At 40.3% G+C, this 72089-nt stretch overlaps 2 protein-coding genes across 10 annotated transcripts; both read right to left on the bottom strand.

The window, feature by feature from the left end:
• Positions 1 to 16064: 16064 nt before the first annotated feature.
• unc93b1 (unc-93 homolog B1, TLR signaling regulator) lies at positions 16065 to 66172 on the bottom strand. 8 transcript variants are annotated; one of them, XM_061908931.1, is made up of 16 exons: positions 66024 to 66160; positions 63290 to 63483; positions 61351 to 61483; positions 61170 to 61245; positions 52294 to 52398; positions 52083 to 52224; positions 51867 to 52020; positions 51640 to 51801; positions 42008 to 42137; positions 40117 to 40210; positions 30347 to 30471; positions 23905 to 24087; positions 23538 to 23811; positions 23347 to 23468; positions 21868 to 21990; positions 16065 to 18551 (listed from the first exon to the last, which is right to left on the bottom strand). In XM_061908931.1, the coding sequence occupies exons 5-16, from the start codon at positions 52396 to 52398 to the stop codon at positions 18309 to 18311; spliced, it is 1857 nt and encodes a 618-aa protein (XP_061764915.1). In that variant the 5' UTR covers positions 61170 to 61245; positions 61351 to 61483; positions 63290 to 63483; positions 66024 to 66160; the 3' UTR covers positions 16065 to 18308. The 8 variants fall into 8 exon arrangements, with proteins under 8 accessions (XP_061764915.1, XP_061764933.1, XP_061764943.1 ...); XM_061908949.1 differs by having other exon boundaries at positions 61368 to 61483; XM_061908959.1 differs by having other exon boundaries at positions 61374 to 61483.
• A 96-nt stretch (positions 66173 to 66268) lies between these two features.
• On the bottom strand, positions 66269 to 69456 carry timm10 (translocase of inner mitochondrial membrane 10 homolog (yeast)). 2 transcript variants are annotated; one of them, XM_061909020.1, is made up of 3 exons: positions 69206 to 69456; positions 67839 to 67964; positions 66269 to 67359 (listed from the first exon to the last, which is right to left on the bottom strand). In XM_061909020.1, the coding sequence occupies exons 2-3, from the start codon at positions 67886 to 67888 to the stop codon at positions 67164 to 67166; spliced, it is 246 nt and encodes an 81-aa protein (XP_061765004.1). In that variant the 5' UTR covers positions 67889 to 67964; positions 69206 to 69456; the 3' UTR covers positions 66269 to 67163. The 2 variants fall into 2 exon arrangements, with proteins under 2 accessions (XP_061765004.1, XP_061764997.1); XM_061909013.1 differs by lacking the exon at positions 67839 to 67964 and having other exon boundaries at positions 69206 to 69444.
• Positions 69457 to 72089: the final 2633 nt, after the last annotated feature.

Here is a 72089-nt window from a genome sequence, read left to right as displayed (position 1 = left end):
ATTCCAAACATACAGGGAAGCAATGGGTCACTTTAGTATGACTCGCCGGGGTTTGAACACACAACCTTCCAGTCTCGGGGCGGTCACTCTAACCACAAGGCCACTGAGCAGGTCAATTGCTTTTCAAATATAAAACCATGGTCTACAAACGACTCCAAGGCTGGCGGCTGTGGGACATACAGAGTTCTTAAGAATGTCCAAGTCCAGCAGAGGATCACTGTTGCCCAACACCAGAACTTCAGTTTTTTCCTCGTTTAGCTTTAAAAAGTTGTGCGCCAACCAGGCCTTGATGTCATTTAAGCACTTAAGTAGGGTGCCAGGGGATGCGATTATTTTTAGAAATGGGCAAATATATTTGGCAGTAATTTACTTAAAAATGATAAGATGCCATGCTTTTGGAATATTGCACCAAGGGTAATGATATAAAGTGCCAACAGGATGGGCCCACAAATTGATCCTTGGGAGACTCCACAACCAAGGGGGGCAATGGATGAATTTGAGTCCCCCAATTCCACACAGAAACTTCTCCATGACAGGTAAGACCTGAACCACTACACCCACATGGACTTCCAAACGAGATCAAAGAACTGTGTTAAAAGCCGCAGTCAGGTCGAAAAGCAATGAAATGGCTGAACTGACAGAATCAGTCCTTAAAAACGAGTCATTAAAATTGTCGATTCAATACCCCCTTTTTATGTTATCTATATTATATATTATATTATATTTTATTTTACTGTATTATATTATATTATATTATATTATATCATATTATATTATATTATGTTAAATACAGTTTTTACTAAAACGCCAACTCAAAATACTGCATGATCTGGTTTAACAGATTATGACGGATCCTATAAACATCCCCAAATAATGAAAACACTAAGTTAGCTCAATGGTTTATAATAATTTCACTCAAAACCAAAGGGACCCAGGTGTCAAATCCCAGTTAGTGTGATTAGTTTTTTTTTTTATTCAAATTGTATGTTTTTTGTCATTATTATAATCATATTCATATTGATAATATCTTTGTATTTTGTTCTTTATTTTTTTCGTCTCCTGAAAGGCACCACATTTTACACTTCCTTACCTGTCAGAGATGAACTTCCTCACAGGCTGGAAGTCACATGACTATAACCAGAAAGGGAAGTGTATCAGAAAAAGGGGAATTGATGAAAAACACCAATTGGACTCTCATGGACGGTTCCTGTTCAGTAGGGTTCGTACTCATGACTCATCATCCAAGTGCACATAGTCACAGGTCAACTCTGCTAAGAAGCACAGTTCAAAATGCTCGTCCAAATGACAAGAAAAGTATTTAAAAACACATCTAGTATATATACTTTAACCTGGAAAAATTGGATAACCCAAAAGTTGCATAAAATTCATCAACACTTTTGAAAACTCAGAGCATCGAATGGATGTGAATTGCTCATGTTGCTTTCAAATACGTTTTGCTACTAATTCAAGCAGCTTTCATCAGTTGATGTTCAAGAATAAACTCCAGTTGGTCTAAATGACGAGCTTTGTCTTATCTAGTATTGAGTCCTATATAGTCTTGAGCATGTCATAATACAGCGGATAAAATAGAGTACCATGAAAAATATGCTAAAAAGTCCCAGATATTTTTTATATACATACACAAGATTAAGATTAGGTAAAAAAAATAAAAAGGACTAGACCAAAGAGGTCAATGTAGTCAGCCAAACAAAAAGTGGTCCTATTTAATAGATAGGATAGCTCTAGTCAGTCAGAGAAACCATTGTCATTCCATCTAGATTTAAGTCCTGCCGATTCCTGAGAATGTCTTCGAGATAGTACATCTCTAATCAGTCAAATAAACTGGAGTTGTCCTATCTAGTCTGTAGTCATATCTAGTCTTGAGAATGTTTACAAGATCCTGCACAAAAAACTGAAGCTGTTCTATCTTGTCTTGAGTCATTTCTGGCCTTGAGCATGTCTATAAGATAGCACTTCTGTAGTCATTGATAGAATTTGGAACTATTTTATCTAGTCTTGAGCATGTGTATAACATAGGACATCTATAGTCATTTAAAGAAACCAAAGCTTGTCTATCTAGTCTTAAGTTATATCTCGTCTTGGACATGTCTACTAGATAGGACAACTCCAGTCAGTCATTGAAACTGGAGCTGTTTTATCTAGGCTCAAGTCCTGTCTAGTCTTGCGCATGTCTACTAGATAGGACCTCCAGTCAGTCAGTGAAACTGGAGCTGTTTTATTTAGGCTTGAGTTCTATATAGGCTTGGGCATGTCTACTTAATAGGACAGCTCCAGACAGTCAGTGAATCTGGAGCTGTTTTATCTAGGCTCGTGTCCTATCTAGTCTTGAGCATGTGTAAAAGATAGGACTTCTCTCGTCATTCATAGACTTTGGAGCTGTTCTATCTAGTCTTGACTCATATTTATTCTTGAGCATCTACAACATAGGACATCTTTCGTCAATTGGAGAAATTAGAGCTCTTCTATCTAGTCTTAAGTCATATCTTGTCTTGAACATGTCTGGGCATGTCTACTAGATAGGACAGCTCCAGTCAGTCAGTGCAACTGGAGCTGTTTTATCTAGGCTTGAGTCCTGTCGAGTTTCGGCCATGTCTACTAGATAGGACAGCTCCAGTCAGTCAGTGAAACTGGACCTGTTTTATCCAGGCTTGAGTTCTATATAGTCTTGAGCATGTCTACTTAATAGGACAGCTCCAGACAGTCAGAGAAACCGGAGCTGCTGAATCAAGTTTTAAGCATGTGCTGTCAAATACCGACTAACATTTGCTGTGACATAACCAGTAACTCCTTGAACGATAAGGATTTCAATGAAATATTTTAATAAGTTAGACACCAGTTTATTATAATGAATATTTTAATCAGTCAAGCCAAATCCGTAATAAGGTTATCTACAATATGAAATGTAAATCTATTTTAAAGAAATACATGCTAACATCAATATTCGTATTCTGACATATTGCAAATCAAATACTCAAACAGCTGGGTTAAAACACCTTTTTATCTTGTAAACACAGACATAAGAAAGAAAGGAGGAACTATTATATTGTTGTAAAGTGAATCAAAGATATCAGGAGTTGATCAAATACACGCTAAAATGAAACAAAGAGCTGCCAAACTAAAATCTAAAATAGTTTGTGTACTATTCAATCAAATAGTAAATGTATTCTATTACAGTACCTGTTACAAGTCACTATAACAAAGCAAAATAAAATAATTTTCTCCACCTATCAATACGTCACAATATGCTAAATATTACCAAATCATTTTAGTCCATGTAAGATTGAGTTTGAAAACTGTGGATGACTCAACAAAATAGAAACTCTACATCACTTCCTGTGGGCTTAAATCTCATCCTTCTGATCTTTATCTTACAGGAAGTAGATGCTGATACGCTTACAGCCACTGCGGTGCCCATTTAATGCACACGGAATGCCTCCAAAGGAGTGATAATGTTACATCCCCTAGAGACAAGAGCGCTTTTTAGTCATCCAGCTTTGCATACTTGAGAATGGTGAGAAAACCAGCCTGAAAGTCTGTGAGCACATAATGATGACGTGTGTGTGTGTGTGTGTGTGTGTGTGTGTGTGCGTGCGTGTGTGCGTGCGTGCGTGCGTGCGTGTGTGTGTGAGACGCTGTCCTCACCCAAAATGGGAAACATGAAAGCTGGGTTTTCCAATGATGGTTACTGGCGCCCAGTAATAAGTTATTTTTGGGTTAAGAATTTGATATACCGTATACATGAGCTAGAATTTAATTTACAGTCCCAAATCAATATTTGTCTTTTGGACTATGAAAAGAAACTGAGAAAACCTAAAGAAAATTCACGCTAACACAAGAATAACATTCAAACTCCACATAGGTTCAAACCCCAACCATCTGACTGTGGTGGTAACATGATATATTTACTTCGTTACATTCACAAACCCCGTTTCCATATGAGTTGGGAAATTGTGTTAGATGTAAATATAAACGTAATACTTTGTAATAATTTGCAAATCATTTTCGACCTATATGCAGTTAAATATGCTACAAAGACAACATAGTTGATGTTCAAACTGATAAACTTTTTTTTTTTTTAAATAATCATTACTTTTGGAATTTGATGCCAGTAACACGTGACAAAGAAGTTGGGAAAGGTGGCAATAAATACTGATAAAGTTGAGGAATGCTCTTCAAACACTTATATGGAACATCCCACAGGTGTGCAGGCTAATTGGGAACAGGTGGGTGCCATGATTGGGTATAAAAGCAGCTTCCATGAAATGCTAAGTAATTCACAAACAAGGATGGGGCGAGGGTCACCACTTTGTAAGCAAATAGTCGAACAGTTTTAGAACATCATTTCTCAATGAGCTATTGCAAGGAATTTAGGGATTTTAACATCTACGGTCCGCAAAATCATTATAAGGTTCAGAGAATCTAGAGAAATCACTGCACGTAAGCGATGATATTACAGACCTTTGATCCCTCAGGTGGTACGGCATCAAAAACTGACATCAGTGTGTAAAGGATATCACCACATGGGCTCAGGAACACTTCATAAAACCACTGTCAGTAACTAAAGTTGGTCGCTACATCTGTAAGTGCAAGTCAAAACTCTACTATGCAAACTAAACCCATTTATCAACACCACCCTGAAATGCCGAGGGCTTTGCTGGGCCCGAGCTCAACTAAGATGGACTGATGCAAAGTGAAAAATTGTTCTGTGGTCTGACGAGTCCGCATTTCAAATTACATTTGGAAACAGAGGATGTGGTGTCCTCCAGAACAAAGAGGAAAATAACCATTCGGATTGTTACAGGCGCAAAGTTCAAAAGCCAGCATCTGTGATGGTATGGGGGTGTATTAGTGCCCAAGGCATGGGTAACTTACACATCTGTGAATGCACCATTAATGCTGACAGGTCCATACAGGTTTTGGAGCAACATATGCTGTCATCCAAGCAACGTTATCATGGACTCCCCTGCTTATTTCAGCAGGACAATGCCAAGCCACGTGTTACAACAGCGTGGCTTCGTAGTAAAAGAGTGCGGATACTTTCCTGGCCCGCCTACAGTCCAGACGTGTCTGCCATCGAAAATGTGTGGCGCATTATGAAGCGTAAAATACAACAGCGAAGTTACTGTTGAACGACTGAAGCTCTAAATAAAACAAGAATGGGAAAGAATTCCACTTTCAAAGCTTCAACAATTAGTTCCCTCAGTTCCCAAACGTTTATTGAGTGTTGTTAAAAGAAAAGGTGATGTAACACAGCGGTGAACATGCCCTTTCCCAACTACTTTGGCACATGTTGCAGCCATGAAATTCTAAGTTAATTATTATTTGCAAAAAAATAAACATCAAATATCTTGTCTTTATAGTGCATTCAATTGAATATGGCTTGAAAAGGATTTGCAAATCATTGTATTACGTTTATATTTACATCTAACACAATTTCCCAACTCATATGGAAACGGGGTTTGTACGTTAGTAACTTTTTGGATCAATTGTACTTGTTAGAGTAGTTAGAGTAATGCAACATACTTTTCACTTTTAATTAAAGGGGAACTGCGTTTTTTTTGGAATTTTGCTTATCGTTCATAATCATTATGAAAGACATGTCGATGAATGTAATTTTTTTATAATGCATTCAAACTCGTAAATAAACATAAATAAAAGAGACTCCATGTATATTTTCACCCCAACATTTAAGTTACAACATACAGGGGTTGTTTTCCGGTCACTTACACGTGAACATTTGTACTCTTCTATATTAACACACCCAAAAAGAGAAAGAGACTGTGATTCGGCTCCTTCAAGTTAGGAGAGACACATTTTCTTGACCTGACCTCCTCCAGGAACTACAGTCCTGTATAATGATGCTCGTTTGTAAAAAAAAAAGCAACCTTTGGTTCAGTAAAGCGTCTCCGACATCTCTTTTGATCCAGCCGCACTGCTGTGTCACCCTTCTGTCCGGACAAGGATAACAAGACCAGATATACACATCAATATTGTTATCATAAGTGCTAACGCAGACAAACAAAGGGACCTGATTACTTCGAGTTGTCTGCTGTTTCCTTGTTTCCCATGCTTCTTGGTAGTTTATTGTACGTCATAAATCATGTATTACGCCTGGACAGAAGAAGGCTGAGGATGTATTCCGACGAGACATCCATCATCATGTCTTTCATAATTATTGTGAATAATAGGCAAAATAAAAAAAAATAAAAATAAAAAACAGGTTCCCTTTTATTATTATAAAAGTTGTTAATTACTGTTTGCAAAGACATTAATTGGACTCGTTGAAGAAACTTCCTCAAGCAGGCACTGTCACATGACTCTGTTTATTGTGATGTTTGACTCCATTTCACCGATCAAACAGAGCCTGGCACATGTGTCACGTGACCACACTCAAACTACACACTGTAAAAAGTGCCATGACATCAGACGAGGCCGCACAACTTTTTAATGTTTACTTACAAACTAGTAAAAATAACATCCATATCATTCGCTGTCATCGATGTCAGTAGAAATGTTCACATTTGAGATTACAAAAATTCCCCTTCCAACCAGAGAAAACATGTTGCGGTAATTTGGAGATTTTTTTTTAGGTTTTAGCTGTGTATATGCTAACATTAACCATGATGCAACGTCATAAGTGACTGTAAAATGTGCATCTTTTGTAACATCGACCCTATTTCAATGTCAAAAGTCACTGTAAAATGTGCATCATTTGTAATGCATGCAGTAGTAGGGTTTCTATGTCTTTCACATGCGCGCGCACACACACACACACATACACACACTATGGTTGTATTACAAGTATCAATAAAAAATATCTCCTAAATAAATCAGAAATTACTAACCAGTTACTTTACAGACTTGAGTATTTTTTTACTGAATCCTTACATTTTGTGTAATTATTGGGATGACTACTTTTTACTTTTACTTGAGCCATATTACTCTCAAGTAAACTAGTCTTACTTAGGGTTGCCAACTGTTACATATCTGTGTTTCAGTGCCTCCTGCTGGTGTACCCTGTGTCTCTTCTGTTTTTTTCAGTTACCATGGTTCCCAGGGGAAGGGGGAGGAGCACAGCTTTTTTTAATCACCCTCTGCCTATTTAGTTCCACCTTACACATCTGTTGGTGCGGGACCTTTCTACGTTGTTTCTACATGTTGATCATCAGGGGTGTCCAACCTTTATCCATTAAGGGCCGCACAATGAAAAATGAAAGCATGCATGGTAAATTTTTAAATTTTTCATTAAAAAAAAAAAAAACACAATATATATATATATATATATATACATATATATATATATATGTATATATATATATATATATATATATATATATATATATATATATATATATATATATATATATATATATATATATATATATATATTTTTTTTTTTTTTTTTTTTTTTTTTTTAATTTTATTTATTTATTTATTTTTAACCAAGTTCAGTCCCGGGTACCCGAAAGGGTCTCAGTCATAAAAATGAGAAAATTCGTTATTGTTTTTTAGTTTTTTTAAGACTTAAATCTTTAGATCAACTTTAGGCCTGTCGATATAAATTATTACTATTAAATTATATTCATATATTAGTGCTATCAATGTTAACGTGTTAACGTATGTGATTATTAAATATTAAATTACCTCGTTATCAAATAAGTATGATGATTAATCACTTCTGGGTTAAGGCCTAACCCGGCAGACGCGCGCATTGCATCTGTTACACCGTCTGTAATTCAAAACAGAACTGAGGTAACTTGTTGGTACTGCAGCAACAAATGTTTTTATCATCGCGCACATGAAGTTTAAAATACCATCTTAAAACGGTAAAGAGGATGGCGCCGACAGTCTTGTCAACCCTCTTGGTGACTTTTTTTGTTAACGAGCGACAAATTTAGTGACTTTTACCGGTGATTTTGGAGACTCTTTCATGTCTTGGAGAATCTGAGGTGAAAGTCCCCTTCCTTAGCGAGCAGTGACAGCTGCTGCCGGTCAGCTGATGCTCTGCTCGCGACAATAGCTACATGTTAGCATAGGCTCACCATATTCTGAAATCCCAAAATGAGGACACATATATGGGTGCCAAGGCGGGGAGCACGCCAAGGCCGAAAATTTAGGTGAAAATTTGCCAATGACTTTTGGACTTGCTTTATTAATAATATATTTATTGAAATAAAGCATTTTTCTCCTCTGTTGACAGCAATGTTGGCGCTAGGAATTTTCAAAATGGGGTCCCAAGGACCCCATGAAGTCAAAAATATGGGATCCCACAATAAATTTTTGGGGTCCCACGTTTTTGCAAGCGTTTTGAAAAAAAATTATAAACATATTCATTATCCTGTTATATCTCACATTCAATAATGTGTTTTGGAAAAAGGTTGCACATAAACATTATTTGATTAATTAAAAAGAAAAAAAAAGGAAAGAAAATTTGTATACATATGTAAATGTATTCAGTTATAAACATTCATTCACTTTTCTTTCCTTTATGGATCTGAACATTACCGCTGTTGGTAGTTTTTTGTATATTTGTATTTAATAAGTTGTAAGCAGAGGTGGGTAGTAACGCGCTACATTTACTCCGTTACATCAACTTGAGTAACTTTTGGGATAAATTGTACTTCTAAGAGTAGTTGTTATGCAATATACTTTTACTTTTACGTGAGTATATTTATAGAGAAGAAACGCTACTTTTACTCCGCTCCATTTATCTACAATCAGCTCGTTACTCGCTACTTTTTTTATCGATCTGTTAATGCACGCTTTGTTTGTTTTGATTTTATCAGGCACCCATTCAAAGTAGGAACTACGCATGCCTGTGTTTCACCAATCAAATGCAGTCACTTGTGACGTTGGACCAATCAAACAAACCTAGGCGGTCACGTGACCGTCACACGTCGAATCCGACCTAAAAAAGTTGAAAAACCTATTGGGGTGTTACCATTTAGTGGTCAATTGTGCAGAATATGTACTGTACTGTGCAATCTACTAATAAAAGTTTCAATCAATCAATCAAAAGTGTAAAGGAAAAAAGACACTTTTTATTTCAACCGTACTTCCCGTCAAACGCCTAAAGACTGATCGCACAGTTCCTGTCTTCACAATAAAAGCGCCGATCCATCGCGCCTGCGCTAACAAAATAAGAGTCTCCGAAAGCCAGTGCAAACAAGCGAGCAAGCTACGGAGTTTGCCGCCAATGTATTTCTTGTAAAGTGTATGAAAACTAATATGGAAGCTGGACAAATAAAATGCCAAAAACCAACGACTTTCATGTGGTATTAGACAGAAAAGAGGACCTTTTTTTCTCCTCCATTTGAAAATGTGGACATTATCAGCACTATACTGTCTGATTCCAATCAATACAAGTCATCAGAATCAGGTAATACACCAACTTATTTTCTTGTCTTCATGAAAGATAGGAATCTATATGTTAAACATGCATGTATATTCATTAAAACACCTTTAACATGTCAACAAAAATGGCAAAATAAATAACTATAAATTATATACTGTGTGTATATATATATATATATATATATATATATATATATATATATATATATATATATATATATATATATATATATATATATATATATATATATATACATACATATATATGATATGTGTGTGTATGTATATGTATATATGAGGTAGATCACCTCGACTTGGTCATTTATTAAGTAATTGATTAAGGTTGAAAAACTTATTTGGGTGTTACCATTTAGTGATCAATCGTACAGAATATGTACTGTACTGTGCAATCTACTAATACAAGTTTCGATCAATTAATCAATCAATCAATCAATCAATGCCTACTGAGCCTATGGTGCTGTTAAGTTATTGTGGCTCAATTTGCCTTAATTTTTTTATTTTAATGTATTATTATTTAATATATATTATTGTTTTAGTTGCTTAAGAGATATTCCTGGCTATGAATTTGCTCATTGCTATTTTTATGTTTTTGTGCATTATTTGTTGCCGTAATTATTAAACGATCAGGTTACTCATCAGTTACCAGAGGTGGGTAGTAACGCGCTACATTTACTCCGTTACATCTACTTGAGTAAGTTTTGGGATAAATTGTACTTCTAAGAGTAGTTTTTATGCAACATACTTTTACTTGAGTATATTTATAGAGAAGAAACGCTACTTTTACTCCGCTCCATTTATCTACAATCAGCTCGTTACTCGCTACTTTTTTTTTTTATCAATCTGTTAATGCACGCTTTGTTTGTTTTGATTTTGTCAGACACGCATTCAAAGTAGGAACTACGCATGCCTGCGTTTCACCAATCAAATGCAGTCACTGGTGACATTTGGACCAATCAAACAAAACCAGGCGGTCACGTGACCGTCACACGTCGAATCCGACCTAAAAAAGTTGAAAAACTTATTGGGGTGTTACCATTTGGTGGTCAATTGTACGGAATATGTACTTATTCTACTATTAAAAGTTTCAATCAATCAATCAAAAGTGTAAAGGAAAAAAGACACTTTTATTTCAACCGTACTTCCCGTCAAAAGCCTAAAGACTGATCGCACAGTTCCTGTCTTCACAATAAAAGCGCCGATCCATCGCGCCTGCGCTAACAAAATAAGAGTCTCCGAAAGCCAGCGCAAACAAGCTAGCAAAATACGGAGTTTGCCGCCAATGTATTTCTTGTAAAGTGTATAAAAACGAATATAGAAGCTGGACAGATAAAATGCCAAAAACCAACGATTTTCATGTGGTATTAGACAGAAAAGAGGACCTTTTTTTCTCCTCCATTTGAAAATGTGGACATTATCAGCACTATACTGTCTGATTCCAATCAATGCACGTCATCAGAATCAGGTAATACACCAACTTATATTCTTGTCTTCATGAAAGATAGGAATCTATATGTCAAACATCCATGTATATTCATTAAAACACCTTTAACATGTCAACAAAAACGGCAAAATAAATAACTATAAATTGTATACTGTATATATATATATATATATATATATATATGTCTTGATTGGATTATCCAGAGAATAGTGCTCGATACCGTGGTAGAGCGCAATATGTAGGTGTGGGAAAAAAATCACAAGACTACTTCATCTCTACAGAACTGTTTCATGAGGGGTTCCCTCAATCATCAGGAGATTTTTCATCTCCTGATGATTGAGGGAACCCCTCATGAAACAGTTCTGTAGAGATGAAGTAGTCTTGTGATTTTTTCCCACACCTACATATATATATATATATATATATATATATATATATATATATATATATATATACATATATATATATATATATATATATATATATATATATATATATATATATATATATATATATATATATATGAGGTAGATCACCTCGACTTGGTCATTTATTAAGTAATTGATTAACGTTGAAAAACTTATTGGGGTGTTACCATTTAGAGGTCAATTGTACGCAATATGTACTGTACTGTGCAATCTACTAATACAACTTTTAATCAATCAATCAATCAATAAATATTGTGGCTCAATTTGCCTTATTTTTTTTATTTTGATGTATTATTATTTAATATATATTATTGTTTTAGTTGCTTAAGAGATATTCCTGGCTATGAATTTGCTCATTGCTATTTTTATGTTTTTGTGCATTATTTGTTGCTGGAATCATTAAACAAACAGGTTACTCATCAGTTACACAGTACTTGAGTGGTTTTTTCACAACATACTTTTTACTTTTACTCAAGTAAATATTTGGGTGACTACTCCTTACTTTTACTTGAGTAATAAATCTCTAAAGTAACAGTACTCTTACTTGAGTACAATTTCTGGCTACTCTACCCACCTCTGTCAGTTACTCAGTACTTGAGTTGTTTTTTCACAACATACTTTTTACTTTTACTCAAGTAAATATTTGGGTGACTACTCCTTACTTTTACTTGAGTAATACATCTCTAAAGTAACAGTACTCTTACTTGAGTACAATTTCTGGCTACTCTACCCACCTCTGGTTGTAAGTGTATTTATTTCAGTATAAAAGTGTAAAAACTGTTTTGCTTTGGTCATGAAATTATGATAATGGTGTGCCAGGTCATACATACATTTTTTATATAACGCTTAAATCTCTGGAGTAAACATCAACTTCAGATCTATGCCTCATTTCAAAAAGTGTTACTTTTTTTATGTTGTTTTTTTGTTTGTTTGTTTTCCGCCATTTTTTTGGTCAAACACAACTATGTTTTTAATGGCAAACACACAAAATATGAAAAATATTCCACCAAAAATATTTTTCAAAGTGAAATATTTGATGTAAATTAATCGGAATCTTAGATAGGTCAATAGTCATTAATAATATTGATTTTGATTCAATATTATGTTTTAAAAACAGCTTTACTGTATTAGTCAACATTGCAACTTTTTCTAGATTACATTTCACCTTTAAGCGTTTTTATTTCACTTTTGTTATGTTTTTCTTATTTTAATAGTATTTTTAGATTGTGCCGTGTGTCTTTGAAATATTAGCTGTGGGCCGCAAATGGCCCTCCAGGGCACACTTTTGACACCCCTGCTATAGATAATCCATCCATCCATTTTCTACCGCTTATTCCCTTTTTTGGGGGTCGCGGGGGGCGCTGGCGCCTATCTCAGCTACAATCGGGCGGAAGGCGGTGTACACCCTGGACAAGTCGCCACCTCATCGCAGGGCCAACACAGATAGACAGACAACATTCATACTCACATTCACACACTAGGGCCAATTTAGTGTTGCCAATCAACCTATCCCCAGGTGCATGTCTTTGGAAGTGGGAGGAAGCCGGAGTACCCGGAGAGAACCCACGCATTCACGGGGAGAACATGCAAACTCCACACAGAAAGATCCCGAGCCTGGATTTGAACCCAGGACTCATTTACTGGAGTTAAAAATGTTGACTTTACACTCAACTTAGTATTTATCATGAAGTCTTTATTTTGACAGCCCCTCGCGGTAAACTTGTCCAAAGTTAACTTTAACTTTGACTTTTAACTTTAAGTGCAAACTGAGGCAGTAGTTGTCATTGAAAAAACTTTTGGGGAATCAAAATAAAAAACACAACAAATGAGGACGGAAATTTGACCGGCAAATATAAATTAAAAAAAAAACATTGACAGAAAGCGATTATCGATACAAAAAAAAAAAAAAAAAGCAAACCGGGTGTCTTGTCTGTCTTACCATGAATTGATTAACGTGGACCCTGACTTAAAAAAGTTGAAAAACTTATTCAAGTGTTACTATTTAGTGGTCAATTGTTTGGAATATGTACTGTACTGTGCAATCTACTAATAAAAGTCTCAAACTCAATCAATCACTCTACACTCCCTCACTCTCTATGTCTCTGCCCCTCCCTCATGAATGCTACTGCTTGTGTACACCATCACAATTTGTTTTGTTTTTAACCCCTTCTTAACCCTGGACATACGTTGAAAATACACTCAACCCTAACTCAAAATGCCGGACATTCAAGGCATTTAAGAAACTCTGCCCGACAGCCCGGACAGCCCCGCAAAAGAGGACATGTATGGTCAGTCTATGTTAGCATGAATGCTAGCTACATCCACAACAAGCAGAGGAGAATGGCAAAGTGTAGTGACTCAATGTTGTCAACAAAAGTTAAGTCCAAAATCATATTTTGCTAAACGGACAACTATCGCATGTAGGACATCTAACATCTGTGAAGACCAAGTTCTGCAAGAAGATATCATTCATATCACCACAGCTGATCTGTCATACAATACCTTGAAGAGGCACAATTACAGTGACGATAAACCAACTGTACTACACACACAAGAGCATCAACTTGTAATTAAAGACTAAATGTGAATTTGTTTTGCTTCCTGGAGAACATTTGACATGTGTGTGTAATTACAACGGGTTGGTGTCTCAGTGTACCAAAACAACTAATCAGCATTGTTGTCAGAAAAAAGTAAACAAACTTGTTTGTGTAAATTAAAGAAGAGTAAATGGTGCACTGTTAAGTTGTTTGAGAGTGCGTTTACAACTTTGTTGATTAATAACTGTGTCTTTTTTGCAAAATTATTGCAAACTGCAGAGACTTTCAAAATGTGCACCTATTTTTTACTATGCTTATTTTCACAAATTTTTGAGCAAATCAATGACTTGCAATTCAGTAAAACATTTAAAAAACATTCCTGTATGAAATTACTACCAAATTCCATGCATGCATATTATATATATACAAACCCCGTTTCCATATGAGTTGGGAAATTGTGTTAGATGTAAATATAAATGGAATACAATGATTTGCAAATCATTTTCAACCCATATTGAGTTGAATATGCTACAAAGACAACATATTTGATGTTCAAACTGATAAACATTTTTTTTTGTGCAAATAACCATTAACTTTAGAATTTGATGCCAGCAACACGTGACAAAGAAGTTGGGAAAGGTGGCAATACATTCTGATAAAGTTGATGAATGCTCATCAAACAGTTATTTGGAACATCCCACAGGTGTGCAGGCAAATTGGGAACAGGTGGGTGCCATGATTGGGTATAAAAACAGCTTCCCAAAAAATGCTCAGTCTTCCACAAGAAAGGATGGGGCGAGGTACACCCCTTTGTCCACAACTGTGTGTGCAAATAGTCAAACAGTTTCTCAAAGTGCAATTGCAAAAAATTTAGGGATTTCAACATCTACAGTCCATAATATCATCAAAAGGTTCAGAGAATCTGGAGAAATCACTCCACGTAAGCGGCATGGCCGGAAACCAACATTAAATGACCGTGACCTTTGATCCCACGGACGGCACTGTATCTAAAAAACCGACATCAATCTCTAAAGGATATCACCACATGGGCTCAGGAACACTTCAGAAAACCACGGTCACTAAATACAGTTCGTCGCTACATCTGTAAGTGCAAGTTAAAACTCTATTATGCAAAGCGAAAGCCGTTTATCAACAACATCCAGAAACGCCGCTGGCTTCTCTGGGCCCGATATCATCTAAGATGAACTGATGCAAAGTGGAAAAGTGTTCTGTAGTCTGACGAGTCCACATTTCAAATTCTTTTTGAAAGGGGAAGCGAACCATCCAGACTGTTATCGACGCAAAGCTCAAAAGCAATCATCTGTGATGGTATGGGGGTTCATTAGTGCCCAACACATGGGTAACTTACACATCTGTGAAGGCACCATTAATGCTGAAAGATACATACAGGTTTTGGAACAACATATGCTGCCATCTAAGCGCCGTCTTTTTCATGGACGTCGCTGCTTATTTCAGTAAGACAATGCCAAGCCAAATTCAGCACGTGTTACAACAGCATGGCTTTGTAAAAAAAGAGTGTGTGTACTTTCCTGGCCCGCTTGCAGTCCAGACCTGTCTCCCATCGAAAATGTGTGGCACATTATGAAGCGTAAAATACGACAGCGGAGACCCCGGACTGTTGAACGACTGAAGCTCTACATAAAACAAGAATGGGAAAGAATTCCACTTTCAAAGCTTCACAATTAACTTCCTCAGTTCCCAAACTTTTATTGAGTGTTGTTAAAAGAAAAGGTGATGTAACACAGTGGTGAACATGCCCTTTCCCAACTACTTTGGCACATGTTGCAGCCATGAAATTATAAGTTAATTATTATTTGCAAAAAAAAAAATAAAGTTTATGAGTTTGAACATCAAATATCTTGTCTTTGTAGTGCATTCAATTGAATATGGGTTGAAAAGGATTTGCAAATCATTGTATTCTGTTTATATTTACATCTAACACAATTTCCCAACTCTTATGGAAACAGGGTTTCATCATGCAAAAGCACAGATTCCAACCATTGAAATAGTTTGTATAGTTCAAGACTTAAGGTTTTTTGAAAACATCATAATGGAGGCTACAGTTTCCATCTTAAAGATCTAAAAAAAAAATAGGGGGAATGTCTGGCGGGCCAAATTGCCCCCGGGGCTTAATAGTCATCCAGTGGACACATTGAGAGCAGCAGTTTCTTTTATTTAAAAATGAAGGAGTTGAACCAAGACAAAGCTAAGTCCGACATACCAATACGTGTTTTAGATTAGTTCAGATTAGATAGTACTTTATTTATTCGGTCAGGAGAGTTCCTTCAGGAAAATTACAATTTTCAGCACAATCCCATTCAAGATCAGACAAACATTACAGGGAGACAGAACAGGATCGCTGACGGGTCTGCCGGCTTCCAGCGCCCCTTACAAAAAAGATGACATACAGGTAAACAAGGTAAGTTGCTAAGTTCTATAGAATGTGATGATCGACGGTATCGAGATCAAGTAGCAGCAACATGGATGATGCATCAGCCTCCATAGTTAGCAATAGATTAGTCGCTTTTACGAAGGCTGTTTCAGTAGAGTGATTTGCCCTGAACCTCGATTGATGAATGTCGGCGTGCCAGGGTTCCTGGTATGATCCCCGGCTTCTACCATCCTAGGCATGTCCGTTGTGTCCCTGGGCAAGACACTTCACCCTTGCTCCTGATGGGTCGTTGTAAGGGCTTTGCATGGGAGCTCCCGCCATCAAAGCACATTGAGTACTTTGAAGGTATATAAAGCGCAATACAAGTATAACCCATTTATATTTCTCAGGAAGCAGGTCAAGTGGACATGATGTTTTTTTCCGATTAGCGAGTTGCAAGACTTACTTTAATTTTCGATTATTTTTGGAAAGCATTTGCAGTAATGCATACATTTATATGTTTATGGCACCCAGGTTGAGCTGCCACTTGGTGTCTTTACTCTACTTTCTAATGATCTTAATTTTCTTTGTAAAGATTCCAGAGCATATTTGTTCAAACAATAACTGTTTATGATAGTAACAACAAAAGGTAGTGATTTTTTGGGCAATACTATTTCCAAATGACACCACGGCAAAGGTTAGTGTGATTCATATTTAATGCAAAACTGAAAAAAACATATAAATTCAGAAGAAACACAGGAAGTCTTCAACAGCAAACACATATTCGAATTAGCCAATACCTTCCAGTATGTCTATTTTCAAGCATTTGTTTTTAAATGTTATGGCAACACTATGTTTATTGTTTTTAGTATCGGTTACAAGGTATTATGTTGTCATACACTTAGCGTAGCATCATGGAAATGGTCACGGTTTAATCGGAACAAACACTGGCGTAAAGAGTGTACATTTTATAAACACAAACAGCAAAAATTATATAACGCAAGGAAAAAAAAGTTAAAATGTTGATGCTAACAACACAAAGCTAACATGCAAGCTGTTTCTTGAAAACCTAGTACATCAGGATAGAAGTGTAATTGGTTCTGTGACGCAGCTCGTAACTGGAGAAACAATCAATCAATCAATGTCAATCAATGTTTATTTATATAGCCGTAAATCACAAGTGTCTCAAATGGTTACACAAGCCACAACGACATCGTCGGTTCAGAGCCCACATAAGGGCAAGGAAAAACTCACAACCCTGTGGGGTGTCAATATGAATGACTATGAGAAACCTGGGAAAGGACCCCCATTACATTTGTACTGTTTTTAAGTTATTTTTTGACAAAATGTTACAAGCTCCTCTTATGAGAATATAATTATAACAATCATAATAATAACAATAACAAAGTTCCTGTGTAACTTCAAAACTTAGTTTGTCAAAAATACTGCCTGCACAAAAACATTAATACTAAGTCAAACATGTATTACATTTTTCAAATTCATTATTCAAGAGTTAATAGTATTACTTTGTTTGTTCATTGTTATAGTCCATTTAATTAACTAAATAACCAAACAGTGTTTATATTTTTACTGAATTTTTTGAGCTTCTAATTTTTTTCTACCTGTGGTGTCCAAATTTTTCTCACCGAAAATCAAAGTAAATTTTTAGTTTTCTTTTAAAAAATGTTGAAAACAAACATTATATATACTTAAACAACTTTGTGTCAGCTTTGTGCTATAGGTGACCAAGTACCATATATTATCAGTAATTATTACTTTGAAAATGTCTACTTTTACTCATATTGCACTTAATTTCTTCTTGCTCTCTTGTCCTATAGTGTTACTGTTGTTGTTTTTTGACACCCCTGGCCTATTAGCGTCACCAGGACAAGCTGAGACACATGTTGGGTTGTTTCAAAAAACATCCGTTCAGCTCAACTGGTGCCTGAGCTCACATGAAGTCATTAAAATCATCCATCTAGGGTTGGGCGGGAGGGGAGGTCTGTAAAATATGTCCATACAAATGTGGTTTGCTACACTAGTACACTATTTGGTGAATTTCCTGTACCATTGAATTTAAATCCCTGCTAATTGTCACTTTAAAAATGGCAAAATCACTCTCTGTGGCCCTCCATTACCTGGGCATCCTCCTCTATGTGCTGCTGACCCTCTACCCTCTTCCTCCTGGCCCTGAGTGAGTCACCCCCCAGTACCCCACCGTCCTGGTGTTCATTCTGCATGTCCAGCGCTCCCATTTCATTCGCCAACTGCTCCTCTTCCTCGATATCATCCTCCTCGCTTTTCTCCGAGTCTGACTCGTCTGAGTTGCCGTCTTCTAGGTAGCGATAGCCTTTGACCTGCGTACACAAATGGCATTATTCCTGTGTGATGGTTTGCTCAGCATTAAACTCAAAAACTGGCATGAAGCTCAGAATATCTTCAGGCATTAGGAACTAAATAAAAATATAATGACCATTAATTCCACATTCCTTTTTTGTCATTTCCTGCTGCCCCCGGGTGGCCCTGTGACTAATTCAGACAAAGCTCCAGTGTGTCATCTTCATCATACATGCCATACAGTCCAGGAGTGTACAATTAATTTTAGCTCAAGGGCCGCTTGGAGGAAAATCTATTAAAATTATGGCATTAAAACTGAAAAATAAAACTTCAGATTGTTTTTTGTCTTACTTTGCCAAAAATAGAACAAACACATTCTGAAAATATTACAATAAAAATAAAGAAAAAAATACCGGCAGCAGTAAAGTTTAGATCCATGAAGGAAAGACGAAAGTGAATGAAAGTTTATTACAAAATAAATTTACATATGCATAACAATGTGTTTTCTTTTGTATTATTTTTTTAAGTGACTTAAGTAACGTTTACGACAACCTTTTTCCAAAACACAATATAAAATATGAGATATAACAGGATAATGCATACATTTATCATTTGTTTTTAAAACGGTTACAAAAAAGTGGGACCCCAAAAATTTACTGTGCAACCCAATTTTTGTGACCTGATGGGGTCCCTGGGACCCCATTTTTAAAATTCCTAGTGCCAACACTGATGGAGTATTGGTGCGTGCAAAACAGCAGCAGGCGGCTGTGGCCCGGGGGCCGGTTTTAATACTAATCAAATAGCATTCCGGGGGCCATAGATAATTATTTGCGGGCCTGATCTGCCCCGCGAGCTTTAACTTTAATACATAGGCCATACACGATGAAGATCTTGTAGGTCGGCATAACTCGGTTGGTAGAGTGGCCATACAAGCAACTTGAGGGTTCCAGGTTCGAGCCTTGCTTCTGCCATCCTAGTCATTGATGTTGTGTCTTTGGGCAAGACACTTTATCCACCTGCTCCCAGTGCCACCCCCACTGTTTTAAATTAGAGACGTCCGATAATAGCTTTTTTACCGATATCTGTAATTCCGATATTGTCCAACTATTAATTACTGATACAGATATCAACCGATACCAATATATACAGTTGTGGAATTAACACATTATTATGCCTAATTTTGTTGTGATGCCCTGCTGGATGCATTAAACAATGTAAAAAGGTTTTCTAAAATAAATCAACTCAAGTTATGGAAACAAATGCCAACATGGCACTGCCATATTTGTTATTAAACTCACAAAGTGCATTTTTTTTAACATGCCTCAAAATAATAGCTTGGAATTTGGGACATGCTCTCCCTGAGAGAGACTATGAGGAAGTTGAGGTGGGCGGGGTAGGGCGTAGCGGGGGGTGTATATTGTAGCGTCCCGGAAGAGTTAGTGCTGCAAGTGGTTCTGGGTATTTGTTCTGTTGTGTTTATGTTGTGTTACGGTGCGGATGTTCTCCCGAAATGTGTTTGTCATTCTTGTTTGGTGTGGGTTCACAGTGTGGCGCGTATTTGTAACAGTGTTAATGTGTGTGTGTGTGTGTGTGTGTGTGTGTGTGTGTGTGTGTGTGTGTGTGTGTGTGTGCGTGTGTGTGTGTGTGTGTGTGTGTGTGTGTGTGTGTGTGTGTGTGTGTGTGTGTGTGGAAAGCCGTAGATATTATGTGACTGTGCCAGCATGCAAAGGAAGTGCTTTCACGTTTTTTTGGCCCTCTGTACCTCTCCCTATGTCCGTGTATACAGCAGCGGTTTCAAAAGTCATACATTTTACAATTAGAAAATGATACAGATAATCATGGAACCGATATCGATAATTTCAGATATTACATTTTGAAGCATTTATCAGCCAATAATATTGCCAGTCCGATATTATCGGACATCCTTAGTTTAAATGTAACCCTAGATATTGAGTTTCACTATGTAAAGCGCTTTGAGGCACTAGAGTAAAGCGCTATATAAGGATAATTTACACTATTTAACATCTGACACTGGGGAGTAAATTTTTTTTTTTAAACTGAACTCACAAGCAATAGCCCAAATGATGAAAAAAAGAGAACCTAAAATGGAACCTTGAGAAACACCAGTAGTATAACTAAAGATGTCAACAAATGACGACTGACTGCATCGGAATTAAACAAGCTAGAGCAACACCTTAGTTGCATAATTGTGGAAAAAAGGTGTAGCTGCCAAAAGGGTGAGGACTTAAAGTGGTGCCTTGAGGAACGCCTCAGTTATGTAAATCGCAAATTTGGACCCAAGTGTTTTATGTTTGCGTGCAAGGTTAGAATGCCAATGAGTTTGTAGTGGTCCAAGTTCCTCAATACAACAGGAGCACTCTGCTGTTTTACAGGAATTTGTTGTAAACATTTTTGTTTTGAACTGCACTTGCACTTGCACTTGCATAGGATAAATCCCTTCATTACTTGTTATTGCTCATCCATAACGTCTGTTTTTTTTTTTAATTGGGGCTCACTTGGTCAAAGTACCGAAGAGAAGTGAAGAAAAGACAAAGTTTCTTGGACAGGTGAGGCCCTTATGAAACGGGGCTTAGAATTTTACGAGTATTTTCTGATCAGAAGTTGCCCCAAAGGAATTTACGACTTTCTACTTTTACTGGGTTTCTTCGGACTCAGAAAACGACTGACAGGTCCCAAAGTACCTTAAAATAGACTTACCTCTAAAGATTCCGGTGCTTGTAATAGCCCTGGAGAACCAAAAAAAGTTCTTACTTTTTCCAAATGAGCCCCGGACTGGTACATTTCATACAATTTGGGCTCCGCATTTGCCATTGGGATTATTTAGGGCATTCTGGGTTCTTCCCAGACTCCTCCAGGGCGTAAATAGGTACAATCCGGACCTTATAGATACTTACAAAATATGAACAAGACTGTACCAAACTTAAGTACCTAACCCAACAAAGTGTCATCCAAAGTACAACTCCAGGGTTTTGGCCCAAAATAGCAGACTTCTTGTTTGTTTGTGAACATGGGTTCTTGAGAGCGTTTTGCGCATCTTGTCATGAAAAACTCATCCACCCAATTTGATGACTGTCCGTAAAACTGGTTGCAAGGGGCTAATGAATGGAGGACAAAACAGTGCAGGTTTTGGGGGATTGTTTGATATATTTACCTGGACTATAGAACATTTTGATGCGTTTTCATAATAAGGCCTCTAAACAAAAAAAATCCAACAGCGCCTGAATTTTGTTGACAGTAACTTCAATTTCTTGCATGTTAAAAATTTAAAAAGGAACAAAAAAAATCAATCCCTCAGATATTTGTATGTCTGGTCACCTTGTGCTTCGGTCGTGGGATGCGGGGAAGTCGATGGCGTTCTTTCTTCATTAGGCGACGCTCCATTAGCCAGTAGCAGTAGCAAGATAGCAGCAACGTTGCTAACAGGAGGGCAAGTTTGACCTGTTTTTGTGGGGAGAAGGAAAACATGATTATTTCCATTTAAGCACCTGCTGTACATTCGTTTGATTAAATGGAGGACATGACCTGTACTGCGGTCATTCCAAACCACTGTGCCATGGTGCATGTTTTAGCCTTTTTATTAGCCTATTTCATTTCAAATGATGTGATGATGTCACACTGCCACCATATTGAAAGAATATTAAGAGCACTATTGTTTACTTAAAAGGCTCCATGCCACTGTTCTTTTCAGAATGTAAAATAGTTGACTGTTGTTGTTATTTAGAAGCATATTCATAAGCACAATATTGTTTTTTCCTATAGAACAGCCTATAGAACACTCCTCTTTTGTATGTATAATTACCTCTCTTGGCAGCAGATACAGCAATTTAAATTCTCTGTAAAAATATGTTGAAGCGCAGTGATCCTAAATACTTGATGTTTTCAGTAAAGTAATGAATTTAAGAGTAAATGGGTTCAGTTGTTTTTTTTTACTATTTTTTTCCCAAACTTTAAACCCTGAGGCTTATGCATAGGTGCGGCTGATCTATGGCTTGTTTTTTCCGCTAACGGCTAAATTATGGAATTTATTAAGCAAATAAATAAATAAAAATATCCCCATTTTAAGAAACTGTTCAAAATCAAAGTGTTTACAAATTACAAGGAAGAAGAATCCTGATAAATATCTTGAACCTTATTAAAAAGGAGAACTATTCTTCATCTCATGAAGCAGGGGTCAACAAACTACGGCCCACGGGCCAGGTCCGGCCCACAGGCGTCCAAAATCCGGTCCGCAGGAAGTCCCACGTTTTTGTTTTTATTAGCATTTATTAAATCTGTCCTTTCTAATCCATTTTCTACTGCTTGTTACTCTCGGTGTTTCCTTGCCGCTCAGGCAATTCATATTGTCTAAAAATGCATTTTCCCATCGATAACGTGACATCATTGCGCTCAAAATATATCTATATATATGCAGCACGGCCCCCAGCCACATTTATTTTAACCCAATGCGCCCCCCAAGTCAAAAAGTTTGGGGAACCCCATCAAAAAAGGATGAATAAAGACATCAATTACTTTTCTGTTTTGTTTAATCAGCCGTTTTACTGCCGTGTTACCGGCACCGTTTGGAAACAATTAAGGTTTCTATGTAATTATCTAATTAATACTACACATTGGTATATCTCTGCGGCTTATAGCCCGGTGTGGCAAATATATGAACAAAAAATGTTTTCTTCTAAAATTTAGTGGGTGCGACTTATTGTCCGAAAAATGTCTGTATGGACTATTAAAGTTCTGGTATCGTGATAACCCAAGAGCAAAGTTCAAGGTGCTCACACAAAAACGTACGGCAGCACCTACCCTCATAGGCAACCCTGACCAGAGATAGACGACAAAGATGGCGATGGCCTGCAACCAGTGATAGATGGTGAAGACAAAGTCCAGGCGTTCTTTCTCCTCCGCATACAAAATACCAAGCAAGACTGACACACACACACACATGCAGATGAAAGAAATGAACGTTCGCACAGAAAACACAACCTGATACTTACTGCTGACTCCAGTCTTGTTTAGAGCTGTGCCAAGACCCCACAGGATGGAGATCACCAGCAGGGGTCCCTCATACACCAGGTTTTGGGGAGCCGGAGAAAACACCATGAGAACCAACAACAGCACAAAATGCACAACGGCGCCCCCTGCCAGACATGTCCATCGCGGGAGACGCAGGAGGCCGAGGGACAGCGTGGAGAAGACGGAGCAAGAAAATCCATAAACCATCACGAGGAGCCACAGTTTTTTCAGACCCAAAGTGCAAACGCCATAGGACTGTGGGTGGGGAGAACAAATGAATCAATCTACACATCTCTCAGTTAAAAATCCATTTGAATTCAAGGTTAAGACTCAATGGCAGCGCAGCACCAAAGAGAGCCCGCTGATGGCAAAGAGAACTTCCAGTCCGCTGTAGATGAAGAAAGGGCAGAGAAGTCGTAGGCGGTAGTCTCTGAGGTGTTTGAAAGGAAGCTGGAAGATGTTCCCCCAGCCGATGCTGCGGAGGTCAATCTCCTCTGTCGGGCGGTAGGCAGCTCCACAAAGCACAAGGAACTGAACAAGATTTAAAAAAAAGAACTTTAGATGGAACTTGAAAACATTGACACAGGACTGATATTATGCTAAATCCTTTAACACTGTAATCCTTAATAATGTGGCCTTCAGTTTACCCTTTATGCTTCAAAAATGTTTTTATTGGGCTTTCCATGATTTTAACAAGGATGGAATAATAAATAACTACAATTATTTTAAAAAATAAATAACTAAATATAAGAATTATACGTTCAGACTGGAATATACAGTGAAATATATTATGTCAGGCAGTGATGGGCAAACTACTTGGAAAATGTAGTAAGCTAAGCTACAAGTTACTCATGATTAAAAGTAGCTAAGATACAGAGGAAGTTACCCGCAGAAAATTGAAGCAACACGACAAAAATAGCTTGCTACATCAAAGTTACATTTAACAGAATTGAAATCTATGGTCCCACATGTATAATATCAATGTTAATGTAACTGAGAGTATACAAATGGACCCAATATCTGTCATTTAGCTGGGGACACCCTAAAATATCTCTAGGGGTCCCTGCACCCCACTGTATGGATTTATTTAGTTGGTCCACCCCTATAATGGTATTAATTTTATCTACCTACAGTAAAAAAAAAAAACAGCATATATCTATTTCTTGACAAAAACAGTTACTTGTGTGTGGTTTCCCTTGTGGATCATTAAAGTTTGTCTAAGTCTAAGTCTAAGTTTGGGAACAGTTGGTAATGGTTATGTGCAGTAAAACTTTTCATGAACTCAACTCACCTTAATGCAGTGGTTCTTAACCTGGGTTCGATCGAACCCTAGGGGTTCGGTGAGTCGGCCTCAGGGGTTCGGCGGAGCCTCCCCCGCGGAAGTCAAGACTCACCAGAATCATCGTGAAAATAAAAACTTGCCCACATATGCAGTCCTCTCCAAGGTCTCTCATAGTCATCATTGTCATCGACGTCCCACTGGGTGTGAGTTTTCCTTGCCCTTATGTGGGCTCTACAGAGGATGTCGTTGTGGTTTGTGTTGTGGTTTGTGCAGCCCTTTGAGACACTTGTGATTTAGGGCTATATAAATAACCATTGGTTGATTGATTGATATCTGAACTGGTCTCTCAAAGGCAACAGCAGAAGTCACACTGATTTGCAGGTGTGTAATTTGTTGTGAGTTCATGCACTGTGTTGTTTTTTTTTCTTTGTACAAATTGATGTTCATGCACAGTTCATTTTGTGCACTAGTAAGAAACATTTAACTTTGTCTTGAATTTGAAAAAAAAAACATTTTATTTTTCACTAAAGAAGGGTTTCAGGGAAAGCACATATGAAACTGGTGGGGTTCGGTACCTCAACAAGGTTAAGAACCACTGCCTTAATGTGTGTTCCTAAATTTGTGTTGGACGCCTTAAATGCAGAGAGCAGTTAGGATTTTGGTTTACAAAAACTAAATACTAAGGTTTTGGGCATTGTTTTCTCTAAACGCAAACATTTGTCTAAATATGGCCAAGGACACACATTATTGTGGATTTTCTGCAAGTCATCTTCATCACTAAAGATAAAATTTAATCTGCAGGAGAGAGTCCCACTGCCATTTTCAAGTATGTTTCTTTTTTTTTTTTGAGTGGTCAGCTTGAAGCGTCCCTCTCGCTCGGACTACCTCGTCGTCATGTGACATGAGTGCATGACTGTTATGATTGTGCTTCCTGGTTTCTATGATCCGCCTTATCTTGTCTCTGATTGGCCGGGCTGTAATGTTTTGTCCTAACCTTAGCCAATTGTGACTCATCATATGAACACAAACCATTCAGCATGGATTTTCTCCGTATGTATGGATGTTCTCATTCATCTAGGTCAGGGTTCGGGAACCTTTTTGGCAGAGAGAGCCATGAAAGCCAAATATTTTAAAATGTATTTCCGTGAGAGCCATATCATATTTTTTAACACTGCCTAATGCGTGCATTTTTTAAGTAAAACCAACATTTTTAGAGTATAATAAGTCTGTAAATTATTTTTAATAACATTATTTATTGAACAGGCGCGGTAGAAAACAGTTGGATGGATTAAAATACATGAGAATTTTTTATATTTTGAACGTTATTTTTAACATCGTGATTACCAGCAGAATTATTCATTACTTATCGTGTTAAGCAATGTCAGCTAAGATTTCTCTGAGAGCCAGATGCAGTCATCAAAAGAGCCACATCTGGCTCTAGAGCCATAGGTTACCTGCCCCTGATCTAGGTCATGGTATTTTCTGTTTTGGCCTGGGTTCACAGTTATTTTTTTTTATTTTTGTAGCTAGTAGTTTTGATGTAAGCCACTTAGCTACAAGGGTCTAAAAGTAGCTAAGCTACAGGAAGAGCTCCAAGCTTCTGGAAAATGTAGTTAAGCTAAGTAGCTTAGCTACATGTAGCTTGTTTGGGGCGGGATAACTTGGTTGGTAGAGCGGCGTGCCAGCGATTTTAGGGTTTCAGGTTCGATCCCCGCTTCCGCCATCATAATCACTGTCGTTGTGTCCTTGGGCAAGATACTTTACCCACCTGCTCCCAGTGCCACCCACACTGGTTTAAAAATGTAATTTAGATATTGGGTTTCACAATGTAAAGCGCAATACTTGGGGGAGAAAACACAAATTATTTGGCACACAAAGTGTGATTTGTCAAGACTAGAGCTGTACTGCAGGAGATGTTTTGCGTCTACATTTAGCACATCTGAAATGTACATGCAAACTGGCAGTTGCACAGAAATAGTTGTGAGAAAGGAGGCGATCGCACTGCATTTCCGTCCCATGACATATCGTCAATTCAACAATATTATTTTATAATTTTATGGATGACTAAAAAGGCTCAATAAGAACTAGTTTAATGGCTGTGTTTTGGTGGAAGTTTTTCAATGATCCTTGTTTCGTCATTTAAATGAAAAAAACTTCTGTAGAGTTTTCTTATGTCTGGAACATTCCAGGGCACGCTTACACTTGCTGCCAGTGTCTACCAGGGTGCACCTTCAGTGTGCAAAAAAGGTGGTTTCACTGTAGCTGCACCACAGGACTGCTTATATAAAGACCATAACAAGTGGTGCATGTCTGCTGCGCGTTTAAAAACACAGCAAAACGCCACAGGCACAGTAGGAACATGATAACATGAATGTGTAGAAAATGAGTGTCTCCATGTTGAGAGCTTCATTGTGCCAAATCCTTTTTAAAAAAGCTGGTTGGCACCAGTTAGCGAATTTACATACAATTTTAGTAGATCACACGCAACACAACCACTAATATTACACAAAATTTTATAGTTGGCAGGTGCTGTTTAGCATGTAGTATTTGAATTGCAGCAAATTCCTAAAAACACCATAGCGATGACATAAAACTGATATTTTATTACCTTTTTTGCAGTAGGTCTTTAAAAACAGCAAAATGTAATTTCCCAATAAAAAATATGCTCTGGTGTAATGATGTTTATAGTAAAAGGGTCTGTTTGCAACATTTACACGGAAGCTTAGAGTGAGCTAACTTTCCAATATATTTCAAGCAGTATATCCCACTATCGTACGGCTTCTAGAATTTAATGATGTACGTACAATACATACGTACGTACGTAACACGTGCACACGCATTAGCTTTTAGTATTGCTAGCTAATAATATCAATTTGGATAGCTAGCGTTAGCTGTCATTGAATGTATGTCCTATCATAATAACAAGATGACTGCATGACTGAATTGTTCATGGCTTCTCTTGGACTGATTTGTATGTGTGCAGGTGAGTGACAACCGTACACACCTTTTTTTTAGTTCGGGCGGGCAAAAAAATGTATTAAATAAACTTAATAATTGTGAAAAATATAGACACGTATTAAACAAATGTGTTCAGTTAAAAATGTAACTGTAAGCAAGTAGCAAACATCACTTTTAGGGGTTCTGTTTGTATTTATAATTTTCCTTTAACCAAACAAAAATATGTGACATATCCAAATTACTCAATTAATTGAGGGGATTTTTGGTAGAATATCCAATTACTAAAATATTATAAAAATATTCTTAGAATTTTTTATACTATAATATACTAAGAACAGTGAGGCCAATTTCGATATTTTTCGAAAGATGCAACGAACATTTCGGCTTTTATTTCCAGGTATTATTACCAATTATACCCACTCGGGGCCATACACATCTTTTACACATAAATTGTATAAATTTAGGATATCATTTTATTTTAAAATATTTGTTTTGTTTCGTGCACATTAATATTATTGCATATTTAATAAATACAATTTAAAATGTTAATTTAACACTGGGTAAATAGTTTTTGTTGCCTGTCTTTTCTTACCAAAATTAGAATTGACCATGAAATGTAATCATTTTAACCTTTCAGAAATATTTTAGTTTTTACCTATTAGTGTAACTTCCCTTTCTTTAAATTTATTTTTTTGAATAAGAAAATATATATTTATATAAAATTAACACTTAGGTGGTGTCCCTAAGTTTTGAATCACTGTAATTTGTTTGGTGTCAACATGCTCGCAATATAAAAGCCATGCAACTATATTTCATTCATGTTACTCAAATTAGTTATCTTCATCTTAGGAAACCTCATACAAAAATTAAAAATATATATTCTGACAAAGCTTTAACATGCAAATTGGCACTGATTCCAGCCAAGTACTATTACAAACCCCGTTTCCATATGAGTTGAGAAATTGTGTTAGATGTAAAAAATAAACGGAATACAATGATTTGCAAATCCTTTTCAACCCATATTCAGTTGAATATGCTACAATGACAACATATTTGATGTTCAAACTGATAAACATTTTTTTTGTTGTTGCAAATAATCATTAACTTTAGAATTTGATGCCAGCAACACATGACAAAGAAGTTGGGAAAGGTGGCAATGAATACTGATAAAGTTGAGGAATGCTCATCAAACACTTATTTGGAAAATCACACAGGTGTGCAGGCTAATTGGGAACAGGTGGGTGCCATGATTGGGTATAAAAACAGCTTCCCAAAAAATGTTTAGTCTTTCACACAAAAGGATGGGCCGAGGTACACCTCTTTGTCCACAACTGCATGAGGAAATAGTCTAACAGTTTAAGAATAACGTTTCTCAAAGTGTAATTGCAAGAAATTCAGGGATTTCAACATCTATGGTCCATCCATCCATTTTCTACCGCTTATTCCCTTTTTGGGGTAACGGGGGGCGCTAGCGCCTACCTCAGCTACAATCGGGTGGAAGGCGGGGTACACCCTGGACAAGTCGCCACCTCATCGCAGGGCCAACACAGATAGACAGACAACATTCACAAACATTCACACACTAGGGCCAATTTAGTGTTGCCAATCAACCTATCCCCAGGTGCATGTCTTTGGAAGTAGGAGGAAGCCGGAGTACCCGGAGGGAACCCATGCATTCACGGGGAGAACATGCAAACTCCACACAGAAAGATCCCGATCTTGGGATTGAACCCAGGACTGCAGGACCTTCGTATTGTGAGGCAGACGCACTAACCCCTCTGCCACCGTGAAGCCCTATCCATAATATCTTTAAAAGGTTCAGAGAATCTGGAGAAATCACTCCACGTAAGAAGCATGGAATGACCGTGACCTTCGATCCCTCAGATGGCACTGTATCAAAAACCGATATCAATCTCTAAAGGATATCACCACATGGGCTCAGGAACACTTCAGAAAACTACAGTCTAGACCGGTTTCCCATCGGAAATGTGTGGCGCATTATGAAGCGTAAAATACGACAGCGGAGACCTCGGACTGTTGAACGACTGAAGCTCTACATAAAACAAGAATGGGAAAGAATTCCACTTTCAAAGCTTCAACAATTAGTTTCCTCAGTTCCCAAACATTTATTGAGTGTTGTTAAAAGAAAAGGTGATGTAACACAGTGGTGAACATGCCCTTTCCCAACTACTTTGGCACGTGTTGCAGCCATGAAATTCTTAAGTCAATTACTATTTGCAAAAAAAAAAAAAAGGTTTAGGAGTTTGAACATCAAATATCATGTCTTTGTAGTGCATTCAGATGAATATGGGTTGAAAAGGATTTGCAAATCATTGTATGCTGTTTATATTTACATCTAACACAATTTCCCAACTCATATGGAAAAGGGGTTTGTATTTAAATTGGTACTTGGAAATAATTATTACAAAAGCACACTTCATTCACTAATCACCCTGCCAAAAAAGGGTATTTAGGACACAACATGTTGTAAAGAACATACTAACTAAGGAGAACTTCAGGTATCACAGAAGTAAGGGTGTGTTGACTTACGATGATCATGGACAGGAAGGCAAAGCCCATAAGAACACTCTCTACTTGGATCAGCCGCATAGAGCTTGGTAGATTTTTCAGCACCGTGGTATTGAATCCAGGAATCACACCTGTGATCGTGGCTCCTGGCAGGACACATTAACCAACACTTTAATATTCGTGTGGGTATGTTACAAAATGCCAACTGCAATACAATTATGCATAATGCATGGTAATTAAATGACATCTGTAAAAACAAACACCTAAAGCAGGTGTGTCCAAATGACAGCCCAGTGTGGCCCGCAAAACCTCTCAACTTTATTAAGAAGTCAGTCCACCCTAATATTGAATATCTGACAGTTTAATTGCTAAAACATTGCCGCCATCTCGTGGACATCAGGAAAAATTAGGTCAATGACCTTGTATGAAACTTTAATGTTCACAGCACAGCAGTTTCTTGTATAATCTAATCCACACAGGACCCAGGAAGAAATAGTTTTAATCATGAAAAAATGCAAATCTAAGAATTCAACTGATTATAATGGAATTGATATGGAAACGATAAAAAGGGTTATTGAAGAGATCTCAGGACCAGTTATGTATATTAGTAACTAGAGATGTCCGATAATGGCTTTTTTGCAGATATCCAATATTGTCCAACTCTTATTTACCGATTTCGATATCAACCGATACCGATATATACAGTTGTGGAATTAACACATTATTATGCTTAATTTTGTTGTGATGCCCCGCTGGATGTATTAAACCAGGGGTAGGGAACCTATGGCTCTAGAGCCAGATATGGCTCTTTTGATGACTGCATCTGCCTCCCGGATAAATCTGAACTAACACTGCTTAACACAGTAAGTAATGACTAATTCCACATGTAATCAACGTGTTAAAAATAACATTCAAAATATTAAACATGCTCATGCATTTGAATCCATACATCTTTTTTCTACCGCACTTTATTTACTATTTATTTTTTTTAGGGCTTGCCCTCCTGGGGGTTTTTCCGAACACTAACCACAGACATGAAAGCCTGTTTCAGGGCTACGATATTTTTTTATTTTTCAGTAAGTCTCTCAGTTGCTTTCCAGCAATTGTCTTTTTCTCTTTTGTTCTCGCTCGCACTCTGCCTCCAGCTCCAACCCTGTCTCTCCTCCTGGCTGCTGCTTATAACAGAGCGACAGGTGATTAGATAACGAGGCCCAGGTGGGTTGTCTACGCACCTGTCGCTGATTTCGAGGCTGGTCCTGGCACACCCCGCTTCGCTGCAGGCCCACAGGCCACGGCCCCTCCACAGTTAGCTTCAGAATATCAATATTATTACAAAGAATAAGAGACCTATTATACTCCAGTAATGTTGGTCTTACTTAAAAATGCACGCGTTTAGGTGTGTTCAGTGTTGAAAAAAAAATGATATGGCTCTTACGGAAATACATTTTAAAATATTCGGATTCTTGGCTCTCTCAGCCAAAAAGGTTCCCGACCCCTGTATTAAACAGTGTATCAAGGTTTTCCAAAATAAATCAACTCAAGTTATGGAAAAAAAATGCCAACATGGCACTGCCATATTTATTATTGAAGTCACAAAGTGCATTTTTTTTTTAACATGCCTCAAAACAGCAGCTTGGAATTTGGGACATGCTCTCTCTGAGAGAGCATTAAGAGGTTGAGGTGGGGGGGATTGGAGGGTGTGGGAGTTTTATATATATATATATATATACATATAGAAATATATATATATATATATATATATATATATACACATATACAATGGGGCAAAAAAGTATTTAGTCAGAGGTCTGTAGTTTTCATCATAGGTACACTTCAGCTGTGAGAGACAGAATGTGAAAAACATTCCTAGAATTCACATTGTAGGAATTTTAAAGAATTTACTTGTAGTGTATGGTGGAAAATAAGTATTTGGTCACTTCACACAAGGGATATCTCTGGTTCTCACTGACCTGTAACTTCTTCTTTAAGAAGCTCTTCTGTCCTCCACTCGTTACCTGTATTAATGGAACCTGTTTGAACTTGTTATCTGTATAAAAGACACCTGTCCACAGCCTCAAACAGTCAGACTCAAAACTCCACTATGGCCAAGACCAAAGACCTGTCGAAGGACACCAGAAAAATAATTGTAGACCTGCACTAGACTGGGAAGAGTGAATCTACAACGGGCAAGCAGCTTGGTGTGAAAAAATCAACTGTGCGAGCAATTATCAGAAAATGGAAGACATACAAGACCACTGATAATCTCCCTCGATCTGGGGCTCCACGCAAGATCTTATCCCGTGGGGTCAAAATGATCATGAGAACGGTGAGCAAAAATCCCAGAACCACATGGGGGAACCTGGCGAATGACCTGCAGAGAGCTGGGACCAAAGTAACATAGGTTACCGTCAGTAGCACACTACGCCGACAGGAAATCAAATCCTGCAGTGCCAGACGTGTCCCCCTGCTGAAGCCAGTGCATGTACAGGCTCGTCTGAAATTTTGCCAGAGAGCACATGGGAGAAGTCATGTGGTCAGATAAACCAAAATATAACTTTTTGGTATAAACTCAACTTGTCGTGTTTGGAGGAAGAAGAATACTGAGTTGCATCCCAAGAACACCATACCTACTGTGAAGCATGGGGGTGGAAACATCAGGCTTTGGGGCTATTTTTCTGCTAAGGGGACAGGACGATTAATCCGTGTTAAGGAAAGAATGAATGGGGCCATGTATCGTGAGATTTTGAGCCAAAAACCTCCTTCGATCAGTGAGAACTTTGAATGGTTGACCAAATACTTATTTTCCGCCGTAATTTACAAATAAATTCTTTAAAATTCCTACAAGGTGAATTCCTGGATTTTTTTTCACATTCTGTCTCTCACATTTTAAGTGTACCTATGATGAAAATTACGGACTTCTGTCAACTAAATACTTTTTTGCCCCACTATATATATATATATATATATATATATATATATATATACACATACATATATGTATAGGCTATATATAAATACATTTATAGATATATAGATATACATACATACGTACATATATACATAAGCATACATACATATTTATATATTCATACATACATATATATATATACATACATACATATGTATGCATACATACATATATATACATACATACATACGTAAGTATACATACATACATATGTATGCATATATACACATATATATATATATACATATCTACATATATATATATATATATATATATATATATATATATATATATATATATATATATATATATATATATATATCCATCCATCCATCCATCATCTTCCGCTTATCCGAGGTCGGGTCGCGGGGGCAACAGCCTAAGCAGGGAAACCCAGACTTCCCTCTCCCCAGCCACTTCGTCTAGCTCTTCCCGGGGGATCCCGAGGCGTTCCCAGGCCAGCCGGGAGACATAGTCTTCCCAACGTGTCCTGGGTCTTCCCCGCGGCCTCCTACCGATTGAATGTGCCCTAAACACCTCCCTAGACCAGATGCCCGAACCACCTCATCTGGCTCCTCTCGATGTGAAGGAGCAGCGGCTTTACTTTGAGGTCCTCCCGGGTGGCGGAGTTTCTCACCCTATCTCTAAGGGAGAACCCCGCCAGACGGCAGAGGAAACTCATTTCGGCCGCTTGTACCCGTGATCTTATCCTTTCGGTCATGAGCCAAAGCTCATGACCATAGGTGAGGATGGGAACGTAGATCGACCGGTAAATTGAGAGCTTTGCCTTCCGGCTCAGCTCCTTCTTCACCACAACGGATCGGTACAACGTCCGCATTACTGAAGACGCCGCACAGATCCGCCTGTTGATCTCACAATCCACTCTTCCCTCACTCGTGAACAAGACTCCTAGGTACTTGAACTCCTCCACTTGGGGCAGGGTCTCCTCCCCAACCCGGAGATGGCATTCCACCCTTTTCCGGGCGAGAACCATGGACTCGGACTTCGAGGTGCTGATTCTCATTCCGGTCGCTTTACACTCGGCTGCGAACCGATCTAGCGAGAGCTGAAGATCCCGGTCAGATGAAGCCATCAGGACCATATCATCTGCAAAAAGCAGAGACCTAATCCTGCGGTTACCAAACCGGAACCTCTCAACGCCTTGACTGCGCCTAGAAATTCTGTCCATAAAAGTTAGGAAAAGAATCGGTGACAAAGGACAGCCTTGGCGGAGTCCAACCCTCACTGGAAATGTGTTCGACTTACTGCCGGCAATGCGGACCAAGCTCTGGCACTGATCGTACAGGGAGCGGACCGCCACAATAAGACCGTCCGATACACCATACTCTCTGAGCACTCCCCACAGGACTTCCCGAGGGACACGGTCGAATGCCTTCTCCAAGTCCACAAAGCACATGTAGACTGGTTGGGCAAACTCCCATGCACCCTCAAGAACCCTGCCGAGAGTATAGAGCTGGTCCACAGTTCCACGACCAGGACGAAAACCACACTGTTCCTCCTGAATCCGAGGTTCGACTATCCGGCGTAGCCTCCTCTCCAGTACCCCTGAATAAACCTTACCGGGAAGGCTGAGGAGTGTGATCCCACAATAGTTGGAACACACCCTCCGGTCCCCCTTCTTAAAGAGAAGAACCACCACCCCGGTCTGCCAATCCAGAGGTACCGCCCCCGATGTCCACGCAATGCTGCAAAGTCTTGTCAACCAAGACAGCCCCACAGCATCCAGAGCCTTAAGGAACTCCGGGCGGGTCTCGTCCACCCCTGGGGCCTTGCCACCGAAGAGCTTTTTAACTACCTCAGCGACCTCAGCCCCAGAAATAGGAGAGTCCACCACAGACTCCCCAGGCACTGCTTCCTAATAGGAAGACGTGTTGGTGGGATTGAGGAGGTCTTCGAAGTATTCCTTCCACCTATCCACAACATCCGCAGTTGAGGTCAGCAGAACACCATCCGCACCATACACGGTGTTGATAGTGCACTGCTTCCCCTTCCTGAGGCGGCGGATGGTGGTCCAGAATCGCTTCGAAGCCGTCCGGAAGTCGTTTTCCATGGCTTCCCCGAACTCCTCCCATGTCCGAGTTTTTGCCTCCGCGACCGCTGAAGCTGCACACAGCTTGGCCTGTCGGTACCTGTCCACTGCCTCCAGAGTCCTATGAGCCAAAAGGACCCGATAGGACTCCTTCTTCAGCTTGACGGCATCCCTCACCGCTGGTGTCCACCAAGGGGTTTTAGGATTCCCGCCCTGACAGGCACCAACTACCTTGCGGCCACAGCTCCGATCTGCCGCCTCGACAATAGAGGTGCGGAACATGATCCACTCGGACTCAATGTCCAGCACCTCCCTTGTGACATGTTCAAAGTTCTTCCGGAGGTGGGAATTGAAACTTTGTCTGACAGGAGACTCTGCCAGACGTTCCCAGCAGACCCTCACAATGCGTTTGGGCCTCCCAGGTCTGTCCGGCATCCTCCCCACCCATCGCAGCCAACTCACCACCAGGTGGTGATCGGCAGAAAGCTCCGCCCCTCTCTTCACCCGAGTGTCCAAAACATAAGGCCGCAAATCCGATGACACAACTACAAAGTCGATCATGGAACTGCGGCCTAGGGTGTCCTGGTGCCAAGTGCACATATGGACACCCTTATGTTTGAACATGGTGTTTGTTATGGACAAACTGTGATGAGCACAAAAGTCCAATAACAAAACACCACTCGGGTTCAGATCCGGGCGGCCATTCTTCCCAGTCACGCCTCTCCAGGTTTCACTGTCGTTGCCAACGTGAGCGTTGAAGTCTCCCAGTAGGACAAGGGAATCACCCGGGGGAGCACTTTCCAGTACTCCCTCGAGTGTTCCCAAAAAGGGTGGGTACTCTGAATTGCCGTTTGGTGGGTAAGCACAAACAACAGTCAGGACCCGTCCCCCCACCCGAAGGCGGAGGGAGGCTACCCTTTCGTCCACTGGGTTGAACTCCAACGTGCAGGCTTTAAGCCGGGGGGCAACCAGAATTGCCACCCCAGCCCATCGCCTCTCACTGCCGGCAACGCTAGAGTGGAAGAGGGTCCAATCCCTTTCAAGAGAAGTGGTTCCAGAGCCCTTGCTGTGCGTCGAAGTGAGTCCGACTATATCCGGCCGGAATTTCTCGACTTCGCGCACTAGCTCAGGCTCTTTCCCCCCCAGTGACGTGATGTTCCACGTCCCAAGAGCTAGCTTCTGTAGCCGAGGATCGGACCGCCAAGTGCCCTGCCTTCGGCTTCCGCCCAGCTCACATTGCACCCGACTTCTATGGCCCCTGCTATGGGTGGTGAGTCCATTGGAGGGGTGACCCACGTTGCCTCTTCGGGCTGTGCCCAGCCGGGCACAGCCATCGTGCCCCACCTCCGGGCCTGGCTCCAGAGGGGGGCCCCGGTGACCCGCGTCCGGGCGAGGGAAATCTGGGTCTATGCTTTTTCTTCTTCATAAAGGTCTTCGAGCTGCTCTTTGTCTGATCCCTCACCTAGAACCTGTTTACCTTGGGAGACCCTACCAGTGGGCTTTATGCCCCCGGACAACATACCTCCTAGGATCATTGGGACACGCAAACTCCTCTACCACGATAAGGTTGCAGCTCAGAGAGGAGATATATATATATATACATACATATATATACATACATATATATATATATACATATATATATACACATATATATACATATATACATATATATATATATATATATATATATGTATATATACATATATATATATATATATATACATATATATACCTATAACTATATATACATATACATACAGTATATATACATACATACATATATATATATATATACATATATATACATATACATACAGTATATATATAGGGGACGGCGTGGCGCAGTGGGGAGAGTGGCCGTGCGCAACCCGAGGGTCCCTGGTTCAAATCCCACCTAGTACCAACCTCGTCACGTCTGTTGTGTCCTGAGCAAGACACTTCACCCTTGCTCCTGATGGGTGCTGGTTGGCGCCTTGCATGGCAGCTCCCTCCATCAGTGTGTGTGAATGGGTAAATGTGGAAGTAATGTCAAAGCGCTTTGAGTACCTTTGAGTACAGCCCATTTATCATTTATTTATATATACATACATACATACATATATATATACATATATATACATATACATACAGTATATATACATACATACATACATACATACATACATATATATATATATATATATATATATATATATATATATATATTTATATATATTCTTCTACATACTTCCCTGGTGGAATCAAAAACAAGTTTCGCCAAAGGCCAAAGGGCGCTCGCCCTTCAGCCATCTAGCAGGGTAGGAAGAGCTCAACATCCTTGGCCGGACGTCTTCCTGGGAGAAGGATAACTCTGACTACAAACCTAGTTATGTAATACCCGTAGATTTGGTGTTTACACTGCACCAATAGGCGGATAAGCTGAACAAACCAGCAAACGACCAGGGCGGAGGAGATCTATACATACGATAGACTCAACGACCATGTGTAAAGGAGTAAACCTTCCAAAATTAGGAGTGGAGCCCCGAAGGCGGATTAGTGCCTTGCAAACACTGTTTCGGCAGCTCCTACAGCCAAGCTGATGCCAAACGTCATGCTCAGCATTCCTTTGGATTTTATCAGCAAGGCCGAGAGGGGGATCCTGACGACTGGGCCACCCAGGATCTCCATATGTAATGCCAAGGCTTACACTCCAGCTTCACTTTAACCAAGTGTGGAAACAACACGGATTCTGACAGTTACGGGTTATAAGCCCCCATCCATTTGGCGTAGGAAATGGGCGCCACGGGGCAGTTTTGACGGTGGAAGAGATCATCGTGTCTTATTGGTCGACTACCGTCCGCCTTAAGCCAGGCAGCCCCTGGTCAAAAAGGTGTCGTCCCGCCAACATTTGCCTGCTTCAGTGGGTGCTTGGAGCTCAGTGTACTGCAACGGCATGAAAAGCGGACGGTTAATTTTATGTACCAGACAAACAAAACAAGAAAAGAAAGAAGACTCCAGCTCTTCGATTAGCAAGCTGGAATGTGCGAACAATGTGCACAAGAATCTCTGATGACCTTTGTGAAGTGGACGACGCCAGAAAGACGGCCATCATAGATAAGGAGCTTGCCAGGCTTGATGTCAAAATAGCTGCTCTTCAAGAAACTATATATATGTATATATTTGGCCCCAGTACAATTTTTTTTTAGCCCAAACGGCCCCCAAGTCAAAAAGTTTGGACAACCCTGACCTAAGGTACGACCATTTACTGCTAAAATAGATACAGCCTGGAAGGTTGAAGTCAAAGAGCAATTCGGAGCCACTATACCCTCCTGAGAACCAGTGTCCACTGCAGAGGACATTGGTGATTTTTTTTTCTCCAAAATGTGCATTTCTGACAAAAAAGAAATAGACTGAAAAATGAATGTCCACAAAGGTGTTTTGCACAACTTGGCTGTGTCAGAAATGTGTCAGAAAAGTTCCAGGTGTGACACTTGTGCTCAACCCATAAACCGAATAAAATGACAAACAGAAACTGAATTATTGACATCATTGCACAAGTTTTTGTACTTTAAGTGAAACAACGTGGTCGCATGGTAATGCGTGGGTCGTTCTCCCAAGATGCAGCAGGAAACTCTGGAGGCAAGGTGCAGGTGAGACAATGATTTATTGTTTATGAAACATGCAAAACTACAGAAAGACCAGTGCGCCGATCGCACGGGAAGATAAGCTAAGGAAACAGCTAGCGTGAAAGCTTACCATAAAACCAGGCAAACAAAAAGCAAATCATATCTCTGGAATCGTAGGACTAGACGTCGTAACTGTTGCGTGGAAGCAAATAAAACACCCAGACAGTGTGTGGTGAAAGACAGGAATATGTAGTTCTCTGATTAGCGCCCAGGAGCAGGTGAGCGTCCCGAACACTAATCAGAAGCAGCTGAAACTAATCAGCAACAATGGAAACCATAACACGAAGCCAGGGTTGCTGAAAACACAACTGAGGTAGTCAAACTAACAGAACCAATCATGATCCGTGCAACGGATCATAACATGAAGTACTCTTATATTAAGTGTTATTGTATCAAAATTATTTGCAAACTGTCAATCTGTCAATCTGTGCGCGTGTAATCCAATTTGCTTGCGTTTGTACTAATTTGTGTGTCTGTATATCAATCCGAGTGTGTGTTTTAGATTCAAGTATTATTGTTTTAAATGGTTTGTCTGTCCCTAATCAGAAAGAACCCTCCTTAGGCTGTCACTTGCACCTCACTTTTGCGACACTTCTGCCGTGTAAGATTTGAGCAGATTCATGAGCGTGTAATATAACGTATGCGCGCGTGTGACTCAATCTTCGCATGTGCCGACATTTTTAACCAACCGCGGAAGACACCGCACAATTTAAACCAATCAGTAACAACATACAGCTGAGGTGTGTGAAAGAGAGATGCCAAGACCCGCCTTATGTTGTTTCCCATTGGTTTAAATTGCGTAGTGTCTTCCGTGGCGGGTTAAATGTAGGCAGAGTGGATCGATGGCTTGGTCTGGGATTAGTTATTTCGATTCGTCTGTCCAGCGATTTGAACGTGTAAAAATAGTTGTCTGTCTGTAACACACGTACGTGGATTTTATATACATACTCAGATTGATATACAGACACAAATTAGTCCACATTGGATGACAGGCACACAGATTGAGATACATGTTTGCAAATTATTTTGCACGATAATATTTTCATATTTTTAGTACATTTTATACAGGCTTTATCTGTTACAGTTCTTGAGTGAGGGACTTTACCACATTCATGGACGTTGCTTAGAACGTGACCTTTATCTTGTAGATTGCCGTTGAGGATGAAACACATGGGGAACTCTGCAAACACGAAGCTAAGCTGGTGAGAAAGACAACAATGGATCAGGTTGTTATTTGTACTTAAGGTCAAACCAGACATTTTAAAATTTCGTGCAGGCGCAATTGAGTTCTTCTACAAACCCCGTTTCCATATGAGTTGGGAAATTGTGTTAGATGTAAATATAAACGGAATACAATGATTTGCAAATGTGTAAGATTTGTCAATTTTTTTCCGGATTTCCATTTCTTTGGAGGCCAAAATGGTCATTCCTGTGGATTGTGTAAATCAGAGGAGACTTTTTAACAACAGACAATTAGAATGTTTACTGCATATTTTCTGATGGATCTACTCTCTATTTTATGCTGCAGGTAACAGCTGCAGCATAATATGGCCCAATATTAATACTGTAATATTGTACATGGTAATTTGGATTTGTTATTTGTTGTATTTATTATATAAAAATATAATTTAATAATATATCAGTATATATTATATACTGTATATATAGTATGTAAATATGTTATATTTTATATTGCTACAATGGTACATTTTTAGTCTACGTTTTACTTTTTTTTTTTTTGCCCTCTTTTTGTGCCCTTGTGTGCATTATCCTTTCCATCCGTTGTAACTGAGCTACTATGTGGAACAATATCCCATGTCCTGTGAATGTGCTCATGCTGTGGCAAAAACTCAAAAAGGAATATAAATGGGGAGATGCAAATTTTCTGCAAAAGTGGATGGCTGAGGAACTTTTTAAAACCTGGCTCAATCTTGTTGACGATAAACTCGAAGAGGCCTTCTGTAGCATGTGTAAAAAGAATTGGCACAATGCTCAAAGCGGTCAAATTGTGAAGATTGTATGGCATAGCGATGCCGGATTTGTTCCTCCAGGGATGCGTCGGGCAAGAACACAGCTTGAGGTAAGAAATACGTATTAATTTAACTCAAAACAGGCTAAGAACAAAAACACTGGTGCTAACAGAAAAGCAAACAAAAGCGCGAGCAGAGAAAGCTAGGAAAGCGAACGGAAACACAAATACTTGGCACGAAGGCACAAAAAGGGAAAACAAAACGATTAGCATGAAAGCTGGGAATGAAATAAACCGCAGCGCGAGAGCTCGCGAGTAATAGTATGAAACACAAGACATCAACTGTTGCATTAGAGCAAATTAGAGTCCGAGGATGAATGACGAAAAGGGGCGAGCTTAAATAAGGGAGGTGATAACGAGAAACAGGTGTGCGTAGAAAGCAAGGGGCAGGTGAACTAATAAGCTACCATGGTGACAGAATAAACAGAAAATAAGGAAGTCCAAACAACAGAATGTGATACAGAAAGGTACTAATACAAACATTGGCAGACTATAATACACAGATGGAACAAAACAAGAAATATGGTAGGATCCGGATATCGGATCACAACAGGAATCACACATCACAAGAGTAAAGGCGGCTGCAGATGCTTATTTCCTCTGCAGGAGGACGTAGGCACTAAATTTGTTTTAAATTGCATTAAAAAAATTAAAAATATCAACTTAGATTTGCTGATACAGGCAGAAACCCAGTAATAGCATCAATATTTGAACTTGTATTAAAAAAAATGTTTGATTGGATTTTTACAATATATCAATGGCCAATAAAAGCCATTAGTGTCCAAAATGTGTTTTTAGCACACCAGTGATCTACGTGGACTCGACTGGAAGGTCATGTAAAACAGAGTACAGATTTGTAGAGTACTTCTCAACTCACCTGGTACGAATAATATCATGACTTTCAAAACATTTTAAAACAACGTGATCTAAAGCACTTTAACTTTCATTTGTGGTTGGATGGACTCACATGGAAGATGGCGCTGAAGATGGATTGGAAGATGATGATGTATTTGTGGCACGCTCCTTTCGGAATCTTTTTCTGCTCTTGCACATGCTCTTCCTTGTAGTTGACATACTCGTAGTACTGCTGTGCCATTCTGTTGTGTGACAGCACAATATATGTACCACAACTTTCAGGTATAAGCTTTAAACTCCGTAGTTCATACACAATACATCTTCACACAGTTTTACTGCAAAAAAACCCCTGACAAAATATATGATAAAAAGACTATGGTAGGAAGAAAATACTAAAACCCAGTGAAATTATCAATCCATGCAGATAGGTAATTTTACCTGATAGGACATCAGAATTTAAGATTTGTACATCGAGAAATAAGGAGGACTTTTAAGATATATATATATAAATGTGTATTCTATTCTGCAAACAAGCATTATTCAACTTCTTAAAATACTTTAAACAACATTTTCTTAGTGGGGAAAAAAATATCTTATTTGAATAGTTATTTTCTTGATTTTAACATTTTTAAACTACAAACCCTGTTTCCATATGAGTTGGGGAATTGTGTTAGAATACAATGATTTGCAAATCATTGTGTAGAAGTACAGTAGAAGTAGAGAGATGTCTGTAGATAGTGCATGTTGCTTTCTGCTTGCTACTCTCTGTTTACAGCTACCGCCGCCAGCTAGCCCCCCTCGGGGTGTGAAAAGAGGAGCCGAGTACGTAAGTCTCCTACTGCTGGTACAAAGCCTCTCCACCACCAAGACTCTTTAAGTGCCTCCTCGTGGCCACACACGGGTAAGGGTCTTTGCAGACCCTGAACTAAACTGAAAGGGATCTCGGAGCAGCAGTGGGCCCCAGAGATGTGGCGTATAGGCCCACCATTGTGTGGAACACACCCTGACGCTCGTCAACCCTGCCCCAACTATGGGTAAATAGCCCCATTGCCTTGTGGGTCAGCTTATTTAGGCAAAGGCTAAGGGAGCAAACCCTAACAGAAAAGCAATGTGCTGGTGGTGTGCAACAGGCCGGCCTTGAAAGCTTAAGGACCGGGTCCTTAAGCTTTCAAGGCCAGCCTGTTCTGCAGTCATGGTGGGGGACTGGTCCTCATGGGCTCACCCATGCCACCGGGTTTACCTTATTGTGGTGAAGATAGTGCTACTGGAGAAAGCGCACCTCCTTTGACACTTATATATCTCCTTGCGTAGGTACCCACTTCTGACCATGGTGAACAGTACCTGGACTTACATCTGGTTGAAGTCTGACGACGATAGGGTTTCTGGCGACGGGAGCAGGTTTGAATGGACTGGAATCTCTTAGCTAGAACCCTGCATGGCAGCAGCACAGGGTATAGGTCGTTAACAGCTCGGTTGAGTGGAAGCTGTTTTCGGCAGACCCCTGTGTGTTTGAGCAACCTTATCTAGGGACGGCACTGCTCACCTCAACTGAGGACGGGCCTAGAAAAGGTGGCCTAAAAATTGCGCACTCAATCTCGCCTGGATAGGATACCGCACCTATCGGGCCATTCCATATACCCGCGGTCGAAGTAAAAATAAAAATAGAAAAGCATGCAACTTGAAACTGGCAACATGGAATGTAAGGACTCTCCTGGACTCGTACGGCAGACCTGACAGACCTCACAGGATAACTGCCTTGGTTGCTGCAGAGCTGAATCGCTACAACATTGACATTGCAGCTCTGAGTGAGACCAGGATCCTGGATGAAGGCTCTCTAACTGAGGAAGGTATGGGCTACACATTCTTCTGGAAAGGCTACCCCTCAGGAGGACAACATCTGCATGGTGTAGGACTGGCCATCAAAAACACCCTGCTGACAAGACTCACTGAAACACCTGTCGGCATTAGTGAGAGACTAATGACCCCCCGTGTCCCCCTGGTCAGGAATCGCTACGCCACACTTTTCAGTGCCTATGCACCGACGCTGCCATCTGAGAGTGAGGTCAAGGGTTCCTTTTACCAGTCATTTGATTAAGCTCTCTGCCGGATCCCCAAGAATGACAAGATTTTCTTGCTTGGGGATTTTTTGCCCGAGTGTGACAGAACAGCAGGATATGGAGTGGAGTACCTGGCAGACATGGAGTTTGTCAGGTCAACTCAAATGGGATGAGATTGCTTACTCTCTGCTCAGAGCATAATCTAACCATAACCAACACCATCTTCCAGCAGAAGGCTAAATATAAAACTTCCTGGATGCACCCTCATTTTAAACATTGGCACCTCATAGGCGTAGTGAAAGCAAAGATGTCCTCATCACCCGTGCCATGAGAGGTGCCGAGTGCTGGACAGATCATCATCTGATTATGGCCAATGTCCAGATGCAAGTGCGCCCCTCCTTGAGACGGCAAAGACCCAAAAGGAATTAGCTAGACTGCGCCCACCTGGAAAACCCTGACCCAAGAAATGACTTTCGCCCCTCCCTGGCTGAAAAACTTGGGGAGGTGGAGTCTTCCTTGAACTCTTCTGAGAACTCTATTGACCAGAACTGGAACTCTATCAGATCGGCTATCTATGAGGCATCAGCCCAAACAATCGGCTTCAGGAGCAAGAACCACCAAGACTGGTTTGATGAAAATTCGGACACCATCCATGTCCTGTCGAAGGATATGCACAGAGCACACAGGGCAACCCTAGAGAACCCTTCATCCAGTAGCGCCAGGCAGAAATGGCAGAGAGCTCGAGGAGAAGTGCAAAAGGCTGTTAGAAGGATGCAGAATGAGTGGTGGAGAAAAAAGGCACATGAGATCCAAACCTTTGCCGATAAAAATGACATGCACAACTTCTACAACGCTGTCAAGAAGACCTACGGCCCAACAAACCGCTGCATCATTCCCCCGAAAACAGCAGACGGCCTGTGTACCTTTAAGGACAAACCTAGCATCCTGCTGAGATGGGCGGAACACCTTTGCACCCTGTTGAATCAGGAATCTGATGCAGACCCCACTGTTCTGGATGAACTGCCTGCATTTCCCGTCATGCACAATCTGGACGAGCCCCCAACCTTCCTGGAGGTCCGATCAGCTACCCGCTCCCTCAAAAACAACAAATCCCCCGGTAATGATTCCATCCCGGCTGAACTACTGAAGCAAGGAGGATACTTCTGCACAAGAGCATTGCACCGGCACATCACAAAGGTCTGGGCTGAAGAGAATGTCCCACAACAATGGAGAGACGCCAATGTTGTCACTATCTACAAGAAAAAGGGTGACAAGGCTGTCTGTGGCAACAGTAGGGGCATTTATTTCACTCCTTGCTGTTGCCGGTAAAGTTCTGGCAAAAGTGATGCTCCAGAGGCTGATTAATAACATCACTGAGTCAATTCTGCTTGAATCACAGTGCGGGTTTAGAAAGAGTGGGAGCACAGTGGACATGATTTTCACAGCTAGACAGCTGCAGGAAAAATGTAGGGAACAACATCAGGACCTATTCATGGCCTTTGTCGACCTCTCTAAAGCCTTCGACACTGTTCAGAGAGAACTTTTATGGGAAGTCCTCCTCAAGTGTGGCTGTCCCATTAAGTGTGTTAACATCCTCCGTCAGTTTCATGATGGAATGACTGCTCGAGTGACCATAGGAGGTCAAGAGTCTGCCCCCTTCCCTGTACATACAGGAGTAAGGCAGGGGTGTGTACTAGCACCAGTGCTTTTCAACATCTTCTTGCCATGTGTTACCAAGCTTCTCCACAAGGAGATCGAGGACAGCAGCGGTGTGACAGTGGACTTTCGTCGAGATGGCAACCTCTTTAATATCAGGAGGCTTCAGGCTACCACCAAACTGCAGAGGGAGAGAATTGTTGAGTTGCAGTACGCAGATGACTGTGTTCTTGTATCTCACAGCCCACAAGACCTCCAGTCGGTTCTTGCTGCTGCGGTGAGAGCGTATAGCAGGATGGGACTGACCGTCAACACCAGCAAGACGGAAGTAGTCTGCCAGTGAAGCTTCAACAAGCCATCTACATCTCCTGTCTTCACTGTTTCTGGAGAACAAATAACAATCGTTCCATCCTTCAGATACCTGGCAGCAGGCAGCAGGCAGCGGCAGCTTTTGGGAGACTCAGGCGTTGGGTCTTCCAAAACAAGAACCTTTATCTCCACACAAACCCATCTGCCTCACTACCCTCTACAGCTGTGAAGCCTGGGTAACCTACATCCGCCACATCAAGGTCCTAGAGCAGTTCCACATACGTTGCCTACAGCGCATCCTGAGGATTACATGGTGTGATTGTGTGCCTCATTCTGAAATACTCTCTAAAACCAACTGCAGGAGTATTGAGGCCATGATCACCCTGCACCAACTACGATGGTTGGGCCACGTAGTAAGGATGTCCTCAGACCGCCTGCCTCGCAAAGTGCTTTACGGCCAGCTACACCATGGTCGTCGCTCTGCTGGAGGGCAGAAAAAACGATATAAAGACCAGCTGAAGACTGCACTAAGGAAGTGTAAAGTCAGACCTGAGGCAATGGAGGGTGTGGCTGCTGATCATAACACGTGACGTCAGCTGTGCCAGGATGGCACCCGCCTGCTGGAGGAGGATAGGACAGCCAGGAGACAGGAGAAAAGACTCAGGAGGAATACACCTACAGTTGCCGTTTACATGCCCTACCTGCAGTAGGATTTGTGTATCCACGATAGGGCTATCCAGCCACCAACGAACTCACCGATAGAAGTGTATGTCGTCATCGGACTCGATGGACAACCATAAGCAAGTAAGCAAGTAAGCAAGTGTGTGTGTGTTCTGGCAATGCTTACTCATTGGGGACGTCGCTCTGTTTACAGAGTCACTTTAGGGGACCTTTGATGTTATAGGGACAAAAAAAACAGGTCCCCTAAAGCAGTGGTCCCCAACCACCGGGTACCGAGCCGCAGCTCGATTGGTACCAGGCCGCAAAATAATTTTTTATAATTTTTTTATTTTTTTATTAAATCAACATAAAATACACAAAATACACTTACAATTAGTGCACCTACCAAAAAATACACTTACAATTAGTGCGCAAACCCAAAAAACCTCCCTTTTTCATAAAAAAAAAAATTAAATAAAACCCCCCCCTTTCTGTAGCTGGTCTGCAGCTACAAAAAGGTTGGAGACCATTGCCCTAAAGGAAAACCTTTTTAAATAATAGTCAATCCATTCTGAAGATGCCCAAGTGATTTTTAAGCCCCCTAATCAGGCTGCAGGTGGTCCTACATTAATTACTTTAACAATTAACACCTGGCGTGCCACACAGAGGCAGCATGAGTGCAGTACAGGAAGGAGCTCTGCATTTCGGACGTTCAGACACGGAAGCAAGTCGTTTAACCTAAAAGGTAAGAACATTTTTCTTAAAAATTGAGTTTATTGAATATATTTGTAGAAGATTAATGTGTTTATGACCAAGTTAAGCCAAAAAATTTGCAGCAAAGTGAACTTTTTCCAACGGGTGAATTTAATTAAGAACATGAACCTTGCTCAAAAAAAAAGCGTATGAATCACTTAGTGTTTTTAATTTTTTGGCATTTGGACTGATTTAATGTCAAAGTACATTGGTTGTCTTAAGGACTTTTAAGAAGTTATATGTATAGTTATGATGGACATGGAAGATTAAAGGGGAAAATTATCACAATTTCTGAAGGGTTAAAACCAATAAAAATCAGTTCCCAGTGGCTTATTTTATTTTTTGAAGTTTTTCTCAAAATTTTACCCATCACGCATTATCCCGAAAAACGGCTTCAAAGTGCCTGATTTTCACCATCGGATTTCAGCGGCGTAAGCGACTCAACAGATTACGCATGTATAGAATATGATGGTTGGAGTGTGGAGGAAGGTAGCGAAAATGAAATTGAAGAAGAAACTGAAGCTATTGAGCTATATCGCTTTGAACTGTATACAAGCGAAACCGACGAAAACGACGCGACAGACAGCGACACGGGAGGAAGCGAGGACGAATTTGGCGATCGCCGTCTAACCAATGATTGGTATGTGTTTATTTGGCATTAAATGTGGGTGGAGGGAAGGATGTAATAATGATGCAAATAATGATGTACATACAGCTAGCCTAAATAGCATGTTAGCATCGATTAACTCGCACTCATGCCGTGACCAAATATGTCTGATTAGCACACTCTACATAAGTCAATAACATCAACAAAACTCACCTTTGTGCATTCATGCACAACGTTATAAGGTTGGTGGACAAAATGAAATGGCAAAAGAAGTGGCATAAATCACGTCTTAGCCAAGACATCCAGGGGGTTTACCTCGCTCGTCTGCGGGAACAGACTGCCGTCATTGCTTGCCGTGCTCCCAAGGTCTGTCGTCCCTGAATAGCTCACACACTCCGGCAGATTCAGTGGTGGTCTATTTTCCAATATTGCAGATTTCTTTGACTTTATCGTTGGAAATGCATCTGCTTTGAGTGTCGCAGGATATCCACACATTCTTGCCATCTCTGTCGTAGCATAGCTATCGTCGGTAAAGTGTGCGGAACAAGCGAGGGACTTTCGCATCTTTTGGCCACTGGTGCAACTTGAATCCCTCTCTGTTCGTGTTGTTACACCCTCCGACAACACACCGACGGGGCATGATGTCTCCAAGGTACGGGAAAATAGTCGAAAAAACGGAAAATAACAGAGCTGATTTGACTTGGTGCGTGTAATGAGATTGAGAAAATGGCGGATTGCTTCATGTTGTGACGTCACGGGTGAAAGGTCATCGCTCCGACAGGCTATCAGTTGAAAGGTGTTTAAATCGCCAAATTCACCCTTTCAGAGTTCGGAAATCGGTTAAAAAAAACATATGGTCTTTTTTTCTGCAACATCAAGGTATATATTGAAGCTTACATAGGTCTGGTGATAATGTTCCCCTTTAAGGACATTTTAAAAACCTGACATTTGTTTTGTTTCATACAATTTAGATGAAAGACATATGTATAGTAGAACACATGGACTTGGACATAAACAGCATAACACCTGATGCCACTGGGACACAGGAATACTGCTCAAGTCAGGAAACGATTAACAATGTAGTTGTTCGCCCTCCCATTACAAAACATGGAGAAAGAGTTTACAACAAAAGACATTATTGGTTGTATTGCAGTAAGTCTTATGCGAAGCTGGCACGACATCTAAAAAGTGCACACAAAAACAAATTGGAAGTAGCCCTCATAAAACACATTAATGTTTTGCGCCTCCAAACAGATTTTTTTATTTTATTTTTTTTGCTCCAATATGGCTCTTTCAACATTTTGGGTTGCCGGCCCCTGATCTAAGCTATATAGGCCCACTGAGTAATCAGATCGTACGGACTCCGTTTGCTGCACAGTAACCATATTAGTTTGGTGGCCCACTTCGTTTACTTCCGTTCAAAAGTCATGTGATGGAATACAACCTATTAATTAGATTACACGTTATTAGTAACGTAACAGCGTTATAAAACTCTGTCATTACAATGGCTGCCTTCCATTGTTTTCTGTTTGGCTTGTTTAACTTGATCAAACTTTTGGAAAATTCCACACTATAGAATTAATAAAAGTATGTCATATCTAATTAAATCACAAAAAAAACACTTAAAAGCCACACAAAGTAGCAACACAACTTTAAGCCACAGAGGACATAACGGATACAATGGAAGTGAAAACAGAGCAAATTTTGCAGACGAACCGACTTCCTGAGGCAAAAGGTTGAAAACAGTGTAATGAACATAATATATTTGCCATGTTTGTCCTATTGCGTTTAGCTCACAGCCTTGCTTGTTCCTAGCTTAATTGTATTGTAATACCATTATTTTCTTTACATCGTATTTTTATTGATATTTCAGTTAAAAAAATAAAATAAAGAAAATAAATGATTGAAAACGCGGATTTCACATGCTTTGATTATACTTGCTGTTATTTATTCATTTAAATTATATTTAAAGTTGAGTTTTGATGATATAATAAATATGTATTACTCATCTTGAATTTAATAACGATCCAAAATAATCTCGATTATTTTTTTGGGGCATAATCGTCCAGCTTTAAATACAGCAAAATCGGAAAGTATTCACAGCGCCTCCCTTTTTCCACATTTTGTTATGTTACGGCCTTATTCCGAAATAGAATTAATACATTTTTGTCCTCAAAATTCTACAGACAATAACCCATAATGACAATGTAAAAGTTGTTTTATTTGCATATGTATTTAAAATAAAACATTTTTAAAAAATCAAATACTGATAAGAGTTGACAGTCTTTGCTCAATGTTTCCTTGATGCACGTTTGGCAGCAATTACATTCTCAAGTCTTTTTGAATAAATTGCCAAAGCTTTGTACACCTATCTTTGGGCAGTTTTGTCCATTCCTGTTTGCAGCACCTCTCAAGATCTATCAGGTTAAATGGGAAGTGTTGGTTTTCTTCCTGGATGTCTCTGTATATTTCTGCATTCATCTTCCAGTTTCTGTCACTAAAAACCATCCCCACAGCATGATGCCGCCACCACCATGCTTCAATGTAGGGATGGTATTCGCCTGGTGACGGACAGTACCTAGTTTCCTACAAAAATGATGCCTGGCAGTTTAATCTTTGTCTTGTCAGACTGGAGAATCGTGTTTCTCATGGTCTGGGAGTCGATCAGGAAACTTTTTACTAAGAAATGGCTTCTATCTGGCCACTAAACCATACATGCCCGATTGGTGGATTGCTGCACAGAAGGTTCCCCTCTCCTGCGATGAGGTAGCGATTTGTCCAGGGTATACACTGCCTTCCGCCCGAGTGCAGCTGGGATAGGCTCCAGCAACCCCTGCAGCCTCGAGAGGGACAAGCGGTAGAAAATAGATGGATGGAGGGTTCTCTTTTCACCACAGAGGAATGCTGTATCTCTGACAGAGATACAGACCATCGGGTTCTTGGACTATCCATCCATCCCTTTTTCTACCGCGTCTCCCTTTTGGGGTCCCAGAGGGGTCCTGGAGCCTATCTCAGCTGCATTCAGACTGAAGACAGGATACACCTTGGACAAGTCGCCACCTCATCGCAGGGCCAACACAGATAGACAGACAACATTCACACACTAGGGCCGATTTAGTGTTGCCATTCAACCCCAGGTGCATGTCTTTGGAGGTAGGAGGAAGCCAGAGTACCCGGAGGTGGCCCACACAGTCATGGGGAGAACATGCAAAATCCACACAGAAAGACCAGGGATTGAACCCAGGACCATTGTATTGTGAGGCACATCCACTAACCGCTGTACCACCGTGCTGCCATACGTCCTTGACTAGACTAAGAAAAATGCAGCAAAGTCCAGAGACTTCCTGGATGAAAACTAACGTTTCCCATCAAACCTGTTGAAACTGTCCAAAGATAGTTGTACCAAGTTTGTGGCATCATTTTAAGAAAGACTAATTGCTGCCAAGGGTGCATCAACATAGTATTGAGCAAAAGCTGTAAATAGCTTTTCAGTTTTAATAAATTTGAAACTTTTTTTTTTCAAAGACATTGTGTTTTCAGGGTATTTTATGTAAAATTTTGAGGACACAAATGTTTTAATTTTCCATTTTGGGAAAAGGTGAAAAGTAAAAAAAAGATGAAATGATGCGCTGTCTGTCGTTGTTTTTCAGAGGCTGAAATTTACTGTACATCACGTCCTTAGTCTGGGGTGTCGTTTCTCACCTAGTGATGTAGTTTCCGAGAGAGGCCCACAGCGGCACGATGGCCACACCGATGGCGATGGCAGACGGAACCAACGTGTAGTAACGCTCCCAGTAGTTGGTCGAGACAAAAAACGCATAGATACCCGAAGCCAGGAACATCATCCACTTTGTTCCAAGGAACCTAAGATGAAAGTCGACTCACTCGAGCAAGTGTGTAATGGAAAGGTGAATAGTGTGTGAGTGTACCGGATAAGAATAGGAGTGTAAAGCAGCGCTACTATGGGCGTCACATTGATGCCTTGCAGTATCTTGCGATCAATGTCCTCCAGGCCCAGGTTGCTGTACTTGACTTCACGATAAGTCATATCGTAATGCAGGATCAGTTGCATTTGCAGCAGCCCTGGAGAAAAAATGTCACAGTTCAAAAAGCTGAGTGTGTTTGTCTGACATACAAGTACTCACCCATGTACACGCTGTACACAATCATGGCTCCAACACTTGCTGCAACAACATTTTTGATGATGCCTAATCGCTTCCTCCTATAGTATTTTCTCTCTTCCTCCTCCTCATTGTATTCTGCCTGTGGACCCAGGAACTCCTCCATCTTTGGCAAACCGCAAGCCAATAATAAGATAGAGAAGGCATAATTTTTTCATCAAATTATAAACGTTACCTGGCCCTGCATGTCGTCTACCTGCCCTGCATCTAGCATTTCATTGGGCGGAGCGACAATCGGATTGCCGTTTTTCAACTCTTCATGGATGTACATGTCCGCCATCTGGTGACCAAAAAGTAGAATTACAATGTAAACACATGGAAGAGATCTGGGTGCCCTAAGCCAGTGTTTTTCAACCTTTTTTTTAGCCAAGGCACGTTTTTTTTCATTTAAAAAATACAGAGGCACACTACCAGCAGAAAACGTTAAAAAAATAAAACTCCACCAGGTCGCCGTGCCTTATTTAGAGTTTGTTGGTGTTTTGCTTTAGTTGTTGTTTTGCACTGTTATTTTTGTGGCCCTTCCTGTTTTGTTGGTGTTTTCCTGTAGCAGCTTCACAACTTCCTTTAATTGCTATTGCCCGCACCTGCTTTGTGTTAACAAGCAAGGCTATTTAAGTTGTGAGGATTATATCCTTCTTTGTCGGTACATTGTTGATTTTCATGTCATGTATGAATGTACTTTGTGGACGTTGTCTTTGCTCCCCACGCTGTAAGTCTTTGCTGTCGTCCAGCATTCTGTTTTTGTTTACATTATGGCCAGTTCAGTTTTACTTTCGTTTTGCATTGCATCGCAATGGTTCAGTGACTTTTCCGAGCGGGACTTGCCTTTTGTTCATTTTAGGTTTAAGTGTTACATACCTTTTTACCTGCACACTGTCTACCGCTTTGCTCTGCATATTGGGATCACGACAAACCATCCTCGACGCGTTCTCACTTCTACAAAATAATGAACTACCTGCTGCCAAATACTGATATGGAGTATTACATGGTTACCCTGTCAAGCTCTACACAGCACAGGCACTAGACAACGGCAGATTATTACATTTATTGATTTGCGAAAAATAGTTTTTCAACCAATTAGGTGAAGTTGCATAATTTCCCACGGCACACCAGACAATATCTCACGGCACACTATCAACGGCACAGTGGTTGAAAAACACTGCCCTAAGCCACATTAAATTTAAGGGCCTGTTTGTTGGCTGATTATGTCAGTGTTTGGGGGACCCCTAAAAGCCCCTCACTATAAGCTGTAACCTTTCTATCATAAAATATAATATCAGACCACAGATAAGCATGTAATAGCTTTTGATGGACCAGGACCATGATTTATTACCGAACAAATGTTTTCCACTGAGCACCACACAGTAAGTAATCAAAAAATGTGGTGGCCATTTTGATATTTTGGTCTTTTTCAAAACCAATATAATTTTTCTATTACCTTAAGGCCTCCCCTCAAGTTTGGTAAACTACGAACCCCGTTTCCATATGAGTTGGGAAATTGTGTTAGATGTAAATATAAACGGAATACAATGATTTGCAAATCCTTTTCAATTCATATTCAGTTGAATGCACTACAAAAAAAAATATTTGATGTTCAAACTCATAAACTTAATTTTTTTTTGCAATTAATAATTAACTTGGAATTTCATGGCTGCAACACGTGCCAAAGTAGTTGGGAAAAGGCATGTTCACCACCGTGTTACATCACATTTTCTTTTAACAATACTCAATAAACGTTTGGGAACTAAGGAAACTATTTGTTGAAGCTTTGAAATTGGAATTCTTTACCATTCCTGCTTGATGTACAGCTTAAGTTGTTCAACAGTTTGGGGTTTTGTTTTCGTATTTTATGCTTCATAATGCGCCACACATTTTCGATGGGAGACATGTCTGGATTGCAGGCAGGCCAGGAAAGTACTTGCACTCTTTTACTACGAAGCCATGCTGTTGTAACACGTGGCTTGGCATTGTTTTGCTGAAATAAGCAGGGGCGTCCATGATAACGTTGCTTGGATGACAACATATGTTGCTCCAAAACCTGTATGGACCTTTCAGCATTAATGGTGCCTTCACAGATGTGTAAGTAACCCATGCCTTGGGCACTGATACACCCCCATACCATCACAGATGCTGGTTTTTGAACTTTGCGCCTATAACAATCCGAATGGTTGTTTTCCTCTTTGTTCCGGATGACACCACGTACACAGTTTCCAAATATAACTTGAAATGTGGACTCGTCAGACCACAGAACACTTTTCCACTTTGCATCAGTCCATCTTATATAAGCATGGGCCCAGCGAAGCTGGCGGCGTTCCTTTGTGTTGTTGATAAATGGCTTTCGCTTTGCATAGTGGAGTTTTAACTTGCACTTACAGATGTAGCGACCAAATGTAGTTACTGACAAGGGTTTTATTAAGTGTTCCTGAGCCTATGTGGTGATATCCTTTACACACTGATGTCGTTTTTTGATTCAGTACCGCCTGAGAGATCAAAGGTCCGTAATATCATCGCTTACGTGGAGTGATTTCTCCAGATTCTCTGAACCTTTTAATGATTTTATGGACCGTAGATGGTAAAATCCCTAAATTCCTTGCAAGAGCTCGTTGAGAAATGTTATTTTAAAAATGTTCGACAATTTGCTTGCAAATTGGTGACCCTCGCCCCATCCTTGTTTGTGAATGACTTAGCATTTCATGGAAGCTGTTTTTATACCCAATCATGGCACCCATCTGTTTCCAATTAGCCTGCACACCTGTGGGATGTTCCAAATAAGTGTTTGATGAGCATTCCTCAACTTTATCAGTATTTATTGCCACCTTTCCCAACTTCTTTGTCACGTGTTGCTGGCATCAAATTCTAAAGTTAATGATTATTTAAAAAAAAAAAAGGTTTATCAGTTTTAACATTAAATATGTTGTCTTTGAGGTGGCGACTTGTCCAGGGTGTACCCTGCCTTCCGCCCGATTGTAGCTGAGACAGGCGCCAGCGCCCCCCGCGACCCCGAAAGGGAATAAGCGGTAGAAAAAGGATGGATGGATGTAGCATATTCAACTGAATATGGGTTGAAAATGATTTGCAAATCATGGTATTCCGTTTATATTTACATCTAACACAATTTCCCAACTCATATGGAATATATTTAATATTGTATTTAATGCTATATTTAAAAATAGTGCAGTTCCCCTTTAATAAAAAACCCCGTTTCCATATGAGTTGGGAAATTGTGTTAGATGTAAATATAAACGGAATACAATGATTTAAAAATCATTTTCAACCCATATTCAGTTGAATATGCTAAAAAGACAACATATTTGATGTTCAAACTGATAAACATTTTTTTTGCAAATAATCATTAACTTTAGAATTTGATGCCGGCAACACATGACAAAGAAGTTGAGAAAGATCACAATAAATACTAATAAAGTTGAGGAATGCTCATCAAACACTTACACATCTGTGAAGGCACCATTTTTTTTTGTCCTGTCCAGCTTCTCAGGCAAATCATAGAGTCTCTGTAGATGCCCATATCGGCTTTTCAGACTTACTATACAAAAGAGAATTGTAGAATACTTCTCTTGTTGCCTTATTTGAATTTTGAGGAATGCTCATCAAACACTTATTTGAACATCCCACAGGTGTGCAGGCTAATTGGGAACATGTGGGTGCCATGATTGGGTAAAAAAACAGCTTTCCGAAAAATACTCAGTCTTTCACAAGAAAGGATGGGGTGAGGTACACCCCTTTGTCCACAACTGCGTGGGGAAATAGTCCAACAGTTTAAGAATAACGTTTCTCAAAGTGTAATTGCAAGAAATGTAGGGATTTCAACATCTATGTTCGATAATAACTTTAAAAGGTTCAGATAATCTGGAGAAATCACTCCACGTAAGCGGCATGGCTGGAAACCAACATTGAATGACCGTGACCTTCGATCCCTCAGATGGCACTGTATCAAAAACCGACATCAATCTCTAAAGGATATCACCACATGGGCTCAGGAACACTTCAAAAAACCACTGTCACTAAATACAGTTTGTCGCTACATCTATAAGTGCAAAGCTATACTATGCAAAGTGAAACCACATCCAGAGACGCCGCTGGCTTCCCTGGGCTCGAGATCATCTAAGATGGACTGATGCAAAGTGGAAAAGTGTTCTGTGGTCTGACGAGTCCACATTTCAAATTGTTTTTGAAAATTTTCGACATTGTGTCATCCGGACCAAAGGAGAAGCAAACCATCCAGACTGTTATCGACGCAAAGTTGAAAAGCCAGAATCTGTGATGGTATGGGGGTGCATTAGTGCCCTAGACATGGGTAACTTACACATCTGTGAAAGCAGCATTAATGCTGAAAGGTACATACAGGTTTTGGAACAACATATGCTGCCATCTAAGCGCCGTCTTTTTCATGGACGCCATAGCTTCGTAACAAAAGGAGTACGGGTACTTTCCTGGCCCGCCTGCAGTACAGACCGGTCTCCCATCGAAAATTTGTGGCTCATTATGAAGCGTAAAATACGACAGCGGAGACCCCGGACTGTTGAATGACTGAAGCTTTACATAAAACAAGAATTGGAAAGAATTCCAATTTCAAAGCTTCAACAATTAGTTCCCTCATTTCCCAAACGTTTATTGAGTGTTGTTAAAAGAAAAGGTGATGTAACACAATGGTGAACATGCCTTTTCTAACACAATTTCTCAACTCATATGGAAACGGGGTTTGTATATAAGACTTTGGGGGATTGTCCTGCGAGGAGGCATGACAGGGTGATGAGGATGCCGCCTATTGGGCTTCAGTCCTCCTGTCTGGTCCCCTACTCGTCCATCACTCAAACTTAGCTGCATATTAACTACTTGGGATTTGGGGGGCTCGACTTGGTTGGGACCCACCATTATCTTGATGTCCCCCAATTTTAATTGCATTATTAGTTTCCACAAGCATACATATCTCACTCACGCTACAGTACACACATCAATAGGGACTGGAGGTCCGCTGTAACGGCTGACCTCCTAATTTTAACTACACAGTAAACACTCTGAGGCCCTTGTAAACATGCAAGGGGGGTTTGGGGTTCGGGAGTACGGCGCACCCCTCATTGCCTCCTCGGCCGGCGCGGGTTGCAGAGACTGCAGTCTGGTGGCCTGCCATTCCCGGCCAGAGACCTCGCTGAGGGTGTGAGGCTTTTATTCTTTTTTTAATATCATCCATCCATTTCTACCGCTTATTCCCTTTTGGGGTCGCGGGGGGCGCTGGCGCCTATCTCAGCTATATATTTTTTTTATTATTTTTTGTTTTTTTTGGTGTTATTTTTTTTAAAATGTAATTAGTGTTATGTGTGTGGCGTCAAGCGCGTTTCGCTTCCTGTTGGGTGGGGTTTGTGCCAGTGTGGCCCGACCTTGCGCTGTGGGGTACTGTGTTGGTGACTTGATGCGGTGGCGGCACGGCCCCCTTGTCTGGTCTTGTTTGGGCGGTGGTGTTTTTGTGCGGGTTTGGGTTGAAAGGTGGTGTCTTTTAGTGGGGGAGGTGTTAATGTCTCTTGTTTGCATGTGAGCGTATGGTTTGACTGGCGGGCTGGCGCTGGCTGGTCTCCATGATCCTGTTGCCGTGTGGTTGCCGATCACAGTTTTTTCAATTGCTTTGATTTGATCGAGTGGTGCCGGCTGTCTGGTGGTATTGCAGCTGCTGTTTATGCTGCCGTTTGTTTGTGCTGTGGGCGCATGTGGCTGCTGGGTCCGGTGAAAGGGGGTGGCTGATGTTGTGACTGGCAGCAGTGCGTGCACATGGTGGTTGTCAGGGTTAACGAACTTGCCGGCTTCATATTCGTTTATTGCCGTGTTGGTTGGCTTGTCGAGTGTGGGTCTGGGATGCCCTTGCGCCCTGCCGCGCCGCCCTTCACGCCCGGTGCCATGCCTGTGGCAATAGGAACTTCTTGTATGTGTGTTGTTCCTACCCGGAGGTTTTAGAGTCATGCACCTAGAGAAGTGTGCCGTATATTTTGAATGGCAACTGTTGAATAAAGTTACCTGTGAGTAGGGTAACGCTTAACCGTCCAGTTTGTATAGTTATTAAAGACAGAACAAGCTGAAACATGGTGGCAGCGGATCGTTTTAAACGGTGAGGACAGCGCATTTACCGGAAAACTGAGATTATTTTTTTTTTCTCCGAACAAAGCTAAAGGAAGCTAAGTGCTGTTAGCATAAGAGTAGGATACGTGACATGACCACTGAGCAGGGAGGAAATACAAGCTCAAGAGTTACGAGGATGGATGGATTAAAACCCCCTCAACAATGGTGTTTGGACTCTGTAAATATTGCCAAGTCATGGAAGACCTGGAAAGAACAATTTATGCTGTATATTGAGCTAGCAATGCCAGATGCAGAAGAAACAGCGCGGGTAAAACTTTTTTACTACCTCATTGGAGAACGTGGGAGAGAGTTATGCGGAACGCTAATGGGCTCAGACATAAGAGTGACTGTTTCCAGTTTGATCACTAAGCTAGATGGACATTGCAACCCTAAAATGAATGAAACCGTGGAAAGATACAGATTTTTCGCACGGAACCTAGCTGCGGCAGAAGCAATCGACACATATGTGACCGACTTTAGATTGCTGGCAAGTTCTTGCAACTTTGGGCAATTAAACGATTTGCTAATAAGAGACAGGATTGTTTGCGGCACGCACAGCTCAAGTTGGAGAGAAAGACTACTCAGAGAGGACAAGTTGGATTTGGACAAATGTTTACTAATTTGCAAGTCAATGGAGATTTCACGTGAGTACAGCAAAGCAATAGAAGGGCATGGTGCAGACGATGTACATGCAGTGAAACATGCAACAAAAAAAAGTCAAGATTATTGAAATATCTTGCAAATACTGTGGAAAAACCCATGAAAAGCTCAAGCAAAAGTGCCCAGCTTTTGGAAAAACATTTCAGAAATGTGGCAAGGACAATCATTTTGCAGTGGCATGCAGAAGCAGTACAGGTATGAAAGAATACTACAAGAAAAAAGTTCACAAAATAGCAGAGACTGATTCAGATTCATGTGAAAAGATTATGACAGTCACAGTAGTAACAACAAAAGCAAATGAAGTGAACCAAATAGAGAAACAAAACGGCAAAACAGAGCAGCTGTTTGCTGGGATGAAGATTAAGGAAAACATTGTGAACTTCCAGATTGACTGCGGGGCAACTTGCAACATCATTCCAATCAACCTGCTAAATCCAAATGAGAAATTGGAGCACACTGACAAGGTGTTGGTAATGTACAATAAATTTAAGTTGTGTCCGTTTGGAAAATACAAAGTTAAGATGACAAATCCAAGAAATCAAAAAAAGTACAAAGTTGAGTTTCAAGTTTTTGGTGCAGACTGTAAAACTGCACTTCTTGGCCGCAGAGCAAGTGAAGCATGAAACTCATTCAGATACAGTACGACAACAATTATGTACTGGATAGTATTGTGACAAAAGAGCCGGTGACAGGAGACACTTGGCAGCTGGACGACATAAAGACTGAGTTTCAGGACGTGTTTACAGGCAATGGCTGCTTACAAGGTGGATATAAACTGGACATTGACACAAATGTGCAGCCCGTCAAACTTCCAAAACAAAGAGTTCCAGTGGCAATGATGAAACCACTTAAAGAGAAAATAACAGGTCTTGTAGACAGACAGATACCAGCACCAGTGGAAACCAGCACCGAATGGATCAGTGGCATGGTATCGGTACAGAAACCCAATGGCAGGCCCATAATTTGTATCGACCCAAGACCACTCAACAAAGCTCTGAAGAGAAGCCATTTTCCACTTCCAACAATAGATGACATTTTACCAGACCTAGTAAAAGTAAAAGTTTTCACTGTGTGTGATGTGAAGCATGGATTCTGGCACGTGAAACTAGATGGAGAGTCTATCTATCTGACGACATTTGCAACTCTTTTTGGTCGATTTCGGTGGCTGAGAATGCCACTGGGCATCAGACCAACGCCTGAAGTGTTTCAACGTAAACTAACACAGGCGTTAGAGAACTTGCCAGGCAACTACATCATCGCAGATGACATCCTGATTACAGGAGAAGGAGACACAAAAGAGGATGCAGACAAGAACTTGAGACTTTTTCTAGAAAGGTGCAGAGAAAGAAACAACAAGCTGAACGCGGACAAAATCAAGCTCAGGAAACAGGAAGTCTCATATATTGGTCATCCGATCACGGTGGAAGGACTCAAAGTTGACCCAGAGAAAGTGCGCGCCGTCACTGAAATGCCTTCACCGACAAATGTGAAAGGTGTTCAGAGTCTGGTAGGACTAGTCAACTATTTATCCAAGTTTTACGAGCATCTGTCAGACGATTGTGAAATACTAAGACAACTCACACACAAAGAGAGTCTATGGGAATGGACAGACTTGCAGGAAAATGCATTCAGAAGAATCAAAGACAAGATAACACAAGTTCCAGTATTGAAATACTACAGCCCAGAACAAGAGTTGACGTTACAGTGCGATGCAAGTGAAACAAGACTAGGAGCAGCACTAACACAAGGAGATAAACCAGTGGCATATGCAAGTCGTGCATTGACGATGACAGAAACAGGCTATGCACAAATTGAAAAAGAATGTTGGGGATAGGTTGATTGGCAACACTAAATTGGCCCTAGTGTGTGAATGTGAGTGTGAATGTTGTCTGTCTATCTGTGTTGGCCCTGCGATGAGGTTGCGACTTGTCCAGGGTGTACCCCGCCTTCCGCCCGATTGTAGCTGAGATAGGCGCCAGCGCCCCCCGCGACCCCGAAAGGGAATAAGCGGTAGAAAATGGATGAATGGATGGATGTTTGGCTATCATGTTCGGCATGGAAAAGTTTTACCAATACACATATGGTCGTCTAGTCATAGTGCAATCGGACCACAAGCCTCTAGAGACTATCATAAAAAAACACTGATAAACGCTCCTAAAGACTGCAACACATGCTTCTCAGACTACAGAAGTATGATCTGAACATCACGTATACAGTATGCCTAGACGTGACATGCTACTCGCTGACACTTTGAGTACGGCTTACCTGCAAAACGGCAATAAAAGTCAGACTGGGTTGTAGGTCGAATGTGTCAACATGGTTGATTATGTGCCAATCTCAGCTGAAAGAATGGACAGTATATGCAAAGTGACAGGATCAGATCCAGAACTACAAACATTGATCAAAATTATCCAACAAGGGTGGCCAAAAGATGAAAAATGTGTACCGGTTGAAATAACTAACTTTTACTTGTTACAGGATGAACTGGGCACCCGAAATGGACTGGTTTTCAGGGAGAGAGAGTCGTGATTCCATACTCGCTCCAAAAGGACATCCCTCAGCGGATTCACTCTTCTCACCTGGGAACAGAGGAATGCCTCAGGAGGGCAAGAGACTGCGTGTATTGGCACGGTATGAACGACCATATCAAAAAGCACGTTGCTAAATGTGACACATGTCGATCTATGGACACAAAACAACAAAGAGAGACACTACAGCCACATGAGATCACTACCAGACCATGGGCTAAAGTGGGAAAAGACTTGTTTACTTTTGACAACAAAGAGTATCTAGTGACTGTGGACTACTACTAGAATTTCTGGGAGGTGGACTACTTGCCAGATACAAAGTCAAGCACAGTCATTCGAAAGCTAAAAGCTCACTTGGCACGATAAGGCATTCCAGATGTTATTTTTTCAGACAACGGACCCCAATTTAGTTCTGCTGAATTTGCAAATTTCAGTTTCAAATGGGAATTTATGCACAAAACTTCCTCTCCTGGCTATCCCCAAAGTAATGGCAAAGCGGAATCAGCTGTTAAAACGGCCAAACGACTGATGAGGAAGGCAAAACTAGCTGGACAGGACCCGTATCTAGCCATTTTGGATCATCGCAACACCCCGACCCAAGGTTTGGATACGAGCCCTGCACAAAGACTCTTAAGCAGAACAAGGACCCTTCTACCGATTAGAGACAGCCTACTAGAGCCAAAAGTGACCAACAATGGGTCAGGACTCGTGAAGAACCGACAGAGACAATCAAAATACTACAACCAAACTGCTAAGGACATGGACTCTTTGAAACCAGGAGATGTTGTGAGAGTGCAGCCTTTTGATACGAACACCTTATGGAGAAAGGCTACAGTGAGCACTCCACTTGGTAACAGATCCTATGCAGTGAAGCTCTTCACAGGCAGTGTTCTCAGAAGAAATCGTCGCCATCTGAGAAAAGCTGTGGATACGCAACCGGACAGGTCAGAACAATCATAAACTGAGACAAGACTCGACCCAGTGTCTCAAAACACTGAGAGCTCACAAACCACTACACGGTCAGGATGTGTTGTACAGCGTCCAAGACATTTGAATGACTTTGTGTGTACTTAGCTTCAGAGAAAAAAAAAAAAAAAAGGAAAAAAAAATGTTAACTGAGGTTGATGTATGATGAGTAAAGGCTGTTATGGTTATGTTCTGAAAATAAGCAAAAGCTAAGATACATTGTGTGGTAACTAAAAGAAAAAAAAAGTATGCACTGTGAAGCTGAATGTAAGATTTGTTTTGCACTAAGAATGTTTTAAATAACTAGCGATTTGAAAATACATACTATTTTGAGTTTGTATAGTAGCAACTTAAAAGTTAATTTTGTAGGATTTAATATTTGAAAAGAATATTCTCTTTTTTTTTAAAGAAAAGGGATGTGGCAATATGAATTGCTTGTATGTGTGTTGTTCCTACCCATAGGTTTTAGAGTGATGCACCGAGAGAAGTGTGCCGTGTATGTTGAATGGCAACTGTAGAATAAAGTTGCATGTGAGTAGGGTAAAGCTCAACTGTTCAGTTTGTATAGTCATTGAAGACAGAACAAGCTGAAACAATGCCTTCGTCTAGGGTGGGCTTGTCGGTAGTTATCCCTAGGTGACTGGGGTGCGCGGCCGGAGCTGTCCCACCGACCTGTGTATGGATTTGTTGCTATATATATATATATATATATATATATATATATATATATATATATATATATATATATATATATATATATATATATATATATATATATATATATATATATATATGGGGGTTCGGTTGCTGGTGAGGTCTCTGGGCTTCCCGGGCGGGGCGTCCCGCCTTTCTGTCCGTGTGGGGTGTGGTCTCTCACTGCTTCTCCCATACCTTGTCCTCTAATGGGCGCATATGTCTGCTGCCTGCTGATGGCTCTACCGGGCGGCACGGTGGGCCTCTGGGGTTCCTGTCGCTGGCCGGCCTGGCTACTGGGCCGGTGATCCCTGGTTCTCTGGGCGCCACACCTGCTGTTTGTGGATTGGGCTCTCTGGGTGGCTGGGGCCGTACTCTGGCTCCCACATACACTGGGAGTGAAACATATTATACATACAAATACACATATACTCACATTCACACCGTTATTCATACATACATACATACATACATACGCTATGTTCATCCACACACACATGCACTGTACAAACATACATATAGACATACATGTACATATATATATATGCACATGCTGTACATATATAAAAGGGATGTATACATACATACATACATACACTCATGCAAATAATCACATAATTCTTTTTTTTTTTCTCTTTGTCATGAAAAAGGGAGGTTTGTGTCATGAAAATGGGAGTTTTCTGGGGTTGGTGAACTAATTGTAAGTGTATCTTGTGTTTTTATGTTGATTTAATAAGAAAAAAAATAGAAAAAATTTTTTTTTTTTTTTTTTTTGAAAAAAATACTAATTAATAAAAAATTATTCTGCGGCCCGGTACCAATTGAGCCGCGGCCCGGTGCAGGTCCGCAGCCCGGTGGTTGGGGACCACTTGGTTGTAAAGAGGCAGCGTGGAAAAAAATGATGGTCGGATTGAAATGTGAAATTCATCTTCCATTATTGCCATCCATCCATCCATTTCTACCGATTATTCCCTTTGGAGTTGCTGGTGCCTATCTCAGCTACAATCGGGCGGCAGGCGGGGTACCTGGACAGGTCGCCATCTCATTGCAGGGCCAACACAGATAGACAGACAACATTCACACTCACATTCACACACTAGGGACCATTTAGTGTTGCCAATCAACCTATCCCCAGGTGCATGTCTTTGGAAGTGGGAGGAAGCCGGAGTACCCGGAGGGAACCCACGCAGACACGGGGAGGACATGCAAACTCCACACAGAAAGATCCCGAGCCCGGGATTGAACCCAGGACTACTCAGGACATTCGTATTGTGAGGCAAACGCGGTCCTGAGTTGTTGGCCCTAGATTTTGTGAAATAACGGTTGTACAAATAAATATATTATCGTGCGTCTGGCGTTGGTTTTGTGCGTTGCCACGTGTGTCCAGGTGGGGACATTGTTGTCCAACAGTGCTTCGAAAAAAGTTGATTTAAAAGGCAAAGCATCATGAGAGTATATTATTGTAGGATATGGTTCTCTTAAAGGTATGTGCAATAAGTTTCAACTTGCGGTACGGGAATGTGTATTTGAAAATGGGAGGTTTTTTGGGTTGGTGCACTAATTGTAAGTGTATCTTGTGTTTTTTATGTTGATTTAATAAGAAAAATATATATATATATATATATATTTTTATTTTTTTTTATTTTTTTTATTTTATTTTAAATAAAAATTAATAAAAAAATATTCTGCGGCCTGGTACCAATCGAGGCCCGGTGGTTGGGGACCACTGATCTATAGCATAACATTATTACACTTATGATTATTAAAAGTTGCATCTTTGCAAGGTCAGCATTGCAAATGAAAACATGTTCTTAAAAGGTATGATTACGCAGATACCAGCCAAAATGTGCAGGAAAATTGCGGGGCTGCAAATAGTCTGCGGCGATTGATTGACATTTCTGAATTGGCGAGAGCACAACATGGAACTATAATGCAGGTGTACTTTGAACCGATGTTAGAAAAAGGCTACCTCTGGCAACCAGCGCCCCCACTTGGTTGTAAAGAGGCAGCGTGTAAAAAATGATGGTGGGATTGAAATGTGAAATTCATCTTCCACTATTGCCATCCATCCATCCATCCATTTCTACTGATTATTCCCTTTGGGGTTGCTGGTGCCTATCTCAGCTACAATCGGGCGGCAGGCGGGGTACCTGGGCAAGTCGCCATCTCATTGCAGGGCCAACACAGATGGACAGACAACATTCACACTCAAATTCACACATTAGGGACCATTTAGTGTTGCCAATCAACCTATCCCCAGGTGCATGTCTTTGGAAGTGGGAGGAAGCCGGAGTACCCGGAGGGAACCCACGCAGACACGGGGAGGACATGCAAACTCCACACAGAAAGATCCCGAGCCCGGGATTGAACCCAGGACTACTCAGGACATTCGTATTGTGAGGCAGACGCGGTCCTGAGTTGTTGGCCCTAGATTTTGTGAAATAACGGTTGTACAAATAAATATATTATCGTGCGTCTGGCTTTGGTGTTGTGCGTTGCCTCGTGTGTCCAGGTGAGGACATTGTTTTCCAACAGTTCTTCGAAAAAACTTGATTTAAAAGGCAAAGCATCATGAGAGTATATTATTGTAGAATATGGTTCTCTTAAAGGTATGTACAATAAGTTTCAACTTCCGGTATGCGAATGTGTATTTACATCTGGCAACCGTGCTAGCCAGGCTACTTTTCGCCGCACAGTGTTATGTAAATACGTAGGTATTTTGATTAACTAGGTCACTCGTTCTGAATTAAACAATATCTTATTGCTGTAGATCATGTTGTTGAATTGATTAAATTGGGTATTTGGAAGATACTAGTCGGCTTTGTCACATTAAACGTTTACTTCCCGGGGCAAACGCCACACACACGTCTTATTTCACTTTTATCAATACCAAGTATACTTAAGTGAATAGAGTTAATATTGAATGACTTACCGTGTCCGTCGTGGAACAAAACGTGTTGAAAAGTGTCAACCGTGTCTCGAAACTGTCAGTTGTGAACTAAACTTCCCCTTTTACATGTAGAACAGGTTTAATAAGAGTTGTTTCATGGGGAACCGAAAGTGACTTTTCCTCACTTCCTCCCCATCTGTTGTTGGTGCTTGTCTTAAAAAGGTACACACAGTCTTTTATTGTCGGCAATAATAGATTCAATATCCGATAAAGATTATGATCAAATATACTGTTAAAATAACGAAAAATTTTATTCAAGTCAACAAGGAAGCGCTGCAGCCTGGTTTCATGTGTAGCTTGCTTGTCAAATCATACATCAATCCATCAATTTTCAATCATGAATGAACATATCATTGCATGACGTAACAATTGTAAGGTTTGTAAAATACATTAATACTTCGGTTTTAATCAATAAAAATCCCCCAAAAGTCAGACAAAAACATAAGGCAATAAGAAATATTAAATCCAACTCATCTGTTCCAGATATCAAATGAACACAAAACACATATAGGTTTTATATGTAGAGAACAGTGTTAAATACATATAAATGATGAGAAAATGTATACATTTGAGAACAATTTTACCCTTATTGAAAACGCTTGTTGCCGATGAGTGGTGAGACACAAGGACTTCGTTCTTTGCTCCAAGTGTTTCCGAACGGTATTTCTCACCTTTTTAACAGAGTGCTGGCACTCGCAACTTTCTTTGGCCCCATTATGGATTATTTGGCAGTCGTGCTCATTAAGAAAAAAAACTGTGTCACCATGTGGATTCTTAGTTTGGACACAATGACAACTAAACAGTTTCTGCTTAAAAAGTACGAAAAGTGGGGCATACATAAACCGAGGTGTTACTGCGCAAATCCACAATATGTTTCTTTCTAATACCAGCTTGACATGTGAAGCACTCTGAAACAAAGAAGAACACACCCTGGAATATGAGTCCATATCCAGACATGTTGGTCATTTTATGATGGGGTTTAAAGCGTTGTTCATTTGGACGCCAAGTGTAGCCAACAGTTTTTTCCAGCATCGCCTTCACTTCCAATGTTTAAAAGAAACCAACCACACAACTTAATTTTCCCGATGCCGTTATTTCATCCAGTCTTTAACTTGTCTTTCTTTATCCGCTGCCCACTGCCGCTTTCCTCATCATCTCCTCATCTTGAACAGAGAGCTCTGTCAGTTTGCGGCCCAGCCTCTCGTGGAGGTCCAGGTATTTGGCCACACAGCGGTCCAGGCACACGCTCTCGCCCTTTGTCAGCTCCGCCTCTTTGTAATGCGGCGGCACACACTTCCTGTGGCAGGCGTTGGTCATGCTGCAACGAGAAGAGGACAGTTTTTGTTATATGCGTGATTCAGCAAAAAGTGTTAAAGTGCACATTATATATATTCAAATGTTAGATAAAAAATATTCTGTACAGATTATAAATGTGTGATGATGGCAACAACTTCATCTTTCGTCTTTTTATTCTTTCCTAAAACGGTTTCAGAACACACACAATGACAGTCACCAGCAAACTGAAACAGATTGTGTTGGAGGTGTTTTAGGCTTTAAATCATTGCCAAATACATACGTTATTAGTCATCCCTCGCTACATACATCACGCCCCTCGCTACATACATCACGCTTCAAATATTGCAGCTTCACTACATTCTTCTAGGCTAATCCACATGTTTTTTGGACAAAATTAAGTGTTAAATTAGGTCAATTTTTTTTTATCGAATTATATGTAAATAGCATTTTTCTCTAGCGACTCAAAGCACTGTACATAGTGAAACCCATTATCGAAGTTACATTTGAACCAGTGTGGGTAGTACTTGGAGCAGGTAAACTATCTTGTTCATGGACACTGGCAGTGACTAGGATGGCGGAAGTGGGATTTCAACCTGGAACCCTCAAGTTGCTGGCACCACTTGAACACTGCAATAGAGCACACATTGTGGGTGTTTGATGTGTGGCAGCAAACAGTTAAATTTTTTACTATTAATGCACACATGATAAAAGTGCAATGGCAATATCATTGATGTGAATTCATCGGGAAAAAAACAAGACTGAAAGCTATGGCAAGATAAACGTTTGTCTATTTTCCCTTTAGTATGCACAGACTATACAGTAGGTTTTAAACAGATTAATTGAAACTCATCGATTAGCTGCAGAGCACATATTGGGGTGTCTGATGTGCGGCAGCTGAATTGTTGTTTACTATTAATGCTCACATGATAAAAGTGCAATGTCAATATTGAAGTGCATTCATCAAAAAAAAAGATTGAAAGCTATGGCAAGACAAATGTTTAAGTATACAATATAAAGTGGGTTTAAACAGATTCATTGAACACACTAATCGATATATTGTTCGATTAGCTGCCGCCCTACATTAAATAAATAAATAAATGGGTTGTACTTGTATAGCGCTTTACTACCTTCAAAGTACTCAAAGCGCTTTGACACTACTTCCACATTTACCCATTCACACACACATTCACACACTGATGGAGGGAGCTGCCATGCAAGGCGCCAACCAGCACCCATCAGGAGCAAGGGTGAAGTGTCTTGCTCAGGACACAACGGACGTGACGAGGTTGGTACTAGGTGGGATTTGAACCAGGGACCCTCGGGTTGCGCACGGCCACTGCGCCACGCCGTACATTAGTGTATTGTACTTATTTTGTCACCTTTAACAGGAATCTAATGTGTTTTCTTTAACTAATTTAGCCTATATTGATTGTGAAGTAGAACATGTATCAGCGTGACCTTCAGTGTTTGTTAATTTTTATGATCTGAAAAAGGTTTGGAACACAAATATCAGGAATTGCAATTAATAAATGCACACGCATGTGATGGTAACTTCAATTAGTAAGTATTCTAATTGATCTCAACGTTTATTTACTAATTATTTATGAATTATATTATAGGGAACAAAAGCACGGCTATAATACGTTCAATGAATGTGACCTCATTAGAATACTAGAAGTTGTTCCACCTTATCAATTCATTAACTAACGTCATTATCCTCGGAAATAACAGCTTACTTTTTGAGTTTCTTTGTAAATGTGCACTTAAAATATGCTTTTTAGTGATTAGCAACCCTTACTGTTTATTTACGACCGTATTTCATCGCTAGCAAGCTTAAGCTAGCACAAGTTAGCTGGGTAGGACTTTACCGGTTGTACATGTCAGCCATCATTTCCACCTCCAGCTCGGCCGCAAGCTGCTGTGCTTTCATGGGATCCATGGCTTTGCGGCGGTGATAGCAACCTTTCTTACAACAAACTCCACGTCTCGGTGACTTTTGAAGCTGACAAGTGATGAAGAATTTCTCGCCAGTGCTTCTCCTTAACCTTCAGGCACTTGCGTACACACGTGCAGCATGTTACCGCCCCCACTTCCGGTGTCAATAAAGTTGGATTCAAGTGACGCTCTGACACAGAGCGCCCTCTGCTGTAGTGATCATGTATTGTAATGTCTAATTTAAACAACGCTACTTTTAGATAAAAACAAAGGGTTCCCTCCGGGTACTCCGGCTTCCTCCCACTTCCAAAGACATGCACCTGGGGATAGGTTGATTGGCAACACTAAATTGGCCCTAATGTGAGTGTGAATGTTGTCTGTCTATCTGTGTTGGCCCTGCGATGAGGTGGCGACTTGTCCAGGGTGTACCCCGCCTTCCGCCCGATTGTAGCTGAGATAGGCGCCAGCGCCCCTCGCGACCCTGAAAGGGAATAAGCTGTAGAAAATGGATGGATGGAAAACATGCAAAAACGTGAACATTGTGATATCACAAAAATAGACAAAAAGTTTGTTTTTGAAATAAAGGCTTGAAATAATGTTTATTTTACATTTTAAGATGCAAACAAAAATTGAACATTTATAACTTCAATAGCCAACACTTATCTAAACATGAAATACATAAAACAAAGCATCTGGATATATATACAACTATTGTGCACAAGCTGCCACACAATCAAAAGCTATAAAGAATATGAAACTAAAACCTGAATGGAGGGAACACTCACATTGACAACCAGTCACAACATAGAAAACGACCACTGCGCCTAATCCACTGTCACGTTAATATCAGCTTCCTCCTCTTCACTTACGTCAGGGGGATCTGGTATGATCGTATACTCACATGGCCAAATGGGTATTGCTTTTTCTGGGGAGGAAGTTACGTCTACCTCAATGTCTTCTTCTCTGGCGCAGTCTGCGTTCCTCATGTATGCAGCAAAGTTCTGAACAGTAAAGTCGGGCTCTGAGGGCATTGTGTTCTGCCTGTGTGCTTCATTGTCAGTGGGGGAGGAACCTTGGTTGTTGCCTGTGTTACGTAAAACACACGCAGGTAAACAAGCAATACAAATAAAGTCAGCTGCATTGACAAGTAAACAAAGTTTGTGACGCTGACTGTTTTGCTTCCATAATAAAACTCATATGATTGATTACAAGCTTTTTATTTAATGTTTATAAAACAACATAGACCCAATAATAAAAAATCAAAAAAAGGGCCATTAGAATAATACACAAAGCGTGCTACTATGAACCTACCAATCATTATTTATAAATTGTAATTTATTAAAATTTTCAGATATTGTGTTTTTAAAAACAATGGAAATTGTGTTTCGAGTAAAGAACAGCCTTCCAGCCTGTATGCTTAGGTTACTTAAATTAGGAGGAGAAAACTATAATTTACAGGGATATTGATTTTTGAAATATTTAGAGTAAGAACAAATATTAAAAAATATATATATTTCAGTTTTAGGAGGTAAATGGTGAAACTAGCTCAGTGATGAGTTGAAGACATGTAGTTCTTTGTTAAGGTTTAAGAAAGCCTTGAACGGTGAAATAATGGAAAATTATTAAATATAGCAACGATTACTTTTATCCCATTGATTTTTTAAACGTTGATGTTCCAGGCAATCTGATTTTCAGTGAATGTATAGAATAGGCAAATATAAGCCTTGGATTCAGCATATACCGTTTTCGGTCATTACTTTTCTTTTTGTGTGTGTATGTGTGTGAGTGTTAATATGTATAATCTGTGCTGTTAAATTCATCACACACAATGGTTATTTATATGATAGAAATAAACTAATTTCATTTCATAAGTATCATTAAGTATTAGGACTAAGCTAAATATTAGATTTCTTGTTTAAAATAGGGGAACTGCATTTTTTTTAAACAGTGCATGTCATCTAAAATCCCCATGTAAAATAAGAAGACATACAGCTTTGTCTTTTATGCATTCTACATCGTAAATAAACAATGAAGAATGACTTCCATCTAGCCAATGGAAGTAATTTATTCTGCCTGTAAAACCCTTTAAAACATTTAAAAAACTGCCAACAATAATTTATATCCAGTACATGTATTAACCAAGTATTAACTATTGTAACTATTTTTAGTAACACTGTCCCTTGATCACATAGGTCAGGGGTCGGCAACCCGCGGCTCCAGAGCCGCATGCGGCTCTTTGGCAACTCTGATGCGGCTCAGCTGCACAATCGCCGACCCCCCAGATTGTTGCGAGGAGATTCCGTAATTCAATGCCTCTCCCGGACATCACCCGGAGTCAACATTCTCCAATTTTCACTCGGACTACAATATTAAGGGCGTGCCGTGATGATATTACTCTTAACATCCTCTTGAACGTCATCGCGCCAGCCATTCACGGAATGCTATTTGCGTCCTCTTGAACGTCATCACGGCCGCCATTCATGGAATGCTATTTGCGTGCCAACCGGACACATACATTTCGCTGCTTATGTCGGCACATGTATGAGATTGCAAGGCATACTGGTTGACACAGAGTACACTGACGGTTGTGATATAAATGATAAATGGGTTGTACTTGTATAGCGCTTTTCTACCTTCAAGGTACTCAAAGCGCTTTGACACTACTTCCACATTTACCCATTCACACACACATTCCCACACTGATGGAGGGAGCTGCCATGCAAGGCGCCAACCAGCACCCATCAGGAGCAAGGGTGAAGTGTCTTGCTCAGGACACAACGGACGTGACGAGGTTGGTACTAGGTGGGAATTGAACCA

This window comes from Nerophis ophidion, linkage group LG01 (assembly GCF_033978795.1).
Source record: "Nerophis ophidion isolate RoL-2023_Sa linkage group LG01, RoL_Noph_v1.0, whole genome shotgun sequence".
In the NCBI taxonomy this organism is placed as follows: domain Eukaryota; kingdom Metazoa; phylum Chordata; class Actinopteri; order Syngnathiformes; family Syngnathidae; genus Nerophis; species Nerophis ophidion.
The sequence above is the reverse complement of the archived record's forward strand: the minus strand, read 5'-3'. Positions and strand labels throughout refer to the sequence as shown.

Coding starts and splice junctions, on each gene's coding strand:
- timm10 (XM_061909013.1), bottom strand. CDS start 69,276: ATGGATCCCATGAAAGCACAGCAGCTTGCGGCCGAGCTGGAGGTGGAA. Junction 67,360..69,205: donor ATGGCTGACATGTACAACCG/GTAAAGTCCTAC, acceptor TTCTCGTTGCAG/CATGACCAACGCCTGCCACA.
- unc93b1 (XM_061908916.1), bottom strand. CDS start 63,310: ATGCGCCCATTAGAGGACAAG. Junction 30,472..40,116: donor AAGCAACGTCCATGAATGTG/GTAAAGTCCCTC, acceptor GTGTCCTGCCAG/GAGCCACGATCACAGGTGTG. Junction 18,552..21,867: donor TCCCACGACCGAAGCACAAG/GTGACCAGACAT, acceptor TTGTGTACGCAG/GTCAAAGGCTATCGCTACCT.